The following is a 72,089-nucleotide window of genomic DNA, read 5'->3' as shown; positions in this document are numbered from 1 at the left end:
ATATTGAAAAGGAAGAGTTTCCTGGGTATAAACAATACATTGTTATTCTCCTCATTAGCTTCCATTTCTCCCTCCATGCAGAAATTCTTTAATATGAAAATAATTGAAAGTTAATTTTCGAAGAAAAGCCGACAGCATATGAAAACTAATTCAAAAATTCATTTTAAACCATTCAGACAGCTTACTTTTGATTTCTCCTGTACTTTTCGCTTGATTTGGTCTGTGTGTGATTTCATTTCGGAGCTTGTCTCCTAAAGAAAGTAAATAAGCTTTTGATTTAGCAGACAAATAGAAGTAAAAAATTAAAATCTTAAAATATTTTAAAGAATAAATACCAAACTTACTCTTAATCTTTGCTCAAGTTGTTTTAGAAGCTTTTCTTCCGCCATTTGAATCACATTGTTGATGAACTCCTAAAAAAAAAATTAAGAACTGGTAAACGACATTGAAGTCATTTCAATTCGTTACGATAATTTTGTTATGGATCGCTGGAAATTTTCGAGTTCGTTGGGACGTACAATGGTGTGTTTTTACATCGAATATTGAATCTTTCAAAGCTAACTTCACATTTATAATAATAAGCTCAATCATACCTTAATGAGTCGATCTTTTTTCTTTTCCTCCACTCTCTGGGGGAAAAAAGGTAAATTTAAATATTAATGTTAATATTTAAGTCAAACATATCAACATTCAAACACAGCTAACATGCATCTGCGGATATCAGATGAGAAATAACTTTAATGTACTTACCACAAGCTCCCTGTGGACTGCTTTCATCATTTCTAGTTTTCTGTATATATCTGCTCGAATGTGGTTCATATAATTGGTCCTTTTGGCTACCGTTTCCTATTAATATGGAAGAAAAAATTGTATACAAGGAGATTTACAAGAGAAGTGGTACTTTGTTTGAAACATGTTTATTAATTGGACTTAAATAATCTTAAATTATAAATCTTAATTTATTAAGCTGATAATATCAATGCGTAGACAATTTATTAATTCGTTATTGATAGGCTATCAATCAAAGTGATATCACGTTTAGCTGAACACCAAATCGTTTTGACATTTTTGAAATATCTATAAGCAAGGATTAGCACTTCTTCAGGGAGAAAAATTTGAATCCATCGTATCATTTTAATCAGTTGTTTTACTCACCATGCATTCCTGCAGAACTTTCGTTATAACAGCACGAGCAGTTTTCTTTCTTTGACATTCGATCTGAAAATATACACACAAAAAAATAAAAAATAAGCCTTTTCGACGGAAGAATTGGTTTATGCAAGTATTAAAAGTACCTCATAAAGTCATATTGATAATTAAATGACACTAATTGGCGAGTAGTTCATACCTTAAGTTCTCCATGAACAACCTTCATTAGCTCCCTTTTTCGCATCATGTCCGCCTGTATTTTCTTCATCTTGCTTAACTTCCTGGCTGTAGTGTCCTAGAATAAGTATACATTGGCTACATTTAAGATAACTTGATTCTAACTCACTGTTTACTAAATCAAGATTAAATGGTGAGTACTGCGTACTTTAAGTTCTCTGTGTAAAGTATCCATTAGCTCCCTTTTTCGAATCATGTCGGCCTGTATTTTCTCCATCTTGCTTAACTTTATGGCTGTAGTGTCCTAGAATTAGTATATATTGTTTACATTAATAATAACTGGATTCTAACTCACTGTTTATTAAATCAAGATTAAATGGTGAGTACTACGTACCTTAAGTTCTCTGTGTACAGCATCCATAAGCTCCCTTTTTCGCATCATGTCGGCCTGTATTTTCTCCATCTTGCTTAACTTTATGGCTGTAGTGTCCTAGAATAAGTATATATTGTTTACATTTAAAATAACTGGATTCTAACTCACTGTTTATTAAATCAAGATTAAATGATGAGTATTACGTACCTTAAGTTCTCTGTGTACAGCATCCATTAGCTCCCTATTTCGCGTCATGTCGGCCTGTATTTTCTCCATCTTACTTAACTTTCTGGCTATAGTGTCCTAGAATTAGTATACATTGGTTACATTTAAGATAACTTGGTTCTAACTCTCTGTTTATGAAATCAAGATTAAATGGTGAGTACTACGTACCTTAAGTTCTCTGTGCACAGCATCCATTAGCTCCCTTTTTCGAATCATGTCGGCTTGTATTTTCTCCATCCCGCTTAACTTTCTAGCTGTGGTGTCCTGGAATACGTATACATTGGCTACATTTAAGATAACCTGATTAAAATTCACCAATCATTAAATCAACATTAATTGGTAAGTACTACGTACTTTAAGCTCTCTGTGTACAGCCTCCATTTGATCTTTCTTCCTCATCATGTCGAACCATATTTTTTGCATCTCGTTTTTCTTTCTGGTTATGGTGTCCTAGGATAAGTATACGTTCAGTACATTTTAAAGTTCATGCTTCTACTTCATTGTTCATAAAATGTACAATGTCATGAATCAGTGAGTACTACATACCATCAGCTCTCTATGGATATCCTGCATTAGCTCCCTTTTTCGCATCATGTCGGCCTGTATTTTCTCCATCTTGCTTAACTTTATGGCTGTAGTGTCCTAGAATTAGTATATATTGTTTACATTTAAAATAACTGGATTCTAACTCACTGTTTATTAAATCAAGATTAAATGGTGAGTACTACGTACCTTAAGTTCTCTGTGTATAGCATCCATTAGCTCCCTATTTCGCGTCATGTCGGCCTGTATTTTCTCCATCTTACTTAACTTTCTGGCTATAGTGTCCTAGAATTAGTATACATTGGTTACATTTAAGATAACTTGGTTCTAACTCTCTGTTTATGAAATCAAGATTAAATGGTGAGTACTACGTACCTTAAGTTCTCTGTGCACAGCATCCATTAGCTCCCTTTTTCGAATCATGTCGGCTTGTATTTTCTCCATCTCGCTTAACTTTCCAGCTGTGGTGTCCTGGAATACGTATACATTGGCTACATTTAAGATAACTTGATTAAAATCCACCGTTCATTAAATCAACATTAATTGGTAAGTACTACGTACTTTAAGCTCTCTGTGTACAGCCTCCATTTGATCTTTCTTCCTCATCATGTCGAACCATATTTTTTGCATCTCGTTTTTCTTTCTGGTTATGGTGTCCTAGGATAAGTATACGTTCAGTACATTTTAAAGTTCATGCTTCTACTTCATTGTTCATAAAATGTACAATGTCATGAATCAGTGAGTACTACATACCATCAGCTCTCTATGGATATCCTGCATTAACTCCCTTTTTCGCATCATGTCGGCCTGTATTTTCTCCATCTCGCTTGACTTTCTGGCTGTAGTGTCCTACAATAAGTATACATTGGTTATATATTGGTTACATTTTAGAAAATATGCTTCTTATTCACTGCTCCTCAAATTTACATTAATAAGCGATTACTGTACGTACCTTTAGCTCTCTGTGGATAGCCTCCATTTTATCTGTCTTCCTTGCCATGTCAGACCGTATTTTGCGCATCTTCTTTGACTTTTTGTTAATAATGTCCTATGAAAAGAATACAAATAAATATTAAGTAAATCATAATCTTACATTACTTGCCTATAATTAACTACAATTTTGAACAGCTGATAATTAAGTTGACTCAACGATTGGTTTGGCGAATTAAACTGGAATGGGGGGTGGATGGGGGTCCTTTATATCTCACTGCATCTTTTTCATATTTTTTATATTTATAAATTATACGTAAAACTCTTCAACTTTATTCGATTCATTTATTTCATCCAGGGTTGAGATATTAGATAATTCCAATTTTACTTACAATCATTTCTTGGTGAACTTTCTTCATTAGGGCTTTCACAATCTTTTTTCTTTCTCTGTCTTCTAACTCCATTGCCTTACACAAATAATTAAATACAAAAATTAAACAAGGATTCTAGGAGCAATGATGCACATGAACAGCGCGTATTAATTTAATTATATTTCATAACAACATGCAATATATCATAAACAGTAAATGCCACATAATGGTAAGAAACTATCACCAATAGATAATTTAATTACCTCCAATCTCTCTTGCCTCTCTACCTCCTCCGCCCAGTTATAACTGAACTTTAAAATCTCCAGTTTGGTCTCCTGAAATAAGACAATTAATGATATCAGATAATTTAAGCACAAAACACTTTCAACATTTTAAGGTATTCACAAAATTGAAAAAATTAATAAATAAAAAATTAGATGAATGACCAAAAATTTCCAGCAATCAATGTCTATACGCATATCAGTATCAAACGTAAACTAAAGCTTTGGTATACGCTTACCCCTTTGTCACTGAAATCCAGTATTTCACTGTAGTCCATCATAAATGCTTCCTAATTCTACAAAAGAAATAGTAAAAATAGTGTTCACTAGGTTTTTATAACTGTAACTCAGAACTTTGATTCGTGAATTAACCAAATTATGTAAATATTACATAGCTGCAATTCACATACTGACCTGCTTTCTGCTTAGTTCCTTTGTTTATGGTGATGATTGTGACGTCAACTAAACGTCAGATAGCTATGACGTCACAATAACAAAAGAGCAGACAACTTTCACCCATGCCCATTCAGAAAAGTCCGCATGAAACAGGCCTTGTTAACGCGCAATTAAATATGCCCTGTCTGGTGACAAAATTTCTGGATAAAATCTAAGTATTCAGTAAGCCAATTATGAGCGACTGATTTCTTCCTTTAAAAGTTATTGACTTACTTGATTAAAACATATTTCTTAATATAATTTCATGTAAATTACTTGAATCTGACTCGTTGTTGAAAATTCTATTTAAAGAAAAAATGTTACCCACTGTGATAAAACCACGCCTTCGAGCGTGATAGAATGTAGCAACGGTCCACATTAATTGACAATGGGTGATACTAAAAAAAATTAAAAAAAGAAATAAATAAATAAAAGAAGATTAAATTAAATTAAATAAAATAATGACTACACGGTATTTATGTGCTAACGGTTCATTAAATATAATTAACATTGCATATAGTTGAGGGTAACAATAAACTTCATCACCTCCCTGGGAAACAGTTTTCAACTTCGGCTGCGCCTGGATCCATTGATAACATAAGGGTTTGTTCAATGTTTGCCCTACATGTAACTATACAGGCAGTTTTTATATAATGTTCAGTAGCATGGATTTTAGGTAATACTACCATTTCATCAAGTGTTTAGTCTCCAAGCTGGTTTTAAGTCAACAAGATAATTCAGAGAATTTGTGTCCCCCGCTTAAGGATCTAGGGGTGGGGTCGCCCCCCCCCCCCTAGATTTTCAGAATTATTAAATGTATACATGTATACTGAAGCAAATAAAAAATGCCGATACATGGATATTTGGATTTGATTGCTTATTCTTTAATATGTGCGCAGAAGATTCTTTTTATACAAAATATTTATCACACTGTAATAATGATTTTAAGAAGTTTGCATACGCCAGACGTCGTAATTTCTTCATTTCATACGTTGATTAATGAATACTATCATTTGGTAAATCGACAAACAAACATTTCAACAACAAAAAAGGGGGGGGGGTTCGTCTGGGATTTGAAACTGGGACCTCTCATTTGCTAAGCAATAATCACACTCCTCGAACAACGAAGCGCTTGCTTATGAGCACATTAAACGTCTGATATTGTCAAAATTTTACACAACACTTGGTGTCTAATTTAGCCTATACTAAACTGTTCAAATAGATGTAATAAGAATAATTATATAATCCGCTTACAACATGTATTATATGTAATAACTCACCACATGCCCCTGTGCTAAAAATAGTGCCAAGCGACTTTTAATACAATAAAAAAGGTGGGACACTTTGAGAGGGGCGAGAGAGGCCATAGGGAGTTATGATATGCAATTTCATAGCAAAAACTCATTTGTCAGAATTTAGGTATCTTTAAGAGTAAAAATAGTAACCTTATAATTTACCTTCATAGCATACACTTTGTTGCATAAGAAATAGAATGCATAAAAAGATTTTCGAGTCGGAAAGACTTTTTGTGCAAATGATAAAGTTTTTACATGTACGCATTAAAAATCTACACTTGTTTTGACTACTTAATTTTTTTATTACTCTTATTTCCTTAAACAGCCTATTGAAGTATAATTGTATACCCCCCCCCCCAAAAAAAAAAAATAATAAGACGTACAATTTATTGCCTTCATCAGCCTCGGAAACTTATCAAAACTCTTTAATTATGTACATTTTAATATCATGAGAGTTTTCCTCTTTATTTTTTTTCTTTAATTAATAAATTAGTAGGTCTGAATGCACATGTACATGTGTATTCATGTACCTGTAGTACCATACTTCTGGGCCATTTTAAAAAGGGGGGTGCGTCCCCATGTTATGTCCCCTCTAAATCCGCCTGCGTATGTATAATTTTTGATAAGCTTTTCTGAAAGAAGCATATCGAAATTCCTACTAAATTCCTAAAATTTTGATGAAGCTGTTTTCTATAAATAAGTCGAGTAATATTTTTTATTCGAAAAACAAAGTTCCTAGTGAGAATAGTTCTAAAATTTACTGAAAAACATTTACACCGTGTATAACCCCATACATGGGGGTACGGAATAGTGACCTTTTGGGGTGCGGATTTCGAAGCGTAATTTGCTACGAAAATTGACCTAATTAGCGTTTCTACAGCGATTGAGATGGAATTAGTTCTATGTTAATGTACCACGGAACACAGTGATTTCTCCGCTTACCGACACCAGTATCCCACCTCACAATTCGTGCTAGAAGTACATGAACACTTCAACATTATCTGGCTATGACACGCGGGGTTGCAGATTTGATCGATTCTTGGTGAAAATTCTTGCTTAATTTATCATTCTACATCATTTGAGTTGTATGAGGGGTTTCTTTGCATAATTTTGCAGAAGATACTTTAATAATATTTGGACTTTCACCCCAAATAAAAGGTGGAAACTTCAATATTAGTGTGTGCTACCCGGGGGTAAACTTTTAGTTGAGCTTATTTGAATTATTTGTACAATATATATATATATATATATATATATATATATATATATATATATATATATATATATATATATATATATATATATATATATATATATATATATATAATAAATTTTTCTGTTCATTTTCTTCCCTAAGTTAGTTCGCCTTGACTCATATTCATGTATACTAGAGCGGTTTTCTACTCATAACTATAGCAACTGATATTTGATTCCTCTACCCTCTCTTTGCAGATTTTTTTCCCCAGGTACTTCTGGATATAAAATTTGACATAACATTACATATTTCTACATTGCACCTGTAAATATTATATACAATACGAGGGTTGTCCCAAAATTCCGTAGGCATATCTTTTCAGGGGGTTTTGGGAGGGGTCGGGATGATGAGTTAAAGTTAACTTAAATAATAAAATGCTTTCTTTGGTTGTTAGTACGGGAATTAATGTTGCAGCTGTTGCAGAAAACCGGCGGGTTATGTAATTTTGTTCTGCAATAGCTGCAACGTTAAATTCCGCACTAACAAACAAAGAAAGCATTTTATTGTTTATATTCATAATCATATAAAGTAGGATAAAATATTGATATTATTGAAATGTACATCATTGTGTGTTTGATTGATGGAAGAGCCGCTGCTCAAGAAATCGATATCGGTGGTTCGCTTTGCTGTGTTTAGTGACTGATAAACAACCATGGTTTTTATAAGAAAGTAGAGTGTTCCATGGAACGCATGTGTCGCCTGTTTTGTAGCTTCATTAAAGGTGTAAATAAATCTAAGAGTGGTCAGGTTTTTATTTACTATAAGCATAATGGACTGATAGTTCATGCATTTGCCTGCAAAGAAAATCAAAGTACTGAAAGTACTGGGAAGCGCTAAGCCTATTGCAATTTGAAATTTATCAGAATTATTTTGTTGAATTTAAATTGCCTGTTGTATTGGAATTTAAGCAATATCTTGACAGTGCGGCTGCGCTAGGGTGAGCACAGTTGTTTGTTTCATAATCAAACATTTGAGCCATGAAAATTTCTCGTTGGGATATGAAATTCAACATTGTCTTATGCCTTTTTATTTTAAGCATTTTACATTTTCTTCAGTGAAAAGATCAATCAATTTCACATACATGAAATTGCAAATAAATATTTCTTCGTTCCTTAAAAAAACAAGATATACAAATTAAATGGCAGATATTTACTCCAAACAGCAATTTATTTCTCAAACTTAAATAAAACAAGAAAAAAAACATGTATATTTTCTTTCTCCATCTCTTTACAAGAGTCTATAAGAGGTAGCTTTGCGTATAAATCGCAATTTATTGGAGGGGGATGGTCAACGAGTTTTCCGACCAAAGGACAAGTGCACTTAAGCAATAGAAAATGTTCCCTTTTTCAGTGCCGTTTTAATACAGAATATATTACCAAATCCTTGTCTGTTGTTAATAGTTAAACACTGTTGGATATTTCTAATTCAAAATCACGTTAAACATCACCTAGATCAGCATGGATTTTAAACAATTGGAAATTTTAAAATGCCTATAGATACACCAAATCCGGAAAAGTCACACCGAACCTATTTGAGTTTCGTCTATTTAAATCAGGGGGAGGAGACATTTAAATCGGCACTTGAACAATCTGGTGGTGGATCATCGACAGGCGATTTGGCCAAATGTCGGCTGACTCCTACCACATTATATGGCTTTGTTTTTGTATAAGCATGAATTTCAGCGCTAAAATGTGTTGAATCTTATAGTTTAGATATCAGTTGATGATGTGAGATGAAAAATTATGCTTTATTTTAATCTTCATTTTTTCACCTTTTATCGGGGCCCATAAGTGCACTTGTTCTTTAGACTATAAATGTAGCTATACATTTGCTGGAAAATGTATATTTCTAAATAATTTTGAACACATTAAATTACGATGAAATTCTTCTCATTTATGTGCAACAAAGAGAGCTGAAATGTTCTGGTGATAATTCTTAATAATAAATTCATTCCGTGTTTGCAAGTGTTTCAAATTGAAGATTCGCTGTTAGTGACTGTGCTCTAATTTTAGAAACTGCAATCGGAAAATAAAGATGTTATTTGTTTATTGCGTCGATAAACATTCCATATTGATAACATAATTATTTATTAAAGTTATGAATAAAACATCTCAAAAAAATCAAAAACTAGTACTCTCACTAAATTATTTTTAGTATATCTCTTTTTTTCATATTCATAACCGATTTATAAATTTACGATTTTATAGAAAGAATTTTACAAGAAATCATTAATGGAGTGTGTAAGATATTTACACAATTGTTACGAGCGTCCAGTATTTATTAATGATAAATAAAACTTAGACTATGTATTACATTTTGTTTTGAATATGTTACAGTTGTTTATTATGTATTTTTAACTTTTCACATTCATCGCGCTGTGTAGCATATCGGCATCATGTTTGTAACAACGTCATGTGACAAAACTCTATGTCAATGAAATGAGCATCCGTAGAGTTAACGGTCTTCTGTCAGACATAATTGGTAAATATACATTTTAAGTATAAAGATATTATATTTGTCTTCTTCGTTTGATGATTAAACATTCGATGTTATCCTTTTATCTCTGATTTTCATATACATGATTTATAATGTATTTGCAACAAAAATTTGTCTTGATCTCACAATATGTATATCTGATTTGTAAAAATTACTTTTTTAAAATAAAAATTTTATACTTTTCTTCTTTGGATTAAAATATGTCATTAAACCCCCAAAAGATATTTTTGGAGTATTGTTGAAATACTTTAAAAGGCTTCAATATTTTTTTACGGACTTTTGATACTTTACACCATTCTATACTTTGTTTATGTGTGATTTTAACTACCATGCAAAACGCGTCTAGAGAAAAAAAATATCCACAGCACTGTTGTGTTAGTTGAAAAAGAATACTGAAAATAATTGCCCGTGATTTTTCTGCTATTTCCATGATAAATAATTCAACAGCCCAAGAAAGAAAATACAGTATAGTTAATTTCAAGTATTAATAAATCTTCATGAACGTATACAACATTGTTTTATTCTGTTTTTATGTAGTGTAATCCTCATTAAGTTGCTTAGCAGTCAAATCGGCAACACACGCACATCTGTACATAAACTATTTCTTCCTAGTTGCCTAATACAAGTATTACACTGTTTGCTTAACATCTCATCGGCGCTATTCCTGTCCATTGCTAAGAACGTTTAATTAAAGTTTCTGCATTTTTCGCCATATCTTGCGCACTGCACACACAATTTTAAAACACAAAATTCCGAGAAATTAGTTTTCCTATTTGAGTGGATTCGTTGAAAACACAGCCACCATGTGCCCTACATGTACGTACAGCCTCAAACTGCCTCTCCTTGCGAATTATTTACAGCATATTTTTTACCCATATTACAAGTATAGAGTACAACACAAGTATAGACAGTCCATGAATGCACTACAGTCTGTTACTAATTGATACTGAGAGGCGAAAATCAACTTCATTGATAGCTCTCTGCATGGTGCAAGGGTGATAATAGGATGACATTTTTTAGTTACATTGCCTGAAATATGGGTCTAGAAGAAGAAATAATAGTTTATATGGATATATATTTATATATATAGAACGTACATATGTAAGTACATTGTAAATCAATTTTATGCGAAATTTTCTACCAAATAACTCAATTCCAGTTTGAGTTTTAAATACTTATTAAAATCCCATCTGAGTTTTTAAAAAAAAAAAAAAATACTTATTCAATCACTACATTACATGTACATGGCATATAATAACCCGTTTTTAATTAAGTATTTGTGCCATAGATGCAATAGTTGTTAGCTACATGGTACACAAGTAATGAGTGCCGACACGATTTTAAATGAACTACAATGTATAGAGATAAGCATGACAAGAACCGCCCTTATCTACTAGCAGTGGACTTTCCTACAATGTACGTTTTTTACCTTACTAATTGACTCCTATTATTAGAACTGCACGTTACTCAGTATTATACTAAAATAGCTAAAATATAGTCGGGGATTTCCAGTTGCATATTTTTAGAAAACCCAGTGGAGTTATCTAACTTGCTTAGTGGCGCTGGATCGCGAACGGAAGTAGATTTAAGATGACAGTAAGCACTTTGCGTTGCGCTTAGCGCTTAAAAATGGCATCCATGGATAGTATGACTGCGATAGAATGTGACAATCAAAGAAAATATGGTTGCATAAGCCTCAAAGGAATAATTAAATTGAAATTATAAGAAATAATTATCTGTCATTTTATTAATACGTGTTTTCAACAATTCTCCAAAAGAGATTTCAGTCTGTCTTTACAACAATTGTCAGTCTACACTATCCATTGTTGAATACCGATCCCAATGTATTTTTATGGTATTTAAATATAAGTTTGTGTGGTAACTGAATAACATACAGTTTCAAAGTACTTTTGCATGAGCTAAACGTGTTTTCAATAATCATTCAAAAGAGATTTCAGTCTTTACTGAAATTCTCAGTCTACACGATCCATTGTGGAATACCGATCCCGATGTATTTTCATAGTATTTAAAAATACAACCTTGTATGATAATTGAATATCATACGGTTTCCAAATACACTATCATGAGCTCATAAACATGTATAAATGCTATATATTTAAACCCTGCCTCTCAAAATTCAAAATTCATAAGTTTAATTAAACTGCCCGAGATATTTTTTGCAAAGTAGGTCAAAGGTCAAGTTCAAGTGGATTGTAATGCTGGTTTTTTTTTCTTCATATTTTCTAATGACAAACAGTGCACATGCCAAATATCATAGACTTACCTCTTTAATGTCAAAAATATGCTGTATATCGGCCCTATGAGCTATTTTGAAAAGTAGGTTAAAGGTCAGGGTCAAAGGTCACGAGGTCAGTAACCATAATAATTTACAAAAGCCATAGTGTCAAGCAATATATGTGCAAAATATCAAATTCATACCTCTTCCAGTTCTTGAAATATAGGGTGTGACAGACGGACAGCTAGACAGACAGACGCCGGGTAAAGTGATCCCTTAGTCTCTGCAGGCGACACAATAATGGAGATAATATTTAGTGGATGAAATTAGCAAAATATTTACCCGAGCTGGATCTTCAAAAGAGAGAATCATTGTAGCCTTTTCCCCACATCAACTTAAATCTGAATTCTATTCTTACGTTAAGAATTATGTATGTTCCATATACAAAAAAGGAGTTCGATTTAAAAGATATTTATAAACGAGTGTTGTGCCAAAATTTCGTAGGTCTACAGTTTTGTAGGAAACCGGGTATATATTTTTTTTCTGTAAAGAGAGCTCATGAAATGCAAATTTTGTTGTGTAGTGTCCTTAAAATACATAATTTTGGTTCGAATTTGCTATATTTCCTCAAAATACGTTTAAATTTACGTTTTATGTTGTAAGTGACAGAAGAAAATGCATGCACAAGCTACTTATGCGAAGATAGTTTAATTACCTTTTGATAAGGACTTTGAGATGGCTTAAAAGTAACTTAATGATGGAGTATATATTACTTAAAGATAGCTTAAAGGTGCTTAATGTTGACTTAAAGACGACCTTTAAGCCATCATTAAGCACCTATAAGTCGTCTTTAATCAAGGCTTAAAGGAATGTAAAAGGTGAAGATAACAATATAGATCTCAAAAAATCTATAATCAATACAAATATGTGAAGAGGGCATAAAACACGGACCCCTGGAAATTCCAGAGGTGGGATCAGGTGCCTAGGAGGAGTAAGCATCCCCTGTTGACCGGTCACAACCGCCGTAAGCCGTATGTATTGATCAGGTAGGCAGAACTTTTCGTAGTCAAATTCAGTAACCCCCCCCCCCCCCCAAAAAAAAAAAAAACAAATAAACAAACAAACAAAGCTAGTTTAAGTGTTTCATCTTGACTTGTGTGAGTAATTAGTATTAGTTTCACTTGAATTTATTTCTTTTACATATGCATTCAAAACACAGCAGACACCTACAGGCAAGGTCGAATTTATTTACCTTCAATGAAAAATGATTCCTTTCCCCCAGCTCTACTAAAAGTTTACCACGGGTGACACACACTAATATTGAAGTTTCCACCTTTTATTTGGGGTGAAAGTCCAGATATTATTACAATATCTTCTGTAAAATTATACAAAGAAACCCCTCATACAACTCAAATGATGTAGAATGATAAATAAGCAAGAATTTTCACCAAGAACCGATCAAATGTGCAACCCCGTTTGTCATAGCCATAAAATGTTGAAGTGTTCATGTACTTCTAGCACGAATTGTGAAGTGGGATACTGGTTTCAGTAAGCGGAGAAATCACTGTGTTCCGTGGTACATTAACATAGAACTAATTCCATCTCAATCGCTGTAGAAACGCTAATTAGGTCAATTTTCGTAGCAAATTACGCTTCGAAATCCGCACCCCTAAAGGTCACTATTCCGTACCCCCATGTATGGGGTTATACACGGTGATTTAGGTGAATCGGAAAAAGATCTAAGGATCATTCTCTATAAGGCCGTTTTGCGGCCTACAATGACTTCAAATTTTCAAATAGTATTTTTTCCCTTAAAAACTGCATGAGTCAGTAGGCTAATGTTCCAATTTAATGATAAATGTTGATTGGTTAATGATACAAAAGTATTTGTTATGATATAGGGCACAAATTAAAGTAAGGTACTATCGGTCCGTATTAGCATTAGGGTAATGGGAAAACTCAAGAGGGTTGGTGTGTTAGGTATCTCCTACACATGTCATAACCACCTTTAACCAACACCAAAATTTGCATGTAAACTTCTTATAAACGTAAAAAGTGACTACCAAATTATCAACTTGGTTAAAGGTGGTTATGACATGTAAATAAAAACTTTTCGCTTCATTTTTACGATATTTGCAGGAAAAGCTAACTACTCACAATGAAGGATATCAGCTTATGTAGATTATTTCTTATTATAAACTTTCACTTAGAGTACATGTTTCTATTGATTTACTAAGAATTAATATAAGCCATGCATGTTTACTCAAAAAAGGTAAACTTTTTACTTAAAAAATCTAAAATCAAAGGACTGAAATGACTGGTTGTTATGAAATTACGTGAAGACAAGTCTCATTGAACTATCTGCTAGAAATAAAGAAATTTTTTATAGACTATAAGGCATGAATATAAGTTACTTATTATAATTATTATTATTTATAAGGATAGTTTAGTATATCTATGCTACTTCTTTGTATTTGTATTTCCTTAGGAGTACTGCATATTTGTTATTAGTTCTAGAAATGATAAAAGCTATTTTTGTTGTAGCGGGTAGATGCATTTGCTATGTGTGTTATAAACTTAATTTTTCTATGGGTACACATGTAACTTTTATAGATAAAGAATTACTGATGGGATGGTTTCATAATGGAAATTCTCGCCTCGACCTTTTAGAATGACACTTTTCCGTATGAGTGACATAGTTTCCATGTATTTTGTTAACTGGGTGTTGAGAGGACTCAGACTATTCATCACACTTCTTTGGTAGCATCTATATAAGTTATGAGAACAGTAGTTCTGTCTTAGAAAATAAAACGCCAAGGACGAAAGGGGTTCCTAGATGTCACGTGATTGATAATTGAATGTTGCTTTACGTCATTTTAGAATTTTTCACCCAGATAAAGAGATCATCCACTTAAGGTGAAGTGTCACAATTTTGATTTATGCATGGTTTCAGTATTGACCAACACCTACCGTGGGACAGGACCTCCTTCTTTAAGATAATATCCAAAAGACCCATGACTTTTACTTTCAATGCTGAGGACTTAGTAAAGGCACTGTCACTACCCGTGTTAAACACCTTAGTTCTTGACGCAGCATGGAAAGAGAATTTAATCCTCAGGTTGCAAGAGTGCAAAAGGAGTGTCATCTCTTACGGTCCATTTTGTACCTGGGATGTTGTAGAACTCTGTTAGTCCATGGATATACTAAAACTTCTGATATGCGTAGTGGAAGGAACTGTTGAAAATCTACTCCATTTTATGGAGTGCCGTGGGGGGGGGGGGGGGGGGACTCGACTTTATACATACATTTGTGTATTATAGTTTTAGATAGCATTTTAAATTAAATATATTGTTTTACATGCGTAATTAAATTGAATCAAAGCAACTCTTACGATGTTATTTCATTTTACGTCGATATATATATTTTTAATACAACCGTTCTGAGTTTTATGTACTGACTATTAACAGGTACTTGCATTAATATTTTCATCCTGTAAATTAATGAATTCTTTTTTTTTTTTGGCAAATGTAGACTATATTTTATAAATTACAACTTAATTTTGATTTAATCACAAACAAAATTCATTCAATGCTTTAAACATTTGATACACAACTTTTATAGTTCAATAGAAACATAGAAATCTCATTTCTTGCATGGGCATTTTATGCGTAAAATAAGTACCACATCTATAGAAACAATACACAATTACAATATAAACATATATGCCATAATACTTTTAATTAAATGCTAATTAAACATTTTTCAACATCATACGAGGTGCATTTTGTAAAGATTTACATTCAAAATATGCAAAATGTGAATGCATCAAAATTCTTGCCATAAAAAAATATGTTTAGCCTTAAATTAAACAATCTTTGCACTTATTACTTAAGTCTGATATGTTTCCGACATAAATACCGGTAAACAATTTTTGATCATTTACATCTAGAAACATGAATAGAAACTTGATGTAAATAGACCTACCCTCAATTTTTCTTTACTTGACGGCCGTTTGTGATCTTTAAATCACGCAACTTAGGCGATCGATGTTGAAAAACAAACATCAAAATCATGAAATACAATGATTAAAGTTACATAAAATCACATTTTTAAGTGATTTTATCGTAGGCCGGAAAATGGCCTTATAGAGAATCATCCTTTACATTGGTTACATCAAACGGTCAAACCATGATTGGCATGAATTCAACTGATCAATATTTTCAGTTCTCTCAATAATAATATCATGACGTATGCTAATGGGAAGAGAATTTTGGTAATGCAGCCGTTACATTAAAGAGCCATAGCGCATTTGATAGGCATTTTCGCCTACTCTACTAGTGATTTCTTAAATACATTTTTTAACCAAAATTTTGTCATACAGTCTTAGTTTATACATGCGTAAAAAGAAATCACACAATAATGATATTTAAATGTTAATAGTTCCCTCATATGATAAATTTGAAAATTATCCAGTTTGTATAGAATATATAGTAAATATTGAGGTATCCACCTAACGATGACAAACTGTTGTCAAAGACCACCCTTAACCAGAAAAACAACTTATGAATAATTTTATTTGGATATGTCTGCACTTCATTCCCTTTAGATAATTTTGGTTAAAGGTGGTCTTCATATTGAAAATGATGAAAATATATATTAAATTTTTCTTCTCATATAATCGTAAGATTTAGTAATCTGTCTTAAATTTATCAACTTGTCATCATGGACTTCGTTGGCGCAGCGGTATGATTGCTGAAATGTAAATATGGTGATCGCGAGTTCGAGCCCCACATTTTTCCATTTTTTTAAATTTTTTTTTCTTTGTGTATCTTTTCTACGTTTTTCTTTATTATGTTTTATAACATACACAATTTCAGAAAGATATAATATACACATTACACCTTGAAAGTATCTCGGGAAAAGACAGTCCTTAACTTTTATTAAAGTTTGCAAATTCATAGCAACTTGTTTTATTTTTATGGATTTTCTGCGTAAATCTTTTGTCTCAGAATTAGAGTATTGAACAAGTAAAATGATTGTCATTTGACATACTTGCAACACTCGTCCTCAAATAGTTTGCTCGTGAATTGAAAAGGTTACAGTATATCTATAAATAGAAACAGGTGATTTCCTTTTAAGTTCTTGAGTCGGCCGTGTCGTCGGTAAGGCAGCTATGGCTCTTTAAAGGTGAGTATTGTTCCCAGAACTGTTGAAACCTGTCTAAATGATAATAATGATAAGATCGCTTTTTTATTGGAAATCTTCCAATCAGACCATTGTCGATAATTTTGAAACTCCGTCATGTGACTGCATTTCAAAATGCATTTTTATGAGTTTCAAAACACTGTGCATTTAAATATTTGATTCAAAGAATTAGTTTTCTTCACTTGTAGTCAGAATGTCTTTGCATATCCCATAAAGTTGATAAACTTAATTAATTCAAGTTAATATCTTATAATTCTGTATATATTCATTCGTTTTTCTAGAATTTAGAAGAATTTACCAGTCATGCATAAATTGATGAAAGTGCCACCTTTAGACAGACGTGGTAAGGCTAAGACCATTCATGTGTTTTGTCTGATAATTTTAAATTTCCTCCATGTGGAGGGGATAATTGCAATCTCCACAAATATAGGGTTGATTGCAAGAATAAAAGGCACATCCTTTTTTTAAAAGAATACATTAATTGTTTACACCATATACTAGTACCATAAACTCAAGGCATGTACTCTGCCAATGGAGCTTTCTTGCCACCGCCATGATAGAATATTTTATCGTTAAAAAGATAATTTTCCTGCGAACACTTTTTCTGAGCATAGTATTTTGCTATATAGTCAATTTTCGTTCATATGCTGGTTACCCCCCCCCCCTTTTTTTTGTTGCAATGTCGAGCACTAGCAAAGTCCAGGATTTGGACGATTAATTACGTTTTATTTATTTTTTCACTTGTCAGATTATGTTGTGAAGTTGGTTCCCTCACTTTTTGGTCAGTTTACCCCCTTTCTTTTGCTTGTCAGATTTTTTTTTTTTGGGATCCCCCCCCCCTCTTTGAAACCGTTGCTACGGGTCTGTCAAAATTAAGGTTTGTTATGATTAATTTGGTAATTATTTTCAGTGCATTTCCATCTGTATGTCATTCTGTGCAATTGGTTTGTACTTATGTTAAGGTGTAAAAATTGGTCACAAACACAAATTGGTATACTGTATAAAAAAATACACAAGGTAAGAAACTGAAATTACAATTAAAAAAAAACAACAACAAAAATACCCCCCAAAACGGGGGGTTCCCCGCTTCGAGGCCGATTTCCAAGTACTAACAGTGTTACCTATAATTATATTTTTGCAAGCACTCTGTCGGGGAGATGTTAGTCTCTATGACCGAAACCCTAGCTTTAAAATATGGTTTTGTTCAAATACAGTTGCGGATCTAGAAGTTCGTGGGGAGGGGGTCAGAATTGAGGCCCGAAGGGCCGAAGGGGGAGAAGTATGAGAGGAAGTGTCCCCCTCCGATTAGGAAGGTTCGCCTCCCCCGAGAAAATTTTGTAAAAAAAAAAAAGGGGCTCGAAATTGTGCATTTTCCAGCATTTTAGATTGAACCTGTTTTTTTTTCTTGCGTTGACAAAGGCTCCTGCTGGACATCCATAATAGTTTTACCAATTTTATTAATTAAAGTTGGAATTTTTCACTAGGTTTCCATGTTTTTTTTCATATATTTTGTAGAACTTTTGCTCTTTACAAGTTTATTATATCATAACTTCCATCTACACATGATGGAACACTATTCACTGCTTTCTTTAAAAAAATATTGGCATGTTTTGGTGACGACCATCTGATTCAAAAGGGGGGGGGCTGACAGATTTGGAAATAAATAATTTGTCCTCAAACATGCTGAAAATAAATAAATAATCTGTCCTCGACTGGCAAGAAAAAAATAATTTGGTCTACTTTCCCAAAAGTAATTTAGAAGCGAATCTAATCATGCTAATTGTGAAATTATTGTATTACTACATGTATGTAAGTAAAATTTCAATTAAAAAAAATCATAGGTTTTCTGTTGTTCAATAAAGTTAAAAACAAATATCAGAAAAAAGTGCTTGCAAGAATATTACTTTAAAGCTATGTACCTAAGCCCACAATTTGCTCTCTTTTTTGATTGAATGGGTCTTTTGCTTAATTGAATGATTTTAATTGTCCCAGAAGCTTTGCTAGGACCTGTAATAAAGTGAACATTTACTCAAACTATACAGACGGCCCAACGGTTAATCATTAAACACGATCCATTCAAAAATGTTAAGTGGAAATCTATGGTTAGAGTAGAACTATGCAATAAGTAAAGGTTATATATAGATTTAACAAGCATTATGAGAGTGTTGCATTAGCAATACTAGACCCCTACCCCCTACCAGCAAGTGTAATCTGGTCCCATTAGAAATTAAAAATGCTGTAATTCCGTCAAAAAAAACAATGAAGCGGAACGTAATGCAAACTTAATCTGTAACTCTTCAAGATACACACACATACCAAAAATCAGCTCAATGTCTGCAAGCGTTTAGAAAAAAATTGCGGAAAACCCTTAAAAATTAAAAAGGCTTAGAGGAAACCTATAGTCCCCTCCGGTGAAACCGTTAGGGGACTAATAACAGTACGCATTTGAATAAAACACAAAGCGAACATTTATATGCAATAAGAAAATATGGCACACACCGGGTAATGCGTAGAACAAAGAGGGAGTAATGATGCAAGTGCATTTTGGGTACAATGTAATATTCAACACAACGACACGATGTCTGAACAGGACAAAAATTATAAAAATAAAGAATTTAAGGTCAAATGAAGAATATTTTATAGACCACCTCTCTGCATGTGGATAATTTAAGGCATCAGCCGCATATCTTTTCATGATGGTACAACAAACAATATCCAACTGAGATTTCAAGCTGACATACATGTATCATGTTCCCAGGCATATTAGTAAGCATATAAATATTGTTCTTCAAGCATATAAAATTAAATGCGCAAACAAATAACGCAATGATCAAATTGTTAACTGGGAAGCAGTACTTTCTGTAGTGTGAAGTTATTGCCCTTATAATTATAAATTACATTGATTTTTTGTAAAAATAAACAACTCTTCTAAATCTAATTTAAAGTTAAAAGATCAAGAATAGATATTCTATAATTTCCTTTAAAATTACTTTTAAAAGAATTTTCTTGTTGTTGTAGAATATGTTTTTTCCGTTATTTTTTATTATAAATAAATTATGAAACACTGTGTATTATGCATTTTATTTCAAAAAGACCAAATAGACAGAAAATAAAATAAAGAAAGAAAGAAGGAGATAGTAGGGGAGAGAAAGAGGGAGAGAGTTGAGAAAGAATAGTGAAAGAGTTGGAAGAGAGGAGACAGAAGGAGAGAGCGAGATTGTGTAGAGGGCGAGGGTGGTATGGAAAGAGAGTGTAGATAGAGACAATGAGAGTGGGAAGAGCGAAGGGAAAGACAGAGTAGGGAGAGGGACTTTGAGGGGAGAGAGAAAGGTCTGTGGAAAGAGACAGAGTAGGGAGAGAGATTGTGGAACAGAGGGGAGGGGAGATAGGGTAGGAAGAAAAAAGAAAGAGAGGTAGTAGGGAGAGGAGTGAAGTGGACAAAGGAGAGAGAGCATCTACCTCTCTACACCAACACTCCTGAACAGGGACCACAGGTGTATTTACTGATCATTCCAACGCACTTAGTTTATCTGCAAAATATACATGGAAGAGAGGATTTTTTTTATTATAAGTTGCAATGATGTAGCTATCACCATTTTTAGCTCACCAGAGCTGAAAGCTCAAGTGAGATTTTCTGGTCATCCATTGTCCGTCGTCCATTCGTCCGTCCGTCTGTAAACTTTTCACATTTTCAACTTCTTCTTAAGAATCACTGGGCCAATTTTAACCAAACTTGGTGCAAATAATCCTTGAGTGAAGGGGGGGGGGTTAAAATTATTAAAATGAAGGGCCAAGCACCCTTCCAAGGGGAGATAATCAAGAAAGACAAAAACAAGGTGTGGTCATTAAAAAATCTTCTTCTCAAGAACCACTGAACCAGAAAAACTGAAACTTAAGTGGAAATATCCTAGATAAGGGTAGATTCTAAATGTTAGAATCATGACCCCAGGGGGTAGGGCAGGGCCACAAAAGGGAATCTAATTTTAACATTGAGATATATAGGAATTTTTTTAAAAAATCTTCTGGAGAACCATTGGGCCAGAAAAGCTGCAATAATGATATATATATATATATATATATATATATATATATATATATATATATATATATATATATATATATATATATATATATATATATATATATATATATATATATATATATATATATGATCTAAAATATATGGAAACATCCTGAAGTAGTGTAGATTCTAAATTGTTCAAATCATGACCCCCGGGGTCGGGCTTGGGCCACAATAGGGAATCCAAGTTTTACATTGAAATATGTAGAAAAAAATATTTAAAAATCTTCTTCTCAAGAACCACAGGGCCAGAAATGCATACACTTATGTGGAAGCATCCTGGGGTATATATATTCTAAATTGTTAAAATCATGACCCCTGGGGATAAGGCGGGGATACAATAGGGAATTTAAGTTTTACATTAAAATGTATAGGAAAAATCTTTAAAAATCTTCTTCTCAAGAATCACTGGGCCAGAAAGCTTAAACTTTAGTTGAAGCATCCTGGGGTAGTGTAGATTCTAAATTATTCAAATCAAGACCTTTGGGGGTAGGGCGGGGGCCACAATAGGTATTACACGGGGGGAAATCAGGTGAAAAAAAGCAAAGCCAAAGTTACTCAGGTGAGCGTTGTGGCCCATGGACATCTTGTTTTTTTTTTTGGGGGGGGGGGAGGGAGGCAATGCCATTATGGTTCAAGCGCGCACATTGCACTCAAATTATCAGTAAGTATCTATTTATTACAATCTCTTACCTAAACTCAAAAAATGTAGTTATGCAAGACATCAAATGATAAAAAGAATACACAGAAAAATCCATATCTTGATTATTTTTCATGTATGCCAACATCAAAACTTTATTCTGATTTATTCTGGGCAGATTTGTTCAGGAATTCATCACTGTTTATGAAAAAATATCACATGGAATGGTTTTATATTTCGATGTTTAGTGACACTATACAACACTATCATTTATCAACACAGACATTTCCTTTATCAAGCTATTCTACATTTCAAGAGCAAGTCTCATTACATCACCATGGAGGCTCCCGGGCCATTAAACTGAGATGAGCTAACTTTAATTTTGATCTCGTCTCACTTTTACGAAAGGAAAATATAGTGGAAAAGTGAGACTGAGATCAAAATTTGTTCTATGGCCAGACAGGAATTATGAGGGATTGTTCCGAGATTCGGTGAAGGCGTCAGTCCAAATATTTAGCTGAGCCGAGAAAAGGGAGACCCCAAACTCTAAGGATGTAATGGCAAGGTACTGTGTGAATTTCCGACACGCAAGAACTGTCATGACTGCTGATGAGGAGAACGATCGACTGGTAAACACGCAGATTTATTTTTACCTGGTTTTTACCTGTTAAGGGCTATGTTGTTGACAGTGACGTTTAATGCAAAAGCAATTTATATTGCCTGCAGTGGTCGCCTGTATTCAAAAAAATATATTTGCACCATTATGGACATCCCATGTAATTGTAGCCTTCTCCCGAAAATATCAGATTTAAAAATATCGGAGAAGGCTACATTATTGCAGCTACTTCGATATATGATCATTAGAGCCCCACTCTCACTTCAGAACCCCTGGCCTGGGACCAAAATTTTCACAATTTAGGAAAAGGCACCTTTTCTCATCATTACTGTGCACCTAGTTTATCTGCTAAATGTACAGGGGAGAGAGGACTTTTTCACTATATGATCATTAGAGTCCCGCTCAATGATTACAAAAAATTCAAATTGTCTTGAAATATCTGATTAGAAGCCACTGGACTGGGTGTTTTTACTGTCAATTCATAAACAAGTTAATCAAAATTATTAATTTTATTTGTATATTAAACACAGAGAGATTGTTTCGATTCAAAAGTTTTCAAGATAATGCCTCAGAGGAAACAGCAATTCACTATTCTCTACCATCTGCTCATGCAATTGTTGGCAATTTCATAGTGGTTGTTACATGTAAAATCGGTACGATATACATAAAGAATTAAGATAACGATTTTCAAGATTGACACTAATGCTCTTTGTTTATTGCAAAGTATTTAAATATACATCTTTTCATCAGATTAAAATAATGGTGTCAGCCAAACCAGTCAAAAATCAGGAATACCAAAACATTAAGAATGAATGCATCATGAACAGGGCGCTGTTCAGGAACAGTGAATTTCCTCCCCAGGGTGCCTCCCTATTTTACAGCAGGGCAGCCCGGAAACGACCAGGGGTGAGCATCAATCAATAATTAGTGATAGGTGATATGACGAAACTCATAAAAGGAAAAAGTAAAGAATATTGATCGACCTAACAAAATCTACAAAAAGCACAAATTTGTGAACAGGGGGAAAAAAGGACCCTCGGGAATTCCAGAAATCTACGATTTTATGGATAGTCGGGTGAAAATTTTTTTTCCTTTTCGTGAACAGCCAACGGAGTGTAATTCTTAGAACTTCCTTTCCAAGTACGACTCTAAGATTTTGCCAAAATGTACAGAAATGACGAAAATTGAACGACAGAAATTTGGAAGGGGTGGGGGTGGGGATGGGTGGTGGATGTATGATGTACATCGTTAAGAGGTTACATGTACTACAGCAGTAAAAAATGTTTTGAGCCGAACTACTAGACAGCAATAAACTTTGATGAGGTCTTTTTTAGGTAAAAAAACAACAAGACAGAAGAAAATTTTCAATATCTTCTATTTCAATTACAAATATTAATATATTTTACAAAAAAAAAATTTAAGGTCGGACTCCAAAAATAATCCAAAATCATTAAGAGTCTCTCAGACTCATTTTCCATATCATTTCAGTCCCAAAAACTTTAAAACACGGGTTTTGATGTTTTTTCTTGTCTTGGTTGGGGAGGATTTCTGAAGAAGAAGAAAAAAAATGTGTAACACAAAAAATATTTGAAACTGTTTAAGAAATGTCAGTCAAATAAAGAGACGTTTTTAAACAGATTTTAATACTTTTATCAATGTCAAACAAAAAGATACCTTTTCTGAACATGTTCCATGAGCATGTTTATCTTCCAAATTTCCCATGCTTAATAAGGGGTTAGGAGTATACTTGGTTTGATTTAGCTTTTCACTCTGAAAGAAAATATATAGTCATGTTATTGTTAATATCCAATAAGAAAAATTTAAAGCATTTTTGAGTGTCATCTCTCTAAGGGGATGTAAAAAAAATTAAATAAAATGTTAATTACCTTTGAGCTGTCCTTGAAATAGTCTATATTGAAGAGGAAGAGTTTCCTGGGTACAAACAATACATTGTTATTCTCCTCATTAGCTTCCATTTCTCCCTCCATGCAGGAATTCTTTAATATGGTAATAATTGAAAGTTAATTTTCGAAGAAAAGCCGACAGCATATGAAAACTAATTCAAAAATTCATTTTAAACCATTCAGGCAGCTTACTTTTGATTTCTCCTGTACTTTTTGCTGGATTTGGTCTGTGTGTGATTTCATTTCGGAGCTTGTCTCCTAAAGAAAGTAAATAAGCTTTTGATTTAGCAGACAAATAGAAATAAAAAATTAAAATCTTAAAATATTTTAAAGAATAAATACCAAACTTACTCTTAATCTTTGCTCAAGTTGTTTTAGAAGCTTTTCTTCCGCCATTTGAATCACATAGTTGATGAACTCCTAAAAAAAAAAAAAATTAAGAACTGGTAAACGACATTGAAGTCATTTCAATTCGTTACGATAATTTTGTTATGGATCGCTGGAAATTTTCGAGTTCGTTGGGACGTACAATGGTGTGTTTTTACATCGAATATTGAATCTTTCAAAGCTAACTTCACATTTATAATAATAAGCTCAATCATACCTTAATGAGTCGATCTTTTTTCTTTTCCTCCACTCTCTGGGAAAAAAAGGTAAATTTAAATATTAATGTTAATATTTAAGTCAAACATATTAACATTCAAACAAAGCTAACATGCATCTGCGGATATCACATGTGAAATAACTTTAATGTACTTATAAAATGTACCTACCACAAGCTCCCTGTGGACTGCTTTCATCATTTCTAGTTTTCTGTATAAATCTGCTCGAATGTGGTTCATATAATTGGTCCTTTTGGTTACCGTTTCCTATTAATATGGAAGAAAAAATTGTATACAAGGATTTACAAGAGAAGTGGTATTTTGTTTGAAACATGTTTATTAATTGGACTTAAATAATCATTAATTATAAATCTAAATTATTAAGCTGATAATATCAATGCGTAGACAATTTATTAATTCGTTATTGATAGGCTATCAATCAAGGTGATATCACGTTTAGCTGAACACCAAATCGTTTTGACATTTTTGAAATATCTATAAGCAAGGATTAGCACTTCTTCAGGGAAAAAAAAATTTGAATCCATCATATCATTTTAATCAGTTGTTTTACTCACCATACATTCCTGCAGAACTTTCGTTATAACAGCACGAGCGGTTTTCTTTCTTTGACATTCGATCTGAAAATATACACACAAAAAAATAAAAGATAAGTCTTTTAGACGAAAGAATTGGTTTATGCAAGTATTAAAAGTACCTCATGAAGTCATATTGATAATTAAATGACACTAATTGGCGAGTAGTTCATACCTTAAGTTCTCCATGAACAACCTCCATTAGCTCCCTTTTTCGCATCATGTCGGCCTGTATTTTCTTCATCTTGCTTAACTTTCTGGCTGTAGTGTCCTAGAATAAGTATACATTGGCTACATTTAAGATAACTTGATTCTAACTCGCTGTTTACTAAATTAAGATTAAATAGTGAGTAATGCGTACTTTAAGTTCTCTGTGTACAGCATCCATTAGCTCCCTTTTTCGCATCATGTCGGCCTGTATTTTCTCCATCTTGCTTAATTTTATGGCTGTAGTGTCCTAGAATTAGTATTCATTGTTTACATTTAAAATAACTTGATTCTAACTCACTGTTTATTAAATCAAGATTAAGTGGTGAGTACTACGTACCTTAAGTTCTCTGTGTACAGCATCCATTAGCTCCCTTTTTCGCATCATGTCGGCCTGTATTTTCTCCATCTTACTTAACTTTCTGGCTATAGTGTCCTAGAATTAGTATACATTGGTTACATTTAAGATAACTTGGTTCTAACTCTCTGTTTATGAAATCAAGAGTAAATGGTGAGTACTACGTACCTTAAGTTCTCTGTGTACAGCATCCATTAGCTCCCTTTTTCGAATCATGTCGGCTTGTATTTTCTCCATCCCGCTTAACTTTCTAGCTGTGGTGTCCTGGAATACGTATACATTGGCTACATTTAAGATAACTTGATTAAAATTCACCAATCATTAAATCAACATTAATTGGTAAATACTACGTACCTTAATCTCTCTGTGTTCAGCCTCCATTTGATCTTTCTTCCTCATCATGTCGGACCATATTTTTTGCATCTCGTTTTTCTTTCTGGTTATGGTTTCCTAGGATAAGTATACGTTCAGTACATTTTAAAGTTCATGCTTCCATTTCATTGTTCATAAAATGTACAATGTCATGAATCAGTGAGTACTACATACCATCAGCTCTCTATGGATATCCTGCATTAACTCCTTTTTTCGCATCATGTCGGCCTGTACTTTCTCCATCTCGCTTGACTTTCTGGCTGTAGTGTCCTACAATAAGTATACATTGATTTCATATTGGTTACATTTTAGAAAATATGCTTCTTATTCACTGTTCCCTAAATTTACATTAATAAGCGATTACTATACGTACCTTTAGCTCTCTGTGGATAGCCTCCATTTTATCTGTCTTCCTTGCCATGTCAGACCGTATTTTGCGCATCTTCTTTGACTTTTTGTTAATAATGTCCTATGAAAAGAATACAAATAAATACTAAGTAAATCATAATCTTACATTACTTGCCTATAATTAACTACAATTTTGAACAGCTGATAATTTAGTTGATTCAAAGATCGGTTAGGCGAATTAAACTGGAATGGGGGTGGGGTGGTGGGTCCTTTATATCTCACTGCATCTTTTTCATATTTTTTATATTTATAAATTATACATAAATTCGATTCATTTATTTCATCCAGGGTTGAGATATTAGATAATTCCAATTTTACTTACAATCATTTCTTGGTGAACTTTCTTCATAAGGGCTTTCACAATCTTTTTTCTTTCTCTGTCTTCTAACTCCATTGCCTTACACAAATAATTAAATACAAAAATTAAACAAGGATTCTAGGAGCAATGATGCACATGAACAGCGCGTATTAATTTAATTATATTTCATAACAACATGCAATATACATGTATCATAAACAGTAAAGGCCACATAATGGTAAGAAACTATCACCAATAGATAATTTAATTACCTCCAATCTTTCTTGCCTCTCTACCTCCTCCGCCCAGTTATAACTGAACTTCAAAATCTCCAGTTTGGACTCCTGAAATAAGACAATTAATGATATCAGATAATTTAAGCACGAAACACTTTCAACATTTTTAGGTATTCACAAAATTGAAAAATTAATAAATAAAAAATTAGATGAATGACCAAAAATTTCCAGCAATCAATGTCTATACGCATATCAGTATCAAACGTAAACTAAAGCTTTGGTATACGCTTACCCCTTTGTCACTGAAATCCAGTATTTCACTGTAGTCCATCATAAATGCTTCTTAATTCTACAAAAGAAATAATAAAAATAGTGTTCACTAGGTTTTTATAACTGTAACTAAGAATTTTAATTCGTAAATTAACCAAATTATGTAAATTATTACATAGCGGCAATTCACATACTGACCTGCTTTCTGCTTAGTTCCTTTGTTTATGGTGATGATTGTGACGTCAACTAGACGTCAGATAGCTATGACGTCACAATCACAAAAGAGCAGACAACTTTTACGCATCCCATTCAGAAAAGTCCGCATGATATGCCCTGTCTCGTGAAAAAAATTCTTGTTAAAAAACTAAGTATTCAGTAAGCCAATTATGAGCGACTGATTTCTTCCTTTAAAAGTTATTAACTTACTTGATTAAAACATATTTCTTAATATAATTTTGTGTAAATTTCTTGAATCTGACTTGTTGCTGGAAAATTTTATTTAAAAAAATGTTACTCTCTGTGATGAGACCACGCCTTCGAGCGTGATAGAATGTAGCAACAGTCAACATTGATTGAGAAACCATGCCTTCCAGCATGATAGAACGTAGCAACGGTCCACATTAATTGACGACGGGTAATATTCCAAAAAAAAAAATAATAATAATAATAATAAAAATAAATAAACAAAATAATAATAATAATAATAAAAATAAAATACTGGCTGCACAGAATTTATGTGCTAACGGTTCATTAAATATAATTTACATTGCATATATAGTTGAGGGTAACAATAGACTTCATCACCCCTCGGAAACAGTTTTCAACTTCGGCTGCGCCTCCATTGATAACTTAAGGTTTTGTTCAATATTTGCCCTACATGTAACTATACAGGCAGTTTTTATATAATGTTCAGTAGTATGAATTTTAGGTAATATTACCATTTCATCAAGTGTTAGGTCTCCAAGCTGGTTTTAAGTCAACAAGATAATTCAGAGAATTTGTGTCCCTCACTTAAGGATCTAGGGGGTGGGGTCGGATCCCCCTAGATTTGCAGAATTATTAAATGTATATATATGTATACTGAAGCAAATAAAAAATGACAATATATGGATATATGGATTTGATTGCTATTATTCTTTAATATGTGCGCAGAAGATTCTTTTTATATAAAATATTTATCATACTGTAATAATGATTTCATAAGAAGTTTGCACACGCCAGACGTCGTAATTTCTTCATTTCATACGTTGATTAATGAATACTATCATTTAGTAAATCGACAAACAAACATTTCACAAAATTAAAAAAAAAAAAAAAATACGGGTTCGTCTGGGATTTGAAACCGGGACCTCTCATATGGTAAGAAATAATCACACCCACAGAACAACGAGGCGCTGTCTTGGGAAGCACATAAAATGCAAACACATATAATATTTATATTCACGTTCGATATTGTCAAACTTTTACACAACACATGGTGTCTAATTTAGCCTTTACTAAACAGTTCTAGTAGATGTAATTAGAATATAAAGTCCGTCGACAACCTGTATTATACGTAATAACTCTCCACATGCCCCTGTGCTAAAAATAGTGCCAATTAAGCGACTTTTAATATAATAAAAAAAAAGGTGGGACTCTTTGAGAGGGGCGAGAGAGGCCATAGGGAGTTATGGTATACAATTTCATAGCAAAATCTCAAATGTCAGAATTTAGGTATATGATATGCTTTGAATTCATTACTTGTACATGTGTTTCATAAGGTATTGTGTTTTCAAAAATTCTCAGAAAGGGGGGGGGGGATATGCTATAGAATCCTTAAGCCCCCCCCCCCTCTCCGTAAAGTCCCCGGATTTTAAGCTCCTGAATTTTAAGAGATTCTAAGAGTAAATATAGTCACCTTATAATTTACCTTCATAGCATATACTTTGTTAATTTAATAATTGTTAATTTTAGCATAAAAAATAGCATGCATAAAAAGATTTTCGAGTCGGAAAGACTTTGTTGTGCAAATGATAAAGTTATTATATGTACACTTTAAAAATCTTCGCTTGTTTTCACTACTTCTTATTGCTCTTATTTCCTTAAACAGCCTATTGAAGTATTGTATACCAAAAAAATTTAAGACATACAATTAATTATTGCCTTCGTCAGCCTCGGAAACTAATAAAAACTCTTTATTTATGCACATTTTAATATTATGAGAATTTTCCTCTTTATTCTTATCTTTAATTTATAAATTAGTAGGTCTGAATGCACATGTATTCATGTACCTGTAGTATCATGTACTCTTCGGAAATTGTCAAAGGGTGGGGTGCGTCCCTACATGTATGTTATGTCCCCTCTAAATCCGCCTGCATATGTATAATTTTTGATAAGCTTGTATAAATATCTTTTCTGAAAGAAACATATCGAAATTCCCTCTTAATTCCTTAATTTTCTGAATTCCTTAAATTTTGATAACGCTGTTTTCTCGAGTAACCTTTTTTTTTTTTATTCGGAAAACAAAGTTCCTAGTCAGAATAGTTCTAAAATTTACTGACAAAAACATTTAGGTGAATCGGAAAAAGTCTAAATTTACATTGGTTACGTCAAACGGTCAAACCGTGAATATTCAGCTGATATTTTCAGTTCTCTCAATAATAATATCATGACGTTTTCTAATGGGAAGAGAATTTTGGTAATGCAACCGGTACATTAAATTTAAAGGTGAGTATTGTTCCCAGAACTGTCGAAACCTGTCTAAATGATAATAATGATAAGATCGCTTTTTTATTGGAAATCTTCCAATCAGACCAATGTCGATAATTTTGAAACTCCGTCATGTGACTGCATTTCAAAATGTATTTTTATGAGTTTCAAAATACATGTACTGTGCATTTAAATTTGATTCAAAGAATTAGTTTTCTCCACTTGTAGCCAGAATGTCTTTGCATAAAGTTGATAAACTTCATTAATTAATTCAAGTTAATCTCTTATATAGGCCTATATTCTTTCGTTTTCCTAGAATTTAGAAGAATCTACCAGTCATGCATAAATTGATGAAGGTACCACCTTTAGACAGACGTGGTAAGGCTAAGACCATTCACGTGTTTTGTCTGATAATTTTGACTTTCCTCCATGCTGAGGGGATAATTGCAATATCCACAAGTATATGGTTGATTGCAAGACTAAAAGGCACATCCTGTGAAGTTTTTGACCAGTTTGTGGCTGCCAGTGTATTCTGGATGGTGTCTGGAGTTTTGTGTATTTTAGTCAGTATTCCAGGTGTCTTAATGACATTCAGACATAGACAGTATCTTCGTCCTCCTTACTTTATTGGAGGTTTCATTATCATAATCATTCTGGAAATTACAGTCGCAGTAGTGGCAACGCTGGACAGCAAAAACTTGTCAAATAAATTCCAAGGTCAACTTTCAGAATCTCTTTTAAATTCGAAAAATCAGGAGTGCTGGAAAAATATACAAGTTGAGTTTGAGTGCTGTGGAGCTACAAGCTACCAGAACTGGATTTCGAACACCAAACAGAATATTTCAGCTGCAACTACTACATGGGGACTTGCTTCGTGTCGGTGCACAGAGGATATAACCAATTGTATCAATGTTGATAATTTTGTCACTATTAATCTTACCTCCTCTTTTGTTTGGCCAACATCTTGTTATCAGAAACTGTTCTCTCATGTGAACCTGCAATGTAACTTTTTACGAATTTTTTGTCCTCTTGTTGCAGTTTCTCAGTTTTTTGCCTGTACATTTCTTGGATATGTTTTTAAAAAGTTAATGCTTAATAATGCAGTTCAAATAGTTCAGAAAAAATATGCCGTTCAATTTTCTTCTCAGGCCACTCTTTGTGACAACTCTAAGACAGATAGGAACTGTTCTCGGAATAGAGACAGTGTACATATGTGAGTACCCTTATTTTAAATATTAAAAAAAAATTCAAGAGCTACAATGTAGCTTATATTACATGTATAAGCAGATTGCTGAGTATTAGAGGGCTTTGTTCTTAAAAACTGTGTTCAGCAATGCTTTCCTCCAGGAAAGATTTAATTGTTAAACTGATATTCAGTCACAATGTTGACTCTGTTGTTTATGAGCCTTGTGTTTGTTTGAATACCGGTATATAATATCTTACCTCAGTAAACCTAGCATGAAGTGTTCAATACATTTTATATTTAAGTTGTTGTTCATGATAAGATTTTGTGAATGAAAGTAAATACATGTAACAGCTAAGGTTTGCATTTAAAATCATATGGAAAGCTTGTACATTGTACAGGTATGTACATGTATTGATCATGATGGATTTGATATTACATGTATTACATGTATTGATACATATGAAATGCTTTGATATGATAAACAATGCAATCTTTTGACCATATATTAAAGTTAATGTGTAATGATGGTCAGATTTAGTCCCATACACATGCATATATAAAGTAAGTCATATGCCGTAAATCACAAAATATTTGCAACACCTTATTTTCGTGTTACATGTACATACATCGATAGATACATGTATATTTAAAAGGGAAAATTTTCGAGATTTCTGGTTTAATTCTTCTTTATACTCTTTAATAAAACTACATGTATTATTATTACATGTATATGCAAAAATTAAATTTTCGTGATCAAACTGCCCCAAGTATTTACATGAAAATAAAATTCTCCTGAATAAAAAGTGATTTGTGGTACATGTATTTTAAAAATATCTTCATCTGAATATCACCTATTATTAATTTTTTTTCTTTTTCTCATACACTTGATTAATGTTTGTCTATAGACAATACACTTAATTAATGTTTTTCTATAGACATTGTATACATGTGTGGGGATAGGTTTCAACGTTGTCTGCAAACTTTTCTATTCACACATTTAAATTGATATTATATTATGATATATTTGAAGATTATTCATGTGATACATGAAATCAGTTTAAGTGCCTATCACCAAATAAACTTTTCAGCTAATGTATGGATTGGAATCTATTTATGTATTGTGTTTACTGCTAAAAAACAAAATCAATATTTTTAGAGAAATGTAAAGTAGCAATGCACATGTTTAAAATTGTTGTACACCATAGTGGGTTTGGTTGCTTTATTTTTAAGTGATCATTTGATTTGATCATTTGATATGTTTAAATATTTGGAGCCAAAGAACATTTTTATGTACAGTAATGTGTTTACATATACCTGTCTTGATACCCATCCTTTGCCTAATGACTTCATATACCTGAATATTGTTGAAAGAATTTAAATGTTAATGAATACATATGTTCATTCAATTGTTCAGTGTCATTTTTTCTTGGTAAATATGACAGAATTTGAATTAACTGTTACTGTTACTTAAGTAAATTTGTTTGTTCAATGAATTTTTAAATTTTAGCAAGATGTCTCTAAATTTCATTTTGCAACTTGAAAAATATACCTTTATTATGTGATTTCTCTTTGTCATAAACAAATTATTTTTTTTATTAGTAATGACTTGTTTAAAATTTCTAGTGCATTGTTTTAATGGTGCAAAATGATTTCAATATATGTATAGTTATAATGTTAATAATTTTAATGATTTTATTTTTTTTTCTTTGTTAGAAATGTTTGAAATTGAAATAAATCGTTGATTTTTGCAATGTTTTAGTTTGTTTACTTGTGTTTTATCTTCGGGTTAATAAGGGCCATTGATTGTCTGTAATTTGGGGGCATTGATTTGGGGGGGAAGACAGAGTTCCCAATTCAAACAAAATAGTACTTTTTTCAACTGAATATGTTATTGCAAAACAGAAATAAATTGGAAACAAAACATCTAAAACCCAAAATATGATGAGTTTTAATGTAGACAATCTCAATTCTTTCAATATTCACAAAAATGTCGCTGATTTCCCCAATTTTAATGGCCCTGGCCCAAGTAACAAAAATAGTGTGAACAGATCCCCACTAGGTTTGTGAACTTTCAGAGATGGGTGGGTTGTCCATGTGGGTGTATTATAGTTTGGCATGTATGAATATTAACAACGTATGCTGCCTTTCAGTTTACATTTATATTTATGAACCCACGGTTCATATCTGAGGTGGATGCCTGGATGAGGCATAAATTTAGGGAAATCTTATTCTGACACCCTCCCTTGATCTACAACCTCAACTTGAAAGTAAGAGACTTTGGAAGTGCAGAACTCATTCGACGTGCATTACGTCTCTGAGTCTCAAATTCAGAGAAAAAATCAAATTCATAGAATTGTGATCCACCACTTTCGGGGTCTTATTGGTTGCAATGCAATGACCTATGGTATATTTGAGGTACATGTATTTTGTACGTCCCCATATATACATGTACATAATTGCGTACTTATGTTCTGGTGCAAAAGTTACAGCCAATTGCAAGGTTAAAGTTTTTGAAAGTCAAACTAGGAGGTCTAGGTCATGAGTTCAAAACTCATAGTATATTCGGAGTGGTCTTTTAACAGGTAATGCCCAAGTGAAAAATATGAAAGTCCGGTCTCTTCTGATTCAAACGTTACAAGGTTCAAATTTTTTGTAAAATAAGTCAAACTTCAAGGTCATGAGTCCAAAAATAATAATTCATTTGGAAAGCTCTTGCCACAGGTAATACATCTGTTAAATATGAAATCGCTATCTTTTTCTCATTCACTTTTAATACAGACAAATTTAATGATATGTCCCACGCTTTCGCGAAAGAGGCTTACAAAAAACATTTTCAGTGTTTTCTAGTGAATGTAAGATAAATTTTATTTTCTTCCAGTTTGACCTAGCCCCCCCCCTCTCTCTCTCTCTCTCTCTGGACGCGCGCTCGGTAGCCTAAATGTAGTACAGTGTACACTGCATTGTAAAGAAGCACATACATGTATTATTCATATGCTGTTTTACGAACACACATGGCATTTTAGAATTAAAATTATACATGTACAAATATTCTACGACATGAAAAATTGTTAACAGATTATAAATGTTACACTTAAGACACAGAATTTTGAAGAGTTCTTTCAATGCATGCATATCAACTCTGTATTTCAAAAATTAAATCAAATCCAGTTAAGTTCATTATTGATAGAAACTCATACAAAATTAAAAAAAATAATGTCTGTATCACAGGTATGAACTGTAAAATATTTTAATCAGAAGAGGTTATTTTTGCTTTTTAGAGCCCCTAAAATGATGTAATGAATTTCGACTTGAATTCGATGATTTTTTCTTTCAGACAAATGATTCTGTTTTCATAATTTTATAATATTCAGACACGTATATACTTAGTCTATAGGATAAAAAGTCGCGGATCTCCGCCGGTTATGTTGTAGTCAACTTAATATGCTGAATGACCGATGATTTCTACCCCAGTCAGCTACATAATAGCTCTGTGTCCCTCCTGCTCCATTGTGAAGATGCCTCTCCTCACCCGTTGCATGGGAGAAAAAATCCACCCAATGCGTTACAGATTTCATTAAATACATGTAAATCTAGGTGCTGGTTCCAACTTTATTTTATGTACAATTTTTATGTACGATATAGTTTTAAAGATATACTATAGTATGCAATTACATTTCATAGAGGAAAGTACAAAGTTCACGCCTGTTCATCAGTTCATAGGCGCTCCCCATACGCACTCCCCAGCTTAATTGTTAAAAAAATAAATATATATCTACTATACTGTAAGATATGTATTTTTTTAACAGTTAAGCTGGGGAGTGCCTATGGCGCTCCCCATTTAATTCGTGAATGCCCCCCCCCCCGGACAAAATGGTACGTGTAAGTCCATATATATAAGTCATCTTCGCTAGCCAAGGGTGACGATCCGCTCCTCTCCTCTTTTCACTGTTCGCTATGCTAACGCATAGCTCATGGCTTGGTCAATCGAGTGATTTTTATTGACTTTATTGATAAAATTGCCAACTCCTGTGGTTAAACTTCAAGTATAAAGACTTTACGAAATTAGATGGGTAGCGCCTATTCATACGCACCAAGACCATCTTTCAAAATCTGATGATGAATTTAAGGAGAAGGAGCACCCTTGCACCAAAACATTTTGCAGGAAAACAAAAAAAAATAAATAAATAAATAAGTATTAAAATCACATTGATATACAATTATATATACATGCACCATGTTTACCACACAATCTACCAGAGAAATAAATACATGTTATTGCATATGTCTAACATCATGAACATGTCATTTATCAGTTATGTCTCGGAAGTATGCTAAATATTGTAAATGCGTGTATTTTTTTTAATTATTATGAAGACTTTTTATTGTACACAACAAAGAAAAAAAAATCAGCTGTTTTTGGGACATGGATTTGCCAATTTGGTTTAGGAGTTATCTCCCGCATCGCACCTGTCGGCACAGCATCTCACTGCGCATGCTTCAAATTATACCGGCGAAATTCATCAGGGAGTGAGTTTTTGAGAGGAATACATTTATACTGTTTTTGCTGACTGACACGACTTTTTAAAGGTAAGAAACGAATAATTCAAGAATCGCAAGCACTTCTTAATAACTTTATTTAGCCCCGTGAAGGTTTACTCCTGTAAAACCATTAGACTCTCTTAGACGTACAGTTCCGGTTTTCTGGTTTCACACCATTTTTGGAGTGGGAGTCAGAAAATGACTCAGTTAGGGAGTTATATAGCGTGAAATAAACAAAGTGATCTTTATCGACAGTAGTTCTGAAGAGAATTCTTTGGGATTTATTTTATAGTAAGTAGCTTGTGTATTTACTTTGTTGACATTGAGCTTTGCGTTTGTTCAGCATCAGTGAATCAGAACCGACTGATGATGTATTTTTAAAGACACCTTCGAATTTGTGTATGCTCTTCTTTTTAGTGAATAATCCACTGACTTGTAATGGCCTTCTTGTAGATTTTACCACTAACAGCTGATAATGATTTATGTGAAAAAATGTATTGTTTATCATAAACCTAGAGTTGCAGAATTTCAGTAATTGTCATCAAATGACAAATACAACACATTTCATTTTCCATTTTGCTGTTCCTATTTATCACTAATATTAATTAATGTAAACAGGGACCTACATACAAAATAGTATATATAGGTCCCTGGTATAAATCAAAAAAGTGTTTTATTATAATAGTATTGGAACACTTTGTCTAAGAAATTACTTTCTGATACATAATTTGTTTTGTATAATCACATGTATTTTATGCATTCATAACCTTCATTGCTTTGAATAAAACATGTATTAAGAATGTATAATTCCTATACACCACAAAGGAAGTTACTTGTAAACGAAACACTTGTTTCAAGTAATGCCACTTTAAAATGTTAAGTTAAACATTCTTTTCATCTTAATCAACAAAGAGTTACAAATTAAAGTACCTATAGTCGCCCCAGTGCCACTTATGATAATAGTTCAGGAAGAGTGATGCTGCATGTCAACATGTGGTCAATAAAGCCTCCAAGGCCATGGAGGCAGACAGTTTGAATGACAGTTTGGAACAATGCTTCATGATGCTGTACGTGGAACAATGCTTCATGATGCTGTACGTGGAACAATGCTTCATGATGCTGTACGTGGAACAATGCTTCATGCTCTGTTCCTACAGACAGCACACATGCTTTATCTGCTGCATCACTCGTCACATCTCAGTACAGTTAAATACATAAAAAAATATAACTAATACGGATAAAGTGAAGAAAATCTAGATGTAAAAAAGCCATATTTTTAATTTGTTAACCAATCATATGAATTAAAACAAATGAGCACATGCAGTCCAGATATTTATAAGAAAGTATTTTTGGTTTTACTCAAATTAAAGCATTTCCTTACTGTTAGTCATTGGAAGGAGGATATATTTATAGTAATGCATGACTTAATTAAGAGTGACATAGAAAAACTTAACCTCTGAACTATAGGTAGCATAAAGTGTATAAACATCCTAGTTAAACTTGTATTAATAAAATGGAAAGGATGAAAGTTTGAAATGCAACAAACAATATCCATTGACCAGAGATTAAAATTTAAGACCCAGGCCTAATAAATTTACTGTTCACAGGTCTCTGTCTTAATTAACTCTAGGAAGCAGATTTGAAATCTTTACAAAAATACAAACACTCTCTTCTCTGTTGCAAATGTTTTAATTAATCATCATTGTGGTTTGTAAGATGAATTATTATTTCATGGCTATATATCCATGGTGAGCAGTGAAATGCTATCTTTGTGTTTTATATATGAGTCAATAGGCTACCTGCCATGGAGTCCACCCACATAACTAGCCCATTCTTCAATCCCTAACAGGTGGATTTTTTAACAACTCTGAAAAATTAAATTTAAACACACAGGTAAGCAGGTATAGTGTATTACACATCTTGGAAAAATGCAAGTTAACAGATTTTCCTTCAACAATATCCCAGTTAGAGTGCAAATGTTGAAGTCAGCATTTTTGTGTAGGAGTTTTCTGCTATGTTTACTCAAATGGTATATAAACATAAATCATTATAGAAGTGCTTTAAAATGTCTCAATCAGTAGAATGATTAAATATAGAGCAGTTAATGCAGTCATATATATGCATATTAATAAATACTTTATGAATTTAAAAAATATTTCGTATGTACTACCAAAGTTGCTTTGACTTTGCACCAATGTTCATTGACCTTTGCATGGTCAGCATATTGTGTACTAGCTTCACAATTATTTTCAGTGTAGTCAAAAATATAATGTTAGGATTCTAATTCTGGATATATAAATGCTGAAGATGTAAGCCTGATTTTCACATGTTCAATTTGTTTTTGTCCTTGTCTGTAACTTTGAACATCAAGCATGAACATGAACATATGGGTGTTAATTGACACACAGTGACACAGGCTTGTTTTGTTGTGAAAGAAGCAATACTGTTTACACATAAATGATCTTACAATAAACATGATAAAGTTCTAATAGCATCCAGGCATAAAATCCAGATGTTACAAAACACAACTTATCGCATGCATTATCACTGCACATCCTCACAGCAGCTGAATTCTGGATAAGTTTTGATGCTATCAGTTCATATGGACATGATGTAAATTATTGCATTGTGACTTCTCAAAGCTTTGAACATTCTGAATGTGACTTTATTGCACAATAATGTGAAGCAGAATATTGAGTATGCCATTTTCAACCATGTCAACATGTTATAACAATACTCGACATATTTTATTCTTACAAATTGCTAAGTATGCACACAAAATAGAAACTTAAAGGAGGTTTAACAAAGTTACATGCACAGTAAAATGCCTGTTATTTTATCTGCTTGACTCCACATTTTTTTCCTTCCTTTTGGCTTCCAAGTTTGTGTTGTGGGTGGTACATGGAAAATCAATCTGGTTTATTTATTCTTTTCATCTGTCTGTGTATGAAATGATAGTCACAGACCCCATGTATTGATTAACTGCTGGAGTGGGCTTTAAGGAGACTCAGGTGATTTAGAATTTCCTGTCTGGTTACCTGTCTGTCTGTATGTCTGTTGATAATGAGATCAATGTGTTTTAATGCAGCTTTGGTGAAAGTTTATTAAACGACCACAATTTCTGAAAGCTTTGTTTACTAGCATTTTCATGAACTAGAAAGTAAGGTTAGCCATGGAGTTTCCTATAGAATGGTTTTCACAAACCAATATCTAGGGAATGGTTGGGGAATAATGTTATTTTACTTGATACAAAGTTTATAAGAGAAGCATTAATTCTTATTGGATGCAGTATGTATCTGGGTTATGTTTATATAGTCATTCAGGTCTAATTGTTTATTTTAGAAAGATTTATCACAGTTCACTTTGAATACTTCATATAATTAACTTGATTAACTTGCTCCTAATCCTCATTAATCTTCAGATCAGGTTGAAAATAGTCCATATATTTCTGACACATACGTCAAGAATTTCTCGTCCCAATTTTGAAAAGCAGGTTAATTTTCTAAAATTAGACTTTCATCTTAAAATTATGGAGGGGACTGAGTGATAACATAGATGAGTGTTCTATCAATAGTGTTAAGCACCCCCGAAAAAATCTGCAGGGCCAAGCCCGACTTATCGTGTCAGCTGGATGCCAGGTATTGGAAGGTCGCTCAGGTAGTTGATATTTTACCTGTTCACAGCAGGCCAGACTTAAAGAAATGTGGTCTTTGTATTCTAAATATTGATACAGGTTTTATAAATCTTTTCCACAACAGCTTAGAGTGCCAGGATTGTATAATGGCTGATCATAAGCTCGTTATTGTGCAGTTCAGGAGATTCACTCTGTATTAAAATTAGGTGTTAATAATTCATGCATAGCATCTAGCAATTCATCAGATAAAGAGTGCACGTGCACTAAAATGACTAGATTCAATTATTTTTTACATAATTTTCTTACAACTGTAAGAGCATGCATTCTAAAAAAAAAAAATGCGAATATTTTTATTCTGCATTAAGTTTCAAGGTCATTTGCTGTTACTGTTTGAAAACAAATGCTGTGCTGCATAAATATTATGCATTTATGTATACCTTATATACAGTCTGGAAACTTTTTATACATGTTTTTAATTTTATTTTTCAGTTGGCCAGTGGTGAACAGTCACTACCATGCAAGCCCCCAACCACTTCCAGGCGGTCAACATTCTGACCCAGCAACCCAATGTCCCCCCTCCTGCCCGCTCCCGATACAGGAAGTTTGACATCTACCGAGACGTGGGCCAGTTTCGTTTCATAGATGAACATGCCATCTCAGTAAGTTGAAGATACCTTAATTATAGGTGTATATATATTTATGTGTATGTGGGATATGAAATTATCCTAGAATTAATGAAGATCAGATCGATATATAAAATACAGTCAGTTATTTTACATGCGGACGAGACGAGCCCTCAGGAATGTAATGCTTTGTATGCTAATAATGGGAAAGCTTTCTGTATACATAAGAATATACGACATTTTGATTGAACTGAAATTGTAGATGAATAGAATCATCTATCTTGGCCTGTTTCTTGTGTAGGGTGACAGAATATATCACTTGAGATGATTTTATTGTAAGTAAGCAAAGAATGTCCTCAAGGGTAAAAAATGAAGACTTTGTGACATTAGTTTATGAATGAAATATATATTTTCTTCCAGCAGAAATCAACTGGACCATGCAGAGAAAAATTATGTGACCATTAGTTTGAAAAAAGATGGATGCTTCATCTTGTTCATTCTTTCCAAATTTTTTGTGTAGTTGGTCACAGCATACTTTTTCAAAGAACTTGCATTTTGTAAATGTTGATGAGTAATGAGTTATTTGGGTATAATTCAGTGCAAACAGTGTTATCAGCCAAATCACATAAAATCATCAATTTCTGAGAACCACTGAGATAATAAATGTGGCCCCATCCTCACTATCAGAGCTCCAATTTAATGATTTGTCTGCTAGCTATAGCATAGTGTTAGAAATTCTCAGTAGGTGAAGTAGTAAATTGTGGTTATTTGATATGGTGTATAAATTTAGAAAATAAATGCACAATAAGCGTACATTATAAAATGCATACAGGAAGTCCACCATTATAAGAGTTGCTAAAGTCTACACTTTTGGAAGACCTTATTAAAATTGATGAAAGGTTTAGTCAGGGTGCTCAAATGTGGCAGTGAGATTAAACTATAAGGCAAGCCTCAGTAATCCAGTTGCCAATGATCCAGATTCCAGACACTTCATTAATCCGGACAATCTGCTTGGGAAGACAAGCAACTGGCCGGATTAACAAAGCTCCACTGTACATGAAATGGTTGTTTTTTTAAAAAAAAAAATCTAGGACATTTTTTAGGATTTGTTAATATAATTCACATTAAGCAATAATTTTTCAGAATGTGTACAGTTCAGAAGGGTCGGAACCTTTTTAGTTCTTTCTACAAATTTTCCTGGCTTTTAACAAGTTGTAGCAGGAACATGGGGTTTCTGAATTTCTCCGTCTGACAGAACATTAGTCAGGCATCTGCTAACTGATGTTACACAGTGAGTTAGAGGAGAATTTTACAATGATCTAACAGACACCCACACCGTCAGAAGATGATTTACTGTCAGTCACTGGAAAAAATGTAGAAACCTAGAACAGTTCAAGTTGGCCAAATGCCCACAGAGAAAGTCCAAAAAAATTAAATAAAAAAGAACCTTGTCATATCATCCAAAAAAAAAAAAAAAACAAGATTGCGATTAGGATGTATAATATAAAAATAAAGTGCAGATTAGAGGATTTTCATGCAGTACCGTATATACTCGCCTATAAGTCGGTCCGCTTATAAGTCGGTTGTATTTTTTAAGCTTACATTTCGGGGATTGACCTGCTATTATACCAATATTTTCATAACTTGCCTATAAGTCGGACAGGGGTTTTTGGACCAAAGTTTAACTCCCAAAAAACCGACTTATAGACGAGTATATACGGTATTTAATTTTTCAGATCTATGAGTTTACTTATTATTTAATTAAAAAAAAAATGTGATTGTAGGTAGCCAGCCAAGACCACAAGACTTTCCGGGATCTAATATGGCACCTGGTCTACAGTCAAAATTACCAGTCGGACTTGGACAAAGCCAGGTAAATATATAAGAGAGATACATTGTAGCTCAGCCTCCGTTGACTGGCAGTTACTCACATTATCTACATTTTTTTTTTGCTGCCAATACACACAAGCAATGACATAAAAAATGCAAAGATTACCAAAGGTTTTGGCATTCTTTGTTTCAGTATTAATCATCCCTGAAGGATAAATTAATGTATATTAGCTGAATGGGAAGCTGGAAATTGTGCATTCAAGTACTTATGCACTATTGCACTATTATAATTCTGTGTTGCACGTCATGGTTACGGAACGTATCAAATAAGTTATCATAATGTTTTTGTGAATTACGTAAACATGAAGCCAGACAGCATACCCTACATCAGAATCATCCTCGTAAAAGTGTGAATCATTCTTCCGTGCAATTTAACCACATAATCTGACGGGGAAAGAAGCCAGTTTTGTCACCCTGGTAACATTCCCTTGTCTGAATAAACAATCTCTGGAATGTTGTTTATTTTTCATTTTGATCAAGTCTCGATCTGGCCAAGATTTTGAGGAAGAAAAAAAAAATGAAGTGGTAGACAAGAATTTATAGTGAAGAATTATAATCCAAGTATTCAAAATCAGGTGATGGCCTTGATGTTAGCCGATAAAGTACTTTATCAGGCGGTGGTCTAATGGCTATATAGATTAGCCTCAAGCAGTTCATGGAGAAGCTATGAGGGGGGGGGAGGGGGTGAGGGGAATGTCCTCAGAAGCCCTCTCCTGTTTAAGAGGGAGAAGGGGTATGGTCCTGTACTCTTAAATAATCTGCCCTTGTGCCATACAGTAGTCTGATTATTAAACTGAGGAGAATCCATGTTAATTATGAATTGGACATATCCTGACAGGAAATCTCCAATCTTGTATAATTGTGAAAACTGTAACATTGCAGGCTAACTCATAACCACTGAACATAAAGGTGAATCACTTTAATACCTTGGTTGTTAACATGTGCCAGCATTATGCATAACTCTATAATACACAAGTTTTGACAAATTGAATTCAATTTATTATTTATGGAGATAAATAAATCAATTAAGAACACATTATGATCTTCATGTGTAGATGATGCATTTAGGCCTATTATTCTGATCATACCTATACATGTACCTGTTAAATTGAATTCAGTTGGACAAAGTATAGAAGTACATGTACTGTATAAGTTTGCAGGGAAAATATTTCACATGAATTGTTAATTTAAAAGTAAATATCAGATACACCATGTACACAGGTAGGAAATTGAATTTCTGTGTCATTGCTTCCTGTTTAATGAAACCATTCCCCAAACACAAACTTGCATTGCACACAATTCAGAGAGCGAGAGATAGAGAGAGAGAAAAAAACCCCAAATGGATTAGTAACTATATAGAGATAATTTCTGATCAGCAAGATGAAACGAAGGCTCAATGAGGCTCATATTAGAACAGATCTACCTCATAAATATCTACACCAAAGTGTGCTAGTCCCGAAATAGAAACATTTAGTATACAGGGAAATAAGCTAGAGTCTTTGATGATGAAGATAGCTCTGTGATCAATTGTCAAGTTTTAGGGATAGAATCTCCTCCCCTATGTCTGGTCGTTAACTGTTGATGTAATAAGCTTTGTGAGTTGAACATTATTAACAAAAACCTCATTCAGATGGATTACCTCGATGCAGAGTATAATATCTAAAAGAGAAAAAAAAAACAAGATTGGTGGTGCTAAAGACAATACTAGGCAAAGTGATCCCTATAAAGACTGAAGTGTTGCTCTGTTCTGTGGGCGACACAAAAATTGTCAGCCCTGAAAACCCCTGATGCAGTTATTGGTCTTAGACTGCCTATTTCTTACACATATCTGATGTACAATGTAAAATATTCATCCTTTGATACTTACATGAACTTGAGAACAATTATACTTCTTTTTGTTAATGTGTGCATATGTTTGAATTGATTAATTACCAGAGAGAATGACATATTCCTTTGAATTAAGAAAAAATAAGTAATATAGTTATGAGGTTGATGTTCAGCGATCTTAGTTAAATATGTTACAGTTTATTAATAAATATTTTATATACAGTATTCAAATGAATTAAATTCAGACTGAGACATATTTTATCACAGCCTTGTTACTCTTACTATATATATTGTATATGCATGGGTACAAGTAACATATATTTTTGTCAATTTCACAGACAAGTCTGGGGTTGATAATAGGAATTAGGAGCCCCTCTTCTAAAACAGGGAAGATATGCTGATGCAAATGTTTTGATAAAGATAGATTTCTTGTCGATGAAATGAGAGTGGAATGCTCTTGTAAATCCTACAAAAATGATAAGCATTTGCCAAAGGCACTAGCCAGATAGTAATGTAGTACGCAGAATTGTTTGTGTGTGCAGAATGCATTTTCTCCAAGTTAATCCATTTCAGAAGCAGTTAAATTGAGCAGGCAGAGCTGTTTTTATTTTAGAGCAGGGAGCATAAGAATGGGAAGCTAACTTCTAATTAACTTCATTTTCTTAATTACATTCCTTTTTATTTACCTCTGCCATTGACCTAGTAGGTACATAACTCGCGGAAGAACCAGAAAAATAACGTAACATTATATTGCTGTCTATCAGAAAATCTTTCAAGGTTAAAGGGGTAAAAAAAAGTTAACGGGCAGCCATATAGGCAGATCCACAGAAGTAGAGATCTAACGAGATTTTTGACAGACAATATGATGCAGAATACTGCGTTTCTCATTTGTTGTATAGATATAGATTGTCCAAGAAGTTATTCTGCCAAAGCAATTAAGTACAATAAATGAAAGTGAGAGAAAATGTAAACTTGAAGGAATATCTAAATTATGAATAATTGCCTGCTTAATGATAACTATAGCCAAAAGGCTGACATTTGATATCCTGTGCAGAAATGTTTTTTTCAGGGCAGACAATACAAAAATTTAACAATATCATTTTTTTCAAATAAATATTTTACTTCAAAGTTTGACATATGTAAATCTTCTAACTCTTTATTGTTATAAATTCTGTTCAATAAGAATTTTGATTTTCTTATTTTCTTGTATTGTATTACTAGGATATAATTTTTGTTAAAGAACTATTGAAACAGTTGACATTTAATGATCACTTTCCTCATCTTGTTCATCCATTCTTCTATTCACCCATTTGCTGTTCTTTAGACAACTGGAACTATTAAGTCAAATTTTGCCACAGTGAATAGGCCTATCAAGCATTTAAAAGAAGTCTGCATTTTCATAAAAAAAATTTTTACACAGAAATAATTTTTTTTTTCAGGGCAATCTTCAGATGGATGACTTGCAAGAACATGTACACAATCAGTTTTGCCAATGTTCCCAAAGGATCCCCAGAAGAAGTGCTGGAGTCCTTCAAAAACAAGAAAGGGACATACGCCAGAATATTTGAAACTCTTTGTGGGTATGTGGTAGATTTAGATCATTATACTCAGCAAGGAGACAGACAGTGAAGTAAAAGTTGCATAAATGACATATTTATTATGAGAATGTTGTAAAATCTGAAAAATTCTGTAGGAAAATGAGCATTTAAATTTTCTAAAGAAGTTCATGCATCCATGTATGTATAAATCCTTCTTTTAAATCCATAAATTTTAGTACACAAGGATCTATGAATTATGGCATGAAGATGTGAAAGTGGTATAAAGAGGGATAACTCTAACATGGATTTTTTTGCAGGCATGCTGGCCTGTTTTGTACCGTGCTAACTGGATTTGCTAAAGGTTTGGACTACAGACCAGGGGACAAATTTAAGGGGACAGAATACAACCACAGCTGGAATGCAGTGTACATAGACAACAACTGGTACCTTGTGGATTCACACTGGGCCACACGATACCTCATCTCTGAGAAGAACATGCCCGAAAATCTGGTGTGTATAGAAAAAAATTATTGCTGCAAGAGTTATCTACTCTAAATCTATTTGATCATTGGCAGAAAAAGTTGGAATAATGGGATTGGGGAAATGTGTCAGAAAGTAAAGTTGTTATGATATTGTTTTGGAATGGGAATGGTCCTTATAATTGCAAAGATTGATGATTAATCATGATTGTATTTGTTTGAAAAAATTTAAATGCTTATCTTCTCAGAATTTGCTAGGAAAAGTATTAATATTTCTAGCTTTAATTCTGTTAATAACTTTTTGTCATTATTTTCTTTGATCTCTTACTGTAGCTAAAATTCTACATAAATTTTGGACATTTGAGACAAGATAATGTCAATTTTTGCTTAAAATTTAGAATTTTCATGATAAATTAGGTAAGCAAAGTAGTGAACATTTTCCTAGATTTTATTTATTGCTCATAATTTTTGTATTTATGTAATGCCATTAAAAACCATAATTTTGATATGATTAAGAATATCGATATACATATTAAAATTTTCGATATATCAATGTTAACGGCACATTAATTATCAGAGATCACTTGATGAGAACGCCCAGCTTGTTATTTTAGGCGTCTCATCGTACAGTAGCGGTAAGTTTCCTGGCTGGGAATTAGAATAATTTTTGTGATACCCAGCAAAAAAAAAAAAAAATGTTTCAGCATTTCAGCAGACTGGTTCAAGGCTTAGTTTCTCACTAACATCTAGAAATTCAAACTCATTAGTGCATGTCATGACAGCTGTTTGAGTGTAAACTTGGAAAAATACAAACTGAGAGAATTCATGCACATAATTTACAATGGAGATAATTTTAATGTGGATAATTTTTGGAGATAATTTACACATGGAGATAATTTATGAAGATAATTTATACGTGGAGATAATTTTAAAGAAATTTTCATATGAATTTCTTCTCAGGTAGCAATTTCTTTTTAGTACAAAAATGCCTAAATACACTTGTAAGCCTCTTCTTTTGGTTAACATATTTACCAACACACAGAAAATTTCCATGTTTACACTGCCTAAAATTTCATGTTCTGCATGACTTTATTTAGAAATTAAAGGAATATCTGTCTACAGTTTGTTTCGAAACATGTTGGAAACTATATAATTGTTCTTGCTTTACAAACTAGGAATGATGTTTCATTAATTGAATAATTAAAAGCAGTGCATGATTTAGGGGGAACTTTGATTGAGGAATGTTTGGAGGTAATCATTTATACAGAAAAAGAATATTCTGTAATGTGTGCATCTACAATCATTGTGAATGGATCAACTCTAAATTCTTATCTCTGTATATAACTTTAACAGTGCATTTTAGGAAATTCCTATTTATACTCTAAAGTATGATACAATTACATGTAATAGTGTATGTAGAAGAATATTGCCTTAATCAAAAGAGTAATTATAGTGTACGTAATTAATACACTGAAATAGTACTACATGTATTAATGAATACCAAACCAACAGCATTTATGATAAAACCACTGTATGTATAGTTTTTCTGAAACACCCTTTCATGTTGCTCTTTTTGCATTCTCTGAAAGAAAAAATAATTTTCTCAGTTTATTTCATTTGTAAATGAGCTTTTTTATGCTTTCAAAGGTTTTAAGTTGCTGGAATTGTGCACTTTTGCTGCATAAAGTGAAATTAAAAAAAAAAAAATAAAAGCCTGCACAGTTGCATTTGTTATAAAATATTAGCAAATATAGAAATTAAATGTGTCACTTTTTTCAAGAGAGAGATTGGTAAAATATTGATATCTTTGTAGGTGTATGAATATGACGACTTCTACTTCATGACTGATCCTGAGCAGTTGATTTACAGTCACTGGTCCCAGCGCGAGAAATGGCAGCTCTTGTCCCGACCCCTCAGTCTGGCCGAGTTTGAGGACCTCCCTCTGGTTAAATCCTACTTCTTCAAATGTGGCATGTACTTCATGTCCCACCAAAAGGGGGTGGTTCCAACACAGAAGGGAAAAATCGCCATCACTGTTGGGTTTGTGAAACCCACTAACTTCACGTACAAGATTGTCTTTGCTGAAAATGGAGAAGAGACCTACAAAGGGCATAAGTTGAAAAGTTACGCCTTGCAGGAGACATCTTATAATGAAGTAACTTTTATCCTCCGAGCACCAAAGTCAGGTCCATACTACTTCACCATCTTTGCCCAACTGCTGACAGGGGATATAGGGGTGAAGAATGTCTTCACTGCTTCTGCAGAGTATAAAATCATTGCAGACACTACTGCCTCAGATGCCTTGCCTCTGCCCAACTGCTCGGACAGTAACTGGGGCCCAGGGATTCCCGTCGATCAGCTTGGCCTGGAACCATCGCAGAAGGATGCCATCATCACCACCACAGACGCCAAAGTTCAGATGGAATTCAAGAAGAACAAACCTGCCTACATTCTTTGTAAACTCAGAAAGGATGGGATGAGAGATGAGGATTTGGAGAGATGTGTGGCAGATCAGGAAAAGGGAGATAACATCGTGGTGACGGCTAATCTCCCCATGCCTGGAGAGTATGGTCTGGAAATTTACGGCAATGATCCAGCAAAAGATGGGGACACCTACACTCACATATGTCAGTACTTTGTCCACTTTGCCCCACCACAAGATCAGGCCAAGGCCTTTTACCAGGAGGCACCCAAGCGGCACCAGGTACCACCGGCACAGCAAGCTTATATTACCAATGGCTACTCACCAGATAACACAGGGGTAAGTCATGAAATAAAAAAAAATGAGTTTTTCCTAGCTTTTATTGAGCAGACAAAATTAAGTACCTTTTAAGAATTAGATTGTTTAATTAAAACATTTTAACCACCAGCTTATTAAACTTTACTTACAAAGACCTCAAATGATACTAATAATCAGAACTGCATGTATTCCATGTACAAGAGGAGTGGGGTGCAGGGTTGTCCCTAAGACCCGGGGGCCGGGGAATTTCGCCGCCTATAATGACGTTATTCCCTGGTTATTTTGGTATTCACCTAAAACTTTCCATGAGGAGAGGAACCACAGACCCCCTTCTACTTTTTTCATGTCCCCTTCTATTTCAATTCTTAGGGACAACCCTGGGGGTATATTGATTGTTTATATGTGAATAACGTTTTTTCATTTACATGCAAGTTGCTGTTACATACCATAAACACAGCCTTGAACAAGGCAATAAATACAACTAAACACAAGGTAACAGCACCAACAGCTGAGTGTAAAGACATATATTTAAATTGTGTATCATATTCGACTACAGTGTAACAGACTCAGACTATTTGCATACACATGTATATATTTATATATACATATGTACATTACCATGATTACATATGATATTCTACAATGTAACACAGTATTAATTTTAACTTTATTATTTCTTAGTATAAAACGATATCTGTAACATTTATCAAACACAGTATCCAAACTTCTTAACTATAATTCTCATTACAATAAATTTCCCACTTTTTCTTTACAATATATGTCCCCCTTTTACAATACATGTACAATAAATTTCCCCCTTTACTTTTATTAATTTACATTAATAAAAATAATCATACTTATTAACTTAATTATAGGAATGGTATAAATGTTTTTTATTCAACATAGATAATTACTGAAATATGTCTTCTTAGTATTAAAGAAAAACTGTGTCCTGTCATGATATTTATAGAGTTTTACCCTACTGCAATTTTTGTAGATTTCATGATTTTGTTATATGCATTGTAGCAGTCAGCTATTTGTGCACTTCAAGGTTGACAGTTCAGAGTTAATGTTCAGGTTGATATTAAATGTAATATTAAGATTATAATTAAGCAATTATGCTCACTTCCAACATTAGAATTTAGAAGACCTATTATGTCAGTGCATTATATTATATGATAAAAGAAAAAAGCTACAATATATATACTTATGTACATGTATATAAAGAGTGTGTGAAAAATTTCCAGACATCAAGTGGACAGGATATCCCCTCAATCTATCTGCAGGAACAGACACACGACTGTTAGATAGACGTGTGATATAAATAAACTTATGATACTAAAAGGAATGTCAACACGATCAATTACAAGAAGATTTCCTTGTAAACAAAGAAGATTGTTTCCTTTTCTCCCTTTTTTTTAAATTTAAAAATGTGGATTGTATGGTAGAATTTTAGCAGGTAAGGGCCTTGGAAAAAAGTACACATTTTCTCTCTTTCTCTCATTCTTTGTTTCTAGTTGGGAATTTTTAAACATATTCAACCTATAGTTGTACATATTACTTTGACAGATCTGTGCAAATCAGCTATTGCTATATTAAATCTACTAAAATGTAAAGGTTTTGAATTGGAAAACACCTTGATGATAGACAGATTAGAACCATTGGCCAGTGATCCTTTCGATGGAGCACTGCATTTTAATGCTTTATGATTGTGAAAATTTAAGTATAAACTGATGCTGAAAGGACATTTCAAGTCTTTTTTTTTTCTTTTTAACAAAATTTACATTTTCTTTGAAGTCGTATATGTTTCAAACAGGTGCCCAGAAACAACAGAATACTTTAAGGATATCAAATTACTTCCTATCCCAATTTATGACACAATGTTTTGCTATTTTTTTATTGTGTATTTATTACTGTGTTAAAACTTGAGTAAATGTTTAATAGCAGATTCACTGACCCATGAAGTATAACAATTCCTTGGAAGATACAACATCATGTCCAGAACATAATCACCTATTCTCACATAATCCGTCCATATGCGCTATTTGGATGTCGCAAGCAATTTAAATTACATTATTATTAAAATAATTGGTAAATTTTGTAGTGTTTTCGTTTGTGATACGTCTAGTTACCAAACCAACATCGTTAAGTGTTAATACACAGATTAAAACTTCCCTGGGATCCAAGTATATAGTCTAATAAATGGCTTCTCGATCTGTCGCTTAGGCAAAAGGCAAAGTTTGGACCAATGAATAAAACAAAACAATTGCATTTTATGCTAAAAAGCACGACTTTTACCTATAACAATGCATGAATATATTGATTTTTAACACTTTTAGATATTTGTCTACAGTGAAATTTTTAAAAAATATATAATAACTTTGTCGCTAAATTTCTGTAATTTACGTTATCAAAATCTTAGTATTTGTGTAAACAGCATAAAAGGGTATCTAAAAACATAAAATATCTACTAGAATATCCAACAAAGTCCATAAAATGCAATCAGAAACAAAGAAAAGTTATATGACAGAATACTTACAGAAACACATTGGTCTTTTAACCAGAGGTGAGTGGTTCGTTTTAAGGATGTATTTTACGTTATCAACGATACTTAAAGAATACAAGTAAAATTGTCTTTGCATATTAATTTATTTCTTCTTCCTGACCTACCAAACACGTAAAATATTAAAACGAACATTGATCTGTGCGACTACACATTTTACACCAATTAATCAGATAGAAAGTAATTTACGTTATGTAATTTACGTTATCAGTATAATACATATATGGTGCCTATCTTGCAAATAAGACGTCGGGACAATACGGAACCATGCAGGAAACGTTATTGGTTTCTTCTCGAAAGCATCTTAACATCACCGAACTTCCGATGTAGATCTGATGCAGGAAGCGCCATCAGATAACGTAAATTACGTGTTACCTTTAAAAACTTTCAAATAATTCCTCAAAGATGTATTTTTGGCGTGAATTTCAGTTGATTTTACAAACAAGGTGTACTTCTATTTATTTGTAGCAATATTTTACGCATAAATCTCTCTTCATTGATTACTTGATGAAGCAAAACATTCATAACGTAAATTACAGTAAAAATAACATAAATTAAATATAATTTAATTGCCTTTCTCCGTAATTATATTTCATAGATTTCATTTAACAGAGATTGTAAAGTCAAAAGCAGAAATTAAAAAAGCATATGGGGAATAAAAGAAGAAAAAATAGGGAGAGGCATAACTAGAGAAAGATGGGAAAATATACATACCAACAGCAGATCTTACATTGTCATTATATTTAACTGTGAATCTCTCAAAAGGATGAAAAATAATCAGTGTTTGTGGCATTTTGTGGGCAATTGAAAATACTGCATGTCATTAGATGGATGAAAATAAGTTCAAGAAAATATTAATTTTTGGTTTGAATACCAGTAAAATTGTAATTTACGTTATCAATATATTTCTTTAAGAAAAACCAATTTAGAATTTTCACAGTCTCTTCCCAAATTAAATTTTAAAATCCTCTTCTCTTATGATTCATAAACATAAAATTAAGTCGCACAGGAATTCAGCTTAAACATTTCTAGTAAGAAGGAACAGAATTATTTCAGTTGAAAAATAAGATTAAAGCAAATAAAATTTGTTAATTACAAATTAAGAGAAAAACACTGGCAAAAAACAAAATTTTCGAAGTATTTTTATTAGTACAGACATAGTGCTAAAAAAATCCAAGTGAAACTGAATATTCATTTTGACAATAAAACGATTTTTGACGGGTTCATTTCGACGTAAGATAATAACGTAAATTACGAAGGTAAATACACTACCTATATTGCATATTGAATATTTTTGTCATCATGCATGGTTGAGTTCTGATATTTTGAAAAATAATTCTCCCATGTTATGTTTGCTAAAAAACATTGACTTCTCACCCAAATAATGACTTTATTTTTTTAATGAAAGTTAGGCTGCATGTGGACGGATTATGTGAGAATAGGTGTATATGCCTTTCCCCCTACTTTTTCAGGGGAACTTGTGCACTGTAAACAGTTGAAATTCATTGTTTCTTATTTACCTGGTAATTAGAATTCAAATCTTTCCTTAGGTTGGAAATAGAAGGCTTCAAAGGATGTGAATGTGTGTACATGCATGGCTATTCTTAATTTTAAAATTCGGTCAGTTCTGGAGGATGTAAATTATGTTAGAGGAAGTTTCTTAATTTGTCATTATATAGTAAATGGCTGATCAGGTTTCAGTTAATTTCCTCTTGTGCTGTTAGTGAGATGGACATTTGATTATTTGTCAGATAAGACTAAAGTGATGGATTATATAGAATACAGTAACTGCATATACATGTAGATCAATAAACAATTTATGTGGAACTTCTATAGTGCTTGCAATAATGTTCAATATGAATTTTTTAAATTTGAAATTTATTCAACATGGAAATTTTACATTGAACTTATTAAGAAACATACATGTATTCTGTTTTGATATTTGCTTAGACACTTCGAATGTATATTTTTCAGTTGAACCAGAATATGGCCAACTTGAACATGGGAGGACCAGGCTATGGAGGAGAAATTGATCTGGACAACCTCCCTCCCCCTCCCCCAGAACTTCTCCAGCAGCAATACTTGTATGGGACAGTCCCTGACAGCAGGCAGCAGGGTGTGTACAGCCAGTTTGCTCACCCCCAGGGTCAGGCTTCACACGGTTTCACCCCAGGGACTGGGAATGTGCCCATGCCTCCCCCTCAGAAGGCAGGGATTAGCAATATTCCCCCAAGCAAGCCTATTCAGGTATGTTTTAGTTTCTTAATGTGTTAGTATAAGGAAATGTTTCATGATAATGAGTTAAAAATTTATTTTTGACCAAGGATTTTATTAAAATCCAGGAAGTTTCATGACCTTTAAAGAAAAAAAAAATTATTGCAGCCCGGAGGACCGTGCTGCTCTATACTTATAAGTTTAAGTGTTGGTATATGGGGATTGAGGTGGGAGAAGTTATTCAGAATTAAAGGTTTTCTAAACATTAAAAAGATTGTTAATCAGAATGTTCTTTCCCTTTATAAATTACGAGATACACAATATATTTACTTCCATAAAGTGAATCTGTAAAAATATGTATGTTTTTCATATTTAATATATAAAGTTGCTTATCATTTACTATCGAAAAAACGACAGGTCCCTTTTTTTAGAACATCAAATTTTACTTATCGCATAAAAACGTAAAAATGTACTTTACACAGTTCGTGTTTTATATTCTTAAAGTGAAAGACATTTTTGAAAATAGGTGATGCATGTATCTGGTTTCAAATTATATTTTATGCAGCCAACATTTACTTGAGGAATTGATAAAGTTTAAAAGGGTATCGTTTTTGTTCGATTTTCATCCGACTATAAGTTTTCAAAATATTCTCGACTATCGTCTCCATCATTTAGACGCATGCCTTTTTCACACATATCGAAGCGGTTTGATGATCAAGACTCATTTCCATTGTTTACTTTATTTATTTCACGGGCGACAATTGATGGTTACATCAATGTTTTCTTGTTTTACTTGTTTAGATTTTATTTATTAGTTGTTAACTGTTGAGTACATGTAGTATATGATATGAAATATCCATCTATAAGTAGTTGTACATGTATGTACGAGTATACTGCTGTGATTACATTTTACTCATTGTTCTTAAAAGAGAGGTCATAAATAAAATATCATTTGTCTTCCTTTCTCTAAAGGTTGAAAAGCGTTCTGTTGGACAGCAGCCTCCCACTGCTCCATCCTCATTTAAACTGGTTCCCGTCAGAACAGAACAAGAAAAAGCTCCACCACCGGTGGCCCCTTCCACAGCCCCAGCCAGCCAGAAACCAAGCCTGGATCAGATTGATCGCCAGGTTCTACACACAGTAGATGATCATGCCATACAGGTATGTTAATAACTTTATGTAAGAAACCCTATCAAAACCTTTTTAATACACATGATTATCATGTATATTTACTTATGATAGTCTGTACATTTAATAAGCAACTTTAAATGCAGTTTTCTTTTTAATATGATTATTTTCAAAATCTTAGATTTAATTAGATTTTTAGCAAAGTATACCAGTATTTGCAAGTAAAAAAAAAAAAAGAAAAAGAATTAATTGTTAACAGATTTAATGTCCTTAACAATTATTTACTGTAGATTCCTTATTTTAAGTGTCAGAGTTGATTAATATCATGAATTGACTCATACAGGTCAAATTGTGTGAGTGAAGAGGTTTTACAAATATTTCAGCAGAATAAATATACCCTGTATATACAAGTAATTTCATTTTGTGAAGAGTGCTTGTTGCGAAATTACGTGATATTAAATTCCTCATATATTTCAACTGACAGTACATGTTGCTTTACGTTTAACTGTACTGTTTTGTTTATAAACAGGTATCCAAAAGTGAACATCCAAGTTTCAGGGAATTGGTTTGGGATTTGATCTTCTCCAAAGACATCACAAATGAAATAGAAAAAGTCCGGTAAGGTCACCAGCTGACTGAAGTCAAGGAACTGCTTCTGTTTGAGTTAAATTTGATTTTTCTCTTTTAAAAACTCATTTTGAAAATACAGGAAAACATTATTAAGGAGTGCTAAGTCATTATTCAGTAAGGAAATGCAAAACTAGAACAATCTCAGTAACTATAAAGTATGGGCAGACAATTGTAGAAATTATTTCTGTTTTATCAGCAAGGTGTTGAACATATTTATTGACTCAGAGGTTAAAATAAAACCACAGCAATTTGCAAATGGAATGATTTGGTGCCTCTTCAGATTAAGAAATAAATATACTAAGTTACACACATCTAGATTTCACATGAAAATGTGCTCTGGGTGTATTGTCATCATAAGCTCAGTATATATACCTGATTCTTATCATTCAGTGGTTGAAAGAAATCTTTCTCATGATATTTGTACATTGTTCAGAAATCGTTCCTGAAAATAAGTACACCTCATTTTGACTAAGAATGACCAATCTTTATCCTTTTTTTTACTGTCCGTGTTTTTACTGTACCAACACTTTATTGGTTTGATATTACAGAGTCATTTTCCGATGGTTAGCAACAAAGAATCTAAAGGAGATCAACTTTGACAAGGTGGAGAAAGGAAGTCCCGAGGAGGTACTGCTGGGACTCAAGGAGGGAAAAACCACATACGCAATGGTGTTTGATACAATGTGCAAGTAGGTTAAATACTTGTTAAGTCTGTCATCTCACTTCATTAGTGATGTCTATGTAGCAAAAATCCATTTTACATCAGTAGGATTAAAATTTTTCATCCACTTCATTATTGTTAAATACAAAATATTTTAAAGATGATTTTGAAATAAAAACAGAATTAGACCAATGTCTGCTACTTAAATTAGAAACTGTGAACTTTTTTTAAATATAAGATTAAACTAGTTCATTTTGATTAATACAAGTAATGTTTTTTTTGTTTTTAGTTTTGCGGGATTGCACTCCAGAATCATTAGTGGCTATGCTAAAGGGGCTGATTACAAACCAGGCATGAAATTCACACCAGGCACAAACCAACACTCCTGGAACGCCGTATACATCTACGGTACCTGGTGTCTAGTGGACGCCCACTGGGCCGCCAGGAGGATCATCGGAAAACCCACTTCTCAGGAGGAGTTCCATTACCAGCTAGATGAATATTTCTTCCTCCCAGACCCCCACCAACTTATCTATACCCACTTCCCAGATGACCCCCAGTGGCAGCTTTTGGAGAGGCCCATTACTCTGGAAGAATTCGAGAACATGCCTCATATGAAACCCCAATTTTTCAAATATGGACTAGAGTTTGTGAGTCATCGTACAGCAGTGATTTATGGACGTGGTGAATTGAATGTCAGATTGAGGTATCCCGCCCACAAGCTGGCTGTTGCATTCAACTTCACTGTGCAATTTGAGAATGGTGATGAAGAATACAAAGGTGCAAAACTGAATCGGTTTGGCATGCAGGAGAGTGTTGGGGGCATTGCTTCCTTCCGCCTCAGGCTACCTGTGAAGGGATCTTACATTCTTTACATCTACGCCAAAGAAGACACACCAGAAAACAAAGATAATGTTTACGCTCAAGTCTGTGAATACAAAATTGTCCAAGAGGAGGTTTCAGTACCAGAGCCTCATCCCTTCCCACCTTGTGCTTACCTTAACTGGGGTCCTGGCACGTCTTTCTACAGGTATGGTCTTGCCACCTACCAGCAAACGGCTCAGATTCTGACGAGGGACGGAAAGGCCGAGTTACAGATCCGAATTCCCAGACAGATGCAGTTCATGGCAAAACTGAAACACAATGATCGTAGTGATGCTGACCTTGAAGGCTATGTTATTCATAGGATTGTTGGAAACACTGTGTATTTTAACATCACTGCTCCAAGTCGCGGTGAATTTGGACTAGAAATTTATGCCAATGACCCAGCAACAGAAGGTTCAACTCTGTACCATGTGGCCCAGTATCTGGTGGAATGTAATGAAGATGTGAAAACAGTTCCACTACCGAAGCTGCCTGCAGGTTACTTAGGAGCACAACCTAAATTCAATGACTTTGGCCTGAATACATTGAGTCATCATATCCCTGTAATTCACCTTGAAACCAACTCAGTAGAAATTCAGTTTTCAACTGCCCAGGAAATGAGAGTAACAGCTAATCTGATAGAAGTTGAAAGTGACCGAGAGATGCCTGAATTTGTTTTCACCCAGACAAAAGGCTCCGTGGTCAGTTTCCTCGTTAACATGGCATCCGTAGGGTTCTACAAGCTACAGCTCTATGCTATCCCCATCAATGACCCCAACCAACAACTACCAGGGGTTTACAATTATCTAATCAACTGCCAGAGGAAAACCAAAGAAGTGTATCCTTTCCCCAAGCAGTATGCTCAGTGGAAAGAAGGATGCTACATGTGGGAGCCTCTTGTTGTCCACAAGGATATCGGAAAACCTGTTGTCAACTTCCATGTTCAGATTCCAAGGGCGGAAGCCGTTGCCGTGGTAACAGATCAGGAGTGGACCCATCTTCAGTCTTCACAGCCAGGCATTTGGCAAGGGGAAGTAAATTTGGCACCTTACTATGGTAAAGGAATAAAGTTCACCTTGAATGCCAACTTTGGCGGCGATAAAACTAGTTATGCAACACTGCTTGAATATTCAATTTAGTTAAGTATGTCAGTGATTTATAGACTATTAATTTTTTTGTGATTATTTATGTTAATCAAACAATTAAGCAAGCATAATGTGTACACCTGCTTAACAAATATAATTATATATTTCTTTCTCAGTTTTTAGAAATGCTTTTGAAAGTACTTGCATGTACATGACATTTATATTTGTGTTGATGCCTTAAGTGCAGTTCCTGATTTAAATGAAACAGCTGAAATGACTGAACTATAGAAAAATATGATATTATTGTATTTTTAAACAAATTTATCATCTGTCAACCATGATTTTAAGCATTTATTGATAATACCTACAATTTTGCATTGTCATTTTATTCTGGGGGATCAATTTTTGTTTTCATTTTCTTGTTGTAGATGTTAAGTTGCATCATTTATTTTTTGTTTTGCTAGGCTGATATCTATTTTGTGAAAATTTTTATAGCTTGTTAAACAAGTGCTTTAATACATTGTATACATTGTAGTGTTTTATTGTTATAATGATCATTGTTCCAGGGGACATAATGCTGTAGGAACCTATTTTGTGCATGAACGTCACACACAGAGAATGAAATATTTTTTTTTAATTTTAGAAATTTGAAAGCTGTTTAAGAGATGTATTGTTTTGAAGAGAGTTTTTGTATTTTGATCCAAATAGAAGTCTACAGAATCTGTTCCTTTGTCTAGTGCAATCACTTACATGTATTTGTATGTAGCCACAGATTGAGTACATTTTGTAAAAGACCATTATATTTCTACAAGCTTTTGGATATCGCACCATTTTTACACTAGTCATTTCAGTGGGTTTACCAATTAATTTTTGGCATTGTCCAATAATTCTAATTGTAGTTGTAAAATTCACATTTTTATGTCACATTTATGTGCTGCAACTGGGAAATTTGTTTTCAATCCTTGATATTTTTTTTATTTCACATTTACATGAATAAAAGTTTACTGTAGCAAATTATATGTTAACTCTTGATATTAAAAAACACACATAAATTAAGCATTAATTTTGTGAGGACATTGCTCTGGATTTGTTTCCAAATTTTATCTATATATACAGTTTTATTATGCTGAAACCTAGATGTGTTCAAAAAATGCTTCCCTTTTGGAAACAAAAATGAAAGATGAAAGTGTACTTTTAAACTGAAAAAGTATAGAATTATTTCCTACCTTCAGAATCTTTAATTATGACTTTTTTATGTATGTCTACAACTTAATAGTCGTATAGTGATGGCATTACACATTAACTTCTCAATATGAAGCAATATACATGTATATGTAAACATGCCTTTTTTTCATTTCTGTTTTATATACAACTGTTGTAAAGTTGTTTGTAGGTAGGAAGTGCTAGGAGTGTTGTTGAGGTCTTGAACAATCTGTGTCTTTTTATAAAGCTTTATAGAATAGTTTATCAATTTGAAGCACAATAAAGCCAAGCTTATTAACACTGAGTCACTGTTATTATTTTGAAGAGAAGTAAGAACCTTCATAAGTTTGAAAATTGTTTGAATTTTTTATGCCAGACTACTATGTAGTGCCAGGGCATATAGTGTTTGTCATTATATTTTAAGTCTTGATGTCTTGAATTATTGGAATTCTTGAAATTCTTGGTCCCATGGGATTTGAGATAGCAAGGCTTGACTGTATTTAAACCAAAATTCATAGACTGATGCACATTTATGGGAACTTTTTAACCATATATCATAATTTTTATACCTTGATGTTCCTTGTGACCTTGACCTCACCATTTCCTATTTTGCTTTTAGCTCAGTTTCAAGTTAATTTTATAAAAAATCATACATATTTGTGGGAGCTCCATGTATTCAACTGTATCCAATTTTTTTGACTTTGACATTCCTTATGACCTTGATCCCACTTTTCCTCATTTTTCATTTATATGTAACTTAGTTTAAGTTAGTTTCAAAGAAACTGGTCATGAAATTTTCATCAATCTTCATACAAAGATACAAGCTGAAAAGAGCTTTTCAACTGTATCAAATTTTTTGGCCTTGATTTTCACTATGACCTTGATTTAAATATTAATTATTTAGCATTTAGCACAGTTTACTAGAAACTGTTCATGATATTTTCATCAGAATCCATACATTGATACATATTGATAGGAATTATTCAAAGTGCCATAATTTTCTGACCTTGGGGTGCTATGACCTTGACTCCACTATTCCTCATTTTGCAGTCAATTAAAAAAATGTTCAAGATACAAAGTATTTTCATCAAACTTCAAATGAAAAGAAAAACTAATGAAGACTATTTAGCAGTAAACTGTGTCAAAAATTTTCTGACCTTGACCATCCATGTGACCTTGAGCCCACTATTAATTGTTTTATCTTTAGCTTAGTTTAGAAGAAACATGTATCAATATCTGTACAAGAGAAAGCAACTTCTATTTTAAAGTCTCGAAAAAATTCAAAAATTGACCCTGTCTGTATCCTTTGCAGCCATTTTGAAAAATTTCGAATCCCAGAAAGTTGTGGAGATAAAAGCAATTAATATTATGCATATTACATAAAAATATCAAATAATTTTGAAGGTTTCCGTTGCTAGTAGAATTTACAAAGTTTGTCAAATCGATCCCATTTCTTTAGTTACAGAAATCAATTTTGAATGGCGCAAAGAATAATCCTTATTAAAAAAAAGATTAGGGGTAATGCTAAGAAAAATGAAATTTTGAATTGTAATATTTCTGTTGTTTCCAAGGCAATGGATACCATTTTAAATGTTGAATGCACTATAGACAGTTTGGTGCTTTTCATTTCTGGAAAATGTCATCAAAATTATCTGCGAGTAAATTTATGAATCGGTCCGACATCGTTCAGGATGATAATTATAATTAACACTGAGAGAAACAACACACAGGGATTTCAAAATATTTAGTTTATTAAGAGATGATTAGCACTTAAGTACAGCTTTTTGAAAAGATGGAACAACGGAGCTCTGGGACACCTCTAAATGGATGTTTCATTTACAATTTAAAGACTTCTGACGAGGAACCCCCACCCCTGATCACTGACGGGATGGTAGTTCCAAGTTAATACCCATTCCTGATCACTTACGGAATGAGTATTCGTAAGGCCAAAAGTTCCGAAAGATTTTGAAAGTTTTGGAATAATTAAATTTTGTCCGCCATGCTAGCCTCAAGATCTGTCTCCGAGGCCGACATTTTGGAAATTTCACAAAAAACATTTTAAGCCAAAAGAAGAAAGAGAATCAAAAGCCAAAACAAAGATTCACAGCAAAAGAGCTCGGGTGTTCCCTCTTTGGTTCCAATTGTATGAAAATTTAAGATATCCAAATTCATTGTCCAGTTCGTTAACATAAATATTATCGGGAGGTTTGAATTAGATTTATTCAGCAGTAAGGTTGACGTATTTCTCGAGCCTCTCCATCTCCTTGTGGGCCACATCAATCTCTTTCTGGATACGGGCTTCCTCTCTTTTCTGTTGTGCCCGCTCCTGCTTTTCGGCCTGTGCCTTCTCTTGAGACTCTGCAAAATATTGAAATCAGGTTAATGCTCAATAATTTTTTTGTAAGATTATAACTACGTATGATGGTTAACATTACTGACAAAATCAACATATGAGCAATGAATTATAGTCCTGGGCTTTAACCTTTAGTTACTAACCATTGATAACTAGGATTTCGGAGGAAAAAGAAACAGTGTCAGTGTGATCGTGCTAGATAAAAATAGCGAGTGAAACTATACTAACACAGTCTTTAAACAGAGTAATTTAAGTAAATAGCATGTCTTAACTGCAGGCATAAAATTAAATTAGAAGTATAAACCTACCTCTCCATTTTTCAAAATCCTCCTTTTTATTTTCAAGCAATCTGGGTGGTGGCATCTTTGGAATTTCCTCAGAGACAAACGTAAGATCAAAGGCCACACCGCCTTTCTTTTCTGTCACTTCCTCTGTGACCATTGTTTTCCGTACTTTTTCGTACGCTTCCATCTCTTCCTTTGCTACACCCACCTTGTTATTTCTGGCAAAACAGCTCTGAAGGAGACCCATGGTCTTTTCAGAACAGAAAATGGCTGTGTATAATAACAAGAGCTTCCGATGTTAGATTATTTGTGACGTCATAATTAGTGTAATGATTATGACGTCATGAATTATAATATTTCATTGTAATAAATTACATACAAAGGGATTGGGCACAAGTTCTTAAAACTTTTAAAAATCGCCCTCTCCCTGCATGAAATGTCTACAAAATTTATAAATTACATGTGTCACACAGTTGTATAGAATAAATTTGATCAACTCACAACATGAATATATACTGCTAGAATATGGCTAATGTATACAATAATAGTATACAAAAATAGTCATTTAAATCTACCCGAATGTTGAATATAAGAATGTACAATAAAAAAAAAGATATTCATTTTCAGCAACACTTGGTGAAATATATATCCCCCAGATTAAAGTATGGGTGTCAATAATATGAACTTTATCAAATCTCAAAAACTTATCGAACAAGCTACATGTAATTCAGAGAATTTGTGTCCCCGCTTAGGGAAAAAAGAAGAGCATGTGCAGTTCGGGGGGGGGGGGGTCGGACCCCCCTTGATTTGTAGAATTATTAAATGTATACATATTGAAGCAAATAAAAAATACCAATATGGATATAAAGATTTGATTGCTTATTCTTTAGTGTGTGAATAGAAGATTCTTTTTGTATAGAATATTTATCACACTGTAATAATGATTTTATGAGTTTGTACAAGCCAGACGTCATAACTTTTTCATTTCACATGTTGAATATTATCATTTATATAGTAAATCCCAAAAAAAGGATGTCGATGAAGATAACAAGTTTTTGTCCCCCGCTTTCACTGAAAGTAGGGGATATTAATTGGGTCTGTCTGTCCGTCCGTCGGGACGTCTGTATTTCTGTCTGACCCCCATAGAAATCTGCCCCCCCCCCTACTTTTTCACAATATATTTTTTACTCTAGATAATCTGGGATTTTCAAACATTACAAAATATAAAGGTTCCATTCAACACCTTTTACCCAACATAAAACAAAAAAATCATTGACCAGTGCACTCAAGAGCAAACATCAAAAATCTTTGGTTCAGAAAAACTTGAATTCTATAAAAAATTATACACAAGAAAAAGAAGTTCATATGTTGATTTACTCAGAAAAAGATCTGAGAGATCCACTCTTAGTAGAATTAGAATAAGTGCACATAAAATTGCAATAGAAAGTGGTAGATATATATCCACATCAAGAAAGGAAAGATGTTGTAATGCTTGCAATACTGGTGTGATTGAGGATGAAATTCATTTTCTTTTTCACTGTAAATCTTATTCTGAGCTAAGAAACACATACCTTAGAAATGTTTATAATATAACAAAGAAAAATATTAATCTGGACAATGAAAGATACATGTTACAATTATATGTAAACAGTGATATACATAAAATCTTAAAAGTTACTGTGAAATTTATATCGAGCGCAGCGAGCGGCGCGAAGCGCCGCTCGTCACTGCGAGCTCTAACGACAACGCCTGGGCGAAGAGAAAATTCGGACTACTGCACATTCATTTCAATAGAATTTTTTTCCGCAGTAATTCTGGACCCACAATGCATCGCTTGTTGTTCTCGCTGCTAACTTCATTCGCGCGGTAACAACAACTAAAAATTCACAAAAAATAAACTCACCTATTTAATGGATATTGCAAACAGATAGTAGATTAAACGTTCTTTGTTAAAATTTTTGCACTTTTCAAACTTCGTTCGAAAATCGGAAATGCAGCTAACATACGACGTCGTGACGTCACAGTCTAGACGTTGCAAATGTCTCGTGCGGTTTGAAGAGGCGGATCTTAAAATTAAGTGAACAATGCGCTCGCCCCAACGGACGCACCGTCAACATAAAAGAGACTGTTTTGAACATAGAAGTCAATTACTTAATACTGCATAAATTTTGTAAACATTATCTAATGATGTTCAATGGGCCTTTGCCAATTATTGTAATTGTGTTTGTGCCAATAAATATTTGTATTTGTATTTGTATAATAAAACCTGTTAAAAACCTTTAGAAATGAGATATGACACGCGTTAATTTTTCCCCAAGAAAATTTCAACATACATGTGGACGGATGAGAAAAGAAAAAATATTTTGTTTTCTGGAGGTTAAAAAAAATTGAGTCGGGCCATTTTAGCCAGTCGGTCGGGAGAAGGTTAACAAACATTTTTTTAAAGATGGCCTTGGCTTATCTCCAAATCATGCACTGCAGTTATAGAATTTCTAATATGTTTTCTACCTCCTTCCCTAGTCCTTTTCATAATTTAAGGAGGAATGCAACACCAAAATTTTATTTAATAGATCTTTAAGACATCCCTTTTAAACTATGGTTGTAGCACTGAAAGACTAATATTAGCTCTTAATTATTTAATACGATTTTTGGGGTATTTTTTCTGAGAAAGTGAAAAAAAAAGTTTGATTTGCAAGGATGCTTATTAAAAAAAATCAAATTTGTTGTAAATCGGGAAACTCTTTCACTAATGTACACAACCTTTCTTAGACCCCAATTAGAATATGCTTCCTCGGTGTTGGGTGGATGTAATGTAGGCGATAGCAAAAATTTAGCTCTGAACTCTGTTAGCTTCTAAAGATGCACTATACTTTGAAACTGGATGGGAACCATTACATGAAAGAAGAAAAAATACTAGATTAACTACAATAACCAAGTTCCTGAATATCTAACTGATATAATCCCAAATTTGCGTTGTAATTCATCAAGTTACAGTACGAGAAATTTACATAACTATAACATACCTAAATGCAGATTGCAAACATGTAAGTAAACTTTCATCCCCCTTGTTATTGACGAATTGAATTCATTACCTCTTTTTGTAAGAAATTCTTCCTCATTGTCTATCTTTAAAAAGTCCATTTCTTACAATAGACTATGCCATCCTCTTATTTCAGTTACGGGATTCGACGCTTAAATATATTAGTACATACAAGGCTTCGACACAGCTGTGTGTTTAATAGCGATCTTTTTCGATGTAATGTAATTTTGAGTCCCCTATGTTCTTGTTGAAGGTTGGAGGATACTCATCATTATTTCTTTTCATGCAAAAAATATACAGAGGCCAGAAAATTTTTTTTGACTCATTTCTGCGAATGGGAAAATTACATACTGTTGATACTCACACTTTACTGTGGGGAGATGAAACGTTAAACGATGTTGAAAATAAATACCTATTTCCATTGTACAAACATTTATTTAAAAGTCAGGTTGTTTTGGTTGATACAATTATTACTTTTTACGAATTCTATACAGCTTGTGTATTATATAAGAAATATATCAAATTGAATATTGTTCCTCTGATTATTATGTTTTTCTGTGTTTATTTATTTTAAGCTGAAACCCATATATGTAAATATGTTTGGTATAGTTTATATGTAGGGAAAGGGCACATTAATTTTTTTAGAACTTTTGCCCAATCCCATTTGTAAAGTTAATAGACAATAAAATACGTTCAAATCAAAGATGCTTTATGGTTTAAAATTTGCTATTAATACATGCATAATATGAATGTCTAATAAAATGTGTAAAGAGAGGTTGGACAGACATTTTAATTTTTATGCCCCCGTAATCGAAGATTCAGGGGCATATAGTTTTTGCCCTGTCCGTCTGTCTGTCTGTTTGTCCGCAAAAACTTTAACCTTGCACATAACTTTTGATTGGTTGAAGCTATGGCTTTCATATTTCACATGTATATTCCTTGTGACAAGACCTGCCTTAGGATACCAACAACTTTGACCCTTTGACCTTGACCTTGAAGATTGACCTACTTTGATTTTGAAAAACTTTAACCTTGGCCTTGACTTTTGAATTGTTAGTGCTAGGATTTTCATACTTCACTTGTGTATTTCTTATGACAAGACCTTCCTTTGGACACCAGTAACTTTGACCCTTTGACCTTGACCTTGGAGTTTGACCTACTGTTGAAAAAACTTAAAATTTGGCCATAACTTTTGAATAGTTAGTGTTAGGGTTTTCATTTTTCACATATGCATTCCTTGTGACAAGATCTTACTTTAGATACCAACAACTTTTACCCTTTGACCTTGATCTTGGAGTTTGGCCTACTTTTGAACAATTTTAACCTAGGCCATAACTTTTGAACAGTTGGTGTTGGAGTTTTCATACTCCACATGGATATTCCTTGTGACAAGACAATCCTTTGGATACCAACAATTTTGGCATTGACCTTGGAGTTTGACCTACTTTTAAAAAACTTTAACCTTGGCCATAACATTTGGACGTTTGGTTCTAGGGCTTTCACATTTCAGGATGGTGTGTATCACTTGTGACAAGACCTTCCCTTGGGCACCATTTGACCTTGACCTTTCCATTTTACTTACTTTGAAAAAACTTTAACCTTTGCCATAACTTTTCAACGGTTGGTGCTAGGGCTTTCATATTTCAAAGGTATATTCCTGAAGACAAGATCTTTCTTTGGGTACCAACATTTTTGATCTCTTGACCTGGAGTTTGACTTGCATTTGAGAAACTTAACCTTCGTCATAAGCTGCCATACGGGGGCATCAGTGTTTCACAAACACATCTTGTTTAAATTAAATATTATTTATGAATATAAAACACAAAATTTGTAAATATTTTTTGTACCTATGGATAAAATCTTCATAAAACTAGTCACAACTAGGGAGAATATGATAGTCAATCATATTTTAAAAAGAAATTGAAATGAAATTGCTAAAGAAACTGGGGGGATAAACTGAGCCATATGCCTACATAACGATCCATAAGAAATCAATAAATTCATTTTACAAAAATTTCACTTTTTGTTGAATCAATGTAATGCTTATTACCATTTGGATACAATTTGACAAAACCTGAATACTGTAACAGCGAAAATGATTCTGATTAACAGAACAAAATGGAATCACGCTCAATTTTCACAAAAAGTGACATAAATTGGATGATATACCTACATTTTATAAATAGAGTCGGTCATCGTACAATTTTTTTAAGAACGATTAATGAAAGGCAATGGAAAGATGTTGCTTTTTATAGTGTTTAGACCTAAACATGTTTAATATTATGTTTAAAAACTAAACACTAACGTCTTAACATGTGTTATATCCAAGCGCGTTTAGATATAATACGTGTTTAGATATAAGTGTTTAGAAATTGAACACTTTTCTTTGAAATACAGAGTTATCTTCCCGGAAATGACGCATATATATTTGAACGTTAATTAGAGCGGTTATCGAAACAAAGAAAATCCGAATGTAAGCTAAAGAAGATGTATCAAAGGATGTGAATGATAACCAAAGTGATAACCATGAAGAGATTGTGAAGTACATTTGAAAGGCAACATCACTACGATAGAAGGTCTGTTTGCTATTTTTATTTTACATGAATTGACCACAATGAGCAACGTAAATATAAACATGCAGTTACACATGAATGTAGATCAAGATTTCCTTCGGTTATTTTGCATTCATGAAAGGTAGAAAGGAGTATCTATATCGAATTTCGTTTAAAACATCTATATCAGTATTCGTACTATATAATAGGTAAACGAGTTTCACTAAAAAGTTGCACAATAATGTCTATCAAAACAAATGTAAAATTTCAGTGAGGAGCATACTAGTACTTTTACTATAATTTAAATTTCTTTCTTACAGGATATGGTCCAGATCGAACTTAACAGCAAAAACGCATGTATCAGAGTAACTGGTGTCATCTCCAGGTTCAAGTGCATTTGTTGTTACAATTCAGCATTTCTCACATTCTAGAGGAAATTGGAATTTGAAAAGTCTACTGTTCAGTAGTTTTGAATACCATTCTTGTACATTTGAAATGGATTACTTCCTAACTTCTGACAGTCATGGATGGATACAAATCATACACTGTATGTGTTGCTAGTGAAGGACTTGCTGAAGGTTAATAAATTTGATGAACCTTTTGTTACTGATGTGAGGAGAAACTGCTTGCTGAGCTGATTAATTTTGAAATTAACTGTAATAAAATGATTAGGTTTAAGCATACATGTATATTTGATTTAAAATTCTTTATAATAAATCTATGTTTAAATGTTCAGTGATGTTATTGATAGTTGTTCCTTTCTTGTGACATGGGTACCTTTGAAGTTAAAAATTTTGTTATCTACATACCAGTGCATTAATATGCTGTATTTCTAGAAAACTTATCAAATACATTCAGTTTTCTTGTAATCGTTTATCATGTACTAAACAATTGTTCTGCAACCAATGTTGCAGAACTAAACATGTTAAGCAACTTAACACCTGAAGTTAAAATGTGTTTAGAAATGAGACGTGTTTAGAGCTAAACATGTAAAAAAAAGTGAAACAAATTATGTGTTTAGCTAAAAGTGTTTAGGGATTAAACATGTTTAGCTACTAAACGCATGAAGTCTATGTGTTTAGAAATGAGACATGTTTAGAGCTAAACGTGTAAAAAAAGTGAAACAAATTATGTGTTTAGTTTTGTGTTTAGGATCTAAACACTGTTTTTACAGTGTACACTTGCAAAAATTTGGTATGAAGACCCACTCTACACAAAAAATTAAGTTAACTTACCTAAATTTTCACCCTCGTCTTAAACAATTCTAAGTCCAAATACGCTTGCTAAATATAGAGAAATTTATGCTATTTAAATGAGCATGTATGTGTGACTCCGTGGTCTAGTGGTTAGCGAAGTGCTCTTTAAAGAGACGTTTATTGAGGAAAGTGTTCGAATCATGCTCTGATTTGTTTGATTTTTTTTTTTTTTTTGGGGGGGGGGGTTAATTTTGTTTTACTTTATAAAAAATGTCTATAGGAATAACATATTTTTCACCGGAAATAAAATATATGTAAGTAGTAATGAACTCATTTAAAGTAAATTATTTAAAATGCCGGATAAAAATTATAATAGATATTTGAATACTTTTATTCCCGTTTTTATTTATTTTTACTACAAGCGCTTCTATATCACTACAATGTTAAGAGCCATTCTCTGTAACGACTTGAACTTTTATATAGAAGCTGTGGCACGCATAGTCTCAGAATTTCTCCACACTCTCTATGATAAAAGTCTTTGATACCGTAAACTCAAATCAGGCAGATATTGGTTGCTACGTGACATGGTTACCATGGCAACATGTCCTAAAGTTTGAAAAATGGCATTTTCAACATGTTCAGAGTCCCACAGTTAACGTTTGCAGCAAAGCAAACAAGTGGTGATGATTGTTTCTGAAAGTTGAAGGCCTGATGTCTTAAATGCATGATAAACATGTTTGGTAAATCAACTATTACATACGTTACTATGGAAACAAAGTATTCAAAAGTAATAATTTTGCTCATTTAATTTTGTAACATCATACACTTAAGAATAAAAAAAAATATAGGTTGAAATACAAGCAAATAATAGAAAAAAGATCCTTGTAACATATACCATGGAAGAAATATAATATTTCTTATAAGTTGGCAATGGTTGCCATGGTTTTAATACCAAGAAGGGATTTTAAATTTACTCTCTTAGTGATTAAATCTAATCCTATCTTTTTAAAAAGCATATTTCCATATAACTAATGATCGATTTTTAAAGATGTTCATGTGACCCCAATTCTCACATTTCAAAAAATGCAAGTTCAATTCTTTAAATAGAGCGTTGCTATGGAAATAAGCCGAAAAAATATGCATGAAAATCTGAAAAATCTTCTGTTTCCTTGGATACGTACCCTTGTATGTAGATTCCCAAAACGTTTATGATTGGTAATTATGAACAACTAACCTGACTTTCAATTTTGACTGCCACTTAATCTCTAACTGGATGCAAAAAGCTGGCACATAGGGTTTAATATTGATATAAAATTAACAAAATCGAACATTTTCCCTTCTTGGTTACCATAGCAACAGTGTTGTCTTTTTAAACAAATGTTATCAATATATGATATTCAACTTTAGTTTTACCAAATAAGTACTATTCAAGGTGAGTCAAATAATATGTTTCTTGAATAAAAGGTAAGTAAATTCCTAAGGCAGCAAAAAAATGTCACTTAAAACAACTGGTACATTGTTTCCATGGTTACACTGCAAAGTAACAATTGATCTCAATTTTTCTTATGTTGTCGGTGTTGCAAGGTCGTAAGGATATATATGTGCCAGTCATGAAATTTATTGTTTTTCCTGAAGATAGTAGCATTAACCCAATCTTAGCAACACATTTTGGATGGTAACACTGTGTTACCATGGCAACCATGAAAGTTATTTTTAGAATAATATTGCCAATACCTAATTACTTAAGGTCAAATATTTTTATTGTTTTTTCTTAGATTGTTGATTGAGTTTCATCATTTAACACCTATCATTAGTGAATATTGAACGTTTTTCTGCATTTTTCAGCATCTGAAATGTATTCCAAATGTACCCATGGTTACCACTTACTTAGAGATAAATTCTAAATAGTTTCTTTATGGCATAAGTGGCAACAAGGTGTCAGGTTTTGGGGAGAATGGTTTGTTTGTTATTCTTATTCTTTATTAAGGCTTAATAAAAATTCAAAGTAGCTGAAAATGTCAATTTTTTTCAAATTTTCTGGCTGTTACCATGGCAACCAAGATACATAGCAACGAAATTTTATTTGATATATGTTTCTGGTGTCAAGTTGTAATTATGGGCAAAGTTTCATCAAAATCGGTGACCATGCGTGGCAAAGAAGTTTAAGTGGTTACAGAGAATCGCTATTAACATTTTTATAATATCTCCACAATAAGTGTTAACACTCAAAATGCATATTAAATAATAGAAGTCCCTACTCATGTTAGACACTTGTGACAGTAAATGAAAGTCAACTGTTTAGCTTGTTTAGAATATAAATATCATTTTGAAAACTATAGCTACTGTAAACATTAAAATGCTTAAGTAAATTTGAGCAACTGAGAGATTTTTTCCAATAAATGTCCTTGCATGGCCGAAAAATGGGCATGGGCACATGGCTCGTCTTATCCCCCCAGATTCTTTAAGGGAAAATAATTATTTTAATACAGCTGTATTTGGATCAATCCCGATCAAAATGAAACTGATCCCTGAATAAAATAATAATTATCGTCCTCTTTATGTATTTACCTCTAAGAAATCTATTTGATTGTCAAGTTCAATTACCTTTTAATCCGTATCATACCGAAACAAACTAGTATTCTTGTGAAAATGTTATCTATTTCCAATTATCACAAAATGCTGGTTGGGATCAGTTTAAATTTCGATCGGGATTGGCCAAAATTTAAAATAAATAATTTTTCTAAAATTTGGCATTTAATTTTAATTTCTTTTTATAATATGATTGTTTAGCATATTCATTGTAGCTGTAAAGCATTGTTTTTTGAATATATTATCCTTAGGTTTCGAAAACATTCGCAAATACTGTGTTTTATTCTTATAAATAATTTTTTTAGTAAAAAAATTAAAATGTCCAGCTTGCTTTTGTTTACATATTTTATCAGATATTCATTTTCTGCATTTATTAATAGCAAATTTTTAACTCTAAAACATCTTATTTGCAAATAAAATTTTTTTTTTTTCATTTTCTGACTTTTTAAATAATTGAGAGCTAATATCAGCTTTTTAATGCTGAAACCATAGTTTAAAGGGGATATCTTAAAGATCTATGAAAAAAATTGGTGTGGTATTCCCTCTTAAATTCTTCCTTCAGACTTAGAATTAAATGTTTCCTTCAAGTGTTTTACAATTTATAAACTTTATCTCTATAATGTTATGTACAATACACGTAGATTGGGGAGGGTTCCTATGCGAGACAGAGGCAACTTTTGGTACATTTTTTAAGCCCACAATTTGCTTGACTTTCTTTTTTTGATTGAATGGCTCTATTACTTAAGTGAATGATTTTAATTTTCCCAGAAGCTTTGCTAGGACCTGTAATAAGGTGAACATTTACTCAAATTACGTTGATAGCCCAACGGTTAATCATTTAACACTGTCCATTCAAAACCCTTTAGTACATGTAGAAATCTATGGTTAGCAGAGTAGAACCATGCAACAAGTAAAGATAATACATAGTTTTATTAAGAGTAAGTATTTGAACAAACACCAAACGAACGTTTATATGCAATAAGAAAATATGAAATGCCGGGTAATCCGTAGAACAACGAGTGAGTCA

At 33.0% G+C, this 72,089-nt stretch overlaps 3 protein-coding genes across 4 annotated transcripts; 1 reads left to right on the top strand and 2 right to left on the bottom strand.

Moving 5' to 3' along the window:
- Nucleotides 1-23,787: 23,787 nt before the first annotated feature.
- On the bottom strand, nt 23,788-27,617 carry LOC133202491 (golgin subfamily A member 6-like protein 24). The gene is made up of 18 exons (XM_061338332.1): nt 27,579-27,617; nt 27,323-27,394; nt 27,075-27,149; nt 26,718-26,813; nt 26,519-26,614; nt 26,327-26,422; nt 26,141-26,236; nt 25,955-26,050; nt 25,769-25,864; nt 25,583-25,678; nt 25,390-25,452; nt 24,986-25,081; nt 24,817-24,852; nt 24,564-24,632; nt 24,405-24,470; nt 24,195-24,305; nt 23,983-24,078; nt 23,788-23,856 (listed from the first exon to the last, which is right to left on the bottom strand). The coding sequence occupies exons 1-18, from the start codon at nt 27,615-27,617 to the stop codon at nt 23,788-23,790; spliced, it is 1,464 nt and encodes a 487-aa protein (XP_061194316.1).
- Nucleotides 27,618-35,941: 8,324 nt separating this feature from the next.
- LOC133202303 (uncharacterized) lies at nt 35,942-59,346 on the top strand. 2 transcript variants are annotated; one of them, XM_061338094.1, is made up of 12 exons: nt 35,942-36,017; nt 40,093-40,262; nt 42,011-42,099; nt 45,383-45,523; nt 45,799-45,991; nt 46,575-46,595; nt 47,774-48,721; nt 53,238-53,510; nt 54,450-54,638; nt 55,135-55,223; nt 55,784-55,924; nt 56,186-59,346. In XM_061338094.1, the coding sequence occupies exons 2-12, from the start codon at nt 40,119-40,121 to the stop codon at nt 57,897-57,899; spliced, it is 3,942 nt and encodes a 1,313-aa protein (XP_061194078.1). In that variant the 5' UTR covers nt 35,942-36,017; nt 40,093-40,118; the 3' UTR covers nt 57,900-59,346. The 2 variants fall into 2 exon arrangements, with proteins under 2 accessions (XP_061194078.1, XP_061194080.1); XM_061338096.1 differs by lacking the exons at nt 35,942-36,017; nt 46,575-46,595 and having other exon boundaries at nt 40,079-40,262.
- A 1,537-nt stretch (nt 59,347-60,883) lies between these two features.
- Nucleotides 60,884-61,950, bottom strand: LOC133202690 (uncharacterized). The gene is made up of 2 exons (XM_061338547.1): nt 61,710-61,950; nt 60,884-61,406 (listed from the first exon to the last, which is right to left on the bottom strand). The coding sequence occupies exons 1-2, from the start codon at nt 61,930-61,932 to the stop codon at nt 61,267-61,269; spliced, it is 363 nt and encodes a 120-aa protein (XP_061194531.1). The 5' UTR covers nt 61,933-61,950; the 3' UTR covers nt 60,884-61,266.
- Nucleotides 61,951-72,089: the final 10,139 nt, after the last annotated feature.

This window comes from Saccostrea echinata, unplaced genomic scaffold (assembly GCF_033153115.1).
Source record: "Saccostrea echinata isolate AGI-Se365-2 ecotype Australia unplaced genomic scaffold, CSIRO_AGI_Sech_v1 ptg000047l, whole genome shotgun sequence".
Lineage (NCBI taxonomy): Eukaryota > Metazoa > Mollusca > Bivalvia > Ostreida > Ostreidae > Saccostrea > Saccostrea echinata.
The sequence above is the reverse complement of the archived record's forward strand: the minus strand, read 5'-3'. Positions and strand labels throughout refer to the sequence as shown.

What these genes read in the sequence shown, in the direction of transcription:
- LOC133202491 (XM_061338332.1), bottom strand. Translation starts at nt 27,617, where the DNA reads ATGGACTACAGTGAAATACTGGATTTCAGTGACAAAGGG. An exon ending in CTGTACACAGAGAACTTAAA is followed by an intron (nt 25,679 to 25,768) that starts GTACGCATTACT and finishes TACTTATTCTAG; the next exon opens with GACACTACAGCCAGAAAGTT. An exon ending in AAGTACAGGAGAAATCAAAA is followed by an intron (nt 24,306 to 24,404) that starts GTAAGCTGCCTG and finishes ACCATATTAAAG; the next exon opens with AATTCCTGCATGGAGGGAGA.
- LOC133202303 (XM_061338094.1), top strand. Translation starts at nt 40,119, where the DNA reads ATGCAAGCCCCCAACCACTTCCAGGCGGTCAACATTCTGACCCAGCAA. An exon ending in CCCCAAGCAAGCCTATTCAG is followed by an intron (nt 53,511 to 54,449) that starts GTATGTTTTAGT and finishes CTTTCTCTAAAG; the next exon opens with GTTGAAAAGCGTTCTGTTGG. An exon ending in AATGAAATAGAAAAAGTCCG is followed by an intron (nt 55,224 to 55,783) that starts GTAAGGTCACCA and finishes TTGATATTACAG; the next exon opens with AGTCATTTTCCGATGGTTAG.
- LOC133202690 (XM_061338547.1), bottom strand. Translation starts at nt 61,932, where the DNA reads ATGGGTCTCCTTCAGAGCTGTTTTGCCAGAAATAACAAGGTGGGTGTA. An exon ending in GGATTTTGAAAAATGGAGAG is followed by an intron (nt 61,407 to 61,709) that starts GTAGGTTTATAC and finishes AATATTTTGCAG; the next exon opens with AGTCTCAAGAGAAGGCACAG.